Here is a 52,437-nt window from a genome sequence, read left to right on the forward strand (position 1 = left end):
TTATATGTGACATGCCCACCAGATGGAACTCAACATTGGCCATGCTGCAGCGGCTGCACACGCAGCAGAGGACCATCAATGAGTACCTGTGCGACTACGGCACCAGGACAGGGTCAGGGGAGCTCGGTTTTTTCTCACCACGCCAGTGGGGCATGATCAGGGATGCATGCACTGTCCTGTCACTGTTTGAGGAGGCCACAAGGATGGTGAGCAGTGACAGTGCATGCATCAGTGACACTGTACCTCTTGTCCACCTCTTGGAGCATACGCTGCGTGGAATAATGGACAGGGCACTTGAGGCAGAACAGAGGCAGGAAGAGGAGGACTTCCTTGCCTCTCAAGGCCCCCTTTATCCAGACAGTGTTCCTGCTGTGCCACCCATCACACAGGAAGAGGATGAGGATGAGGAGGAGGAAGAGGAGGAGGAGGAGGATGATTGTGTCAGCATGGAGGTGGAGGCTGGCACTCAGCATCAGCAGCTGCAGCAGCAGTCTTGTGGGGATGATTTACAGTCCCAAGAAACACGTGGACTTGTACGTGGCTGGGAGGAGGTAGCTGCGGATCATGTTGTCCTTAGTGACCCAGAGGACTCCGGACCGAATGCCTCAGCTAACCTACGCTGCATGGCCTCCCTGATCCTGCAAAGCCTGCGGAAGGATCCTCATATTCTTCGGATCAAGGAGAGGGACCATTACTGGCTGGCCACTCTCCTTGATCCACGGTACAAGGGTAAGGTTGCCGACCTCATCTTGCCATCGCAGAGGGAGCAGAGGATGAGACATCTCCGGGAGGCCTTGCAGAAAGGTCTGTGCAACGCGTTCCCAGAGACTAGGAGGTTACAAACTCCTGGTCCTGGACAACGTGTTGCTGAGGCATCGGTCAGAAGGAGCGGTGGAGAAGGTGGCCGTCTGACTGATGCTTTCAGACAATTTTTTAGTCCGCAGCCCCAAGGTATGATCGGTTCCAGCACCCATCGCCAGTGTCTGATTTACATGGTGCAGGAATACCTAGGGGCAAGGTCAGACTTGGACACCTTTCCCACCGAAAATCCACTGGCTTACTGGGTCTTGAGGATGGATCACTGGCCAGAGCTTGCACAGTATGCAATTGAGCTACTGGCCTGTCCTGCATCCAGCGTTCTTTCGGAACGCACCTTCAGTGCTGCTGGTGGCTTTGTTACCGATCACAGGGTGCGCCTGTCCACCGAATCAGTTGATCGACTGACCTTCATCAAGATAAATCAGTCTTGGATCACCCACAGCTACCAAGCACCTGAAGCTGATGTAACAGAATAATTTTTTTTGAAATATCACATCCCTTCAAGATTGCCTATGCTGATGCTGAGTGACTGTCCTGTTATGTTTATTGTCTATCCTCTTCCTCCTCCGCTGATATGTTGGAAGAACATTTCTGGTTCTGGGTGATGCCTAAGGCCCAATTTTTCTGCCCCTGTTTAACAGGGGCGTTTAATTACAATTTTTGATGCAATGCTTTGCAGCAGGGCTAATTCCTGCAATAAAACAAGAGTATATGGCAGAGGTTGCAGTGTGGTGGCACCAGTGCCTAAGGCCCAATTTTTCTGCCCCTGTTTAACAGGGGCGTTTAACCTCCCTGGCGGTATGATTCAGTCTGGAATAAGGTGCTGAAAGCGGTACAATTATTTTGCATGGAAATCTGGCGTTTTATTTTGTAGTCCTGTAATTCTTAGGAATAACGCTCTTAAATCTGTTCAAACCAGAGTCTAGCAGACATCCCGGGTATGATAAAGTTTATAATATAATAAAGAATAATAAAAATTATTCAATAATGTAATCAGATCCTAAAACACTGAAAAAGGGACACTTTTTGGTTGCTATGGACAATCTCCAAATTTCAGGCAGAAAGAAACAGTATTTATAATATAAAAGTGCATGCAGGGCACTGCACAGACCACTAGGGACAAAGGGGGTGTGTATTCTTTAATACAGCACTGTAATCTGTAAGATTACAGTGCTGTGTGTGTTTTGTGTACTTTAACTTTTTTGAATTTGCCGCCGTTCTCCGCTCCCGTGCGCCGTAACGCCGCAGGGAACGGAGCTCGGCGGCATTCGGCACTGTGAATCGAGCGGAGGACAGCTCGATCACACAGCGCGGCAGACATCGCTGGATCCAGGGGACAAGGTGAGTAACTCTCCCTGTGTCCTCCCCTGCATCGAGCGAAGCGATCCCGAGTCTGGCTCGGGGTTACCGCTCCTGTAATTAAAATCCCAACCCGAGCCAGACTCGGGATTACCGCTAGGGGGGTTAATTACAATTTTTGATGCAATGCTTTGCAGCAGGGCTAATTCCTGCAATAAAACTAGAGTATATGGCAGAGGTTGCAGTGTGGTGGCACCAGCACCAGTGCCTAAGGCCAAATTTTTCTGCCCCTGTTTAACAGGGACATGTAATTACAATTCTTGATATAATATTTCACAGGAGGGCCCCTTCCTGTGCCCACCCAGAGTAACGGTGAGGACTTATAGTGTTGTGGCACCAGCACCACAACCACCAAAGGTCAATTTTTCTACCACTGGTCAACAATGGCATGTAATTACAATTCTTGATATAATCGTTCACAGCAGGGCGCTCCAGCGCCCACCAAGAGTCACTTTGAGGGCTTACAATGTTGTGGCAAAACCAACACCTTGTTCCGCCATTTCTGCAGAGCATATAGGGCAGGCCCCTACTTTCAAACATCCAACTTACAAACATCTCCTACTTACAAACGGAAGGAGACAACAGCAAGTGAGATGAAAAAAGATGGACGACAAAACAAATTATACAGGGGTGATAACCCTTCCCTATGTTTTCCAAAAAGCTTAAAAATATTTTTTTTGACTGGAGCTACACTTTAAAAATGTACCAGTTGAAAATTACAAACAGATTCAACTTAACACAACAAACCTACACAGTCCCTGTCTTGTTTGCACCGCCTGTATACTGCTGTTCTGAGTATATAGGGCCTGGGGGCCACACGCATTTCCTTTTTTTAATATGGGTACGGGGTTCCCCTTAATATGCGTACAAGACCCAAATAGGCTGGTAATGGGCAGGGAGGGCTACCCATGCCATTTTTCTCAATGATTTTCAACCATATTGCAGGAACCAGATATAACATTAAAACCGCAAGCAGTTTTAAATGGTGTTATTTCCGTTTAATGTCATTTGGTGCAGGGACTGTTCTAAACACGGGAAACACGTGGCACTTCACAGGCATACTACAGACACCCCCCAGGCACCATATTTAAAGGAATATTTCACATTTTTTTTTTTCACTTTAATCGTCATTAAAATCAGTGCTCCCGCCAAAACGGCCATTTTTAAAACTTTTTTTGCATTGACCCATGTCCCCTGGGGCAGGAGCCAGGTCCCCAAACTCTTTTTAGGACAGTATCTTGCATATTAGCCGTTAAAATTAGCACTTTTAATTTCGAACGTTCGAGTCCCATAGACTTCAATGGGGTTCTAACGTTCGTACGAATTTGGGGTCCGTTCGAAAGTTCTGGTGCGAACCGAACCGGGGGGTGTTCGGCTCATCCCTATTGGTGGTACTAGATATGAGATGGGCAACCCAAGGTCAGATTAGGAGTATATGGGATATCTCAGCCAATGGCCGTTTTTTTCTTAAATCCCTTGGCCTGCTGGGAGCACCTATATATTTGGGTGGAGTCAGGTGATCTGTGTTTTGTGCCACCTGGACAGCTGTCTGGGTGGACATGTGTCACATTGCCCCAGGCTGCTAGGTCAGAGATTGGGCCTATCCCAGGGGCATCTGGCCGCTAGGCTGTCTGAGGGTCTATCCAGAAGCAAGAGAGCAGCACAGGGTTGTGATTGTGGCTTGCAGTCCAACCAGAATTAATGGTTCTGATGGCCGGAGAACCTGTCGTAGTTGGAGGTAGAGGGGAAGCTGTCACCATTAAGGGACCATCCACCTTATTACCAGAGACCACGGTGAGAAACTGAAGCAAGTACTGGAGCAGTATTCTCACCGGGCACGGTGAAGAATTGGGAATCAGGAAACTTCAGTGGGTATCAAGCCAGGGACCCAACGAGTGGAGGTGACGCTGGCAGAGCAGCCTTGTGTGTCAAGCCAGGGACCGAGCAGGCCAGTGGGGTGAAGCTTGAGAAGTATTGGAAGTGCCAAGCTAGGGACCCAACAGAGAAGTAGGGTTGACGCTTAAGGAAGACACCACTGTGAAGATTGAAGGAGATCAAGGGATTCAGTGGCAGTGGATCAGAGTGTTAAGTGAGAGACTGAGAGCTCAGTGGGCTGAAGAACTGCATGGAGAAGTTGTAGTCAAGGTGAAAGAACTGTTTGCATTATGAAGTGTTAAAGACTTGCCATAGGAGACAGCATTCCTGCACGTGTCGGTGTGGCTTCTTGCTGGAGGCCTTTTTCTGCACGGCTGTCCTCCTATTGAAGTCTCTTAGTCTGCTAATTGAACTTGCAGCTATTCAAGGGTGTCCTGGCCCTAACCCTCTTTCCCCCATAAAAGCTTGTAAGAGAAATAAACATCTCTTTTGCATTCAAGAAGTGTCTGGCACCCAATAACTCCCACCTTGCACCCACTAAGCCTCACAACCCACCCCATACAGAAGGATGTCAGTTATCTCTGGCCCTGGAGGTCCTCATTAATCTGAAGGAGGCCGGAGACCTTGCTACACAAATAATTATTATATGTTGTCCCTCTGGAAAATTGTGTTTTTGTTTGTTCTAGAATATTGGGGACTGAGTGCTGCTTTGGTCTGAGCATGGGGTAAACTCTTCTTTTTTTTTTTTCTTACAGGTAATATATAAATGCTTGGGTTTTCTAATTCTCTAGCAAAATAATTCAGATTTTTTACATGTAAACAAAAGTGTCAGAAAAAGGCCTGGGCCTGGAGCAGAGGATAATATACAATCACAAACAAGCAAGCTGTAGTGTAGTGACCCTAAACCACCACAAGATGTCAGTGTACAACATAACAATAGTAACTCCATAATGTTCAATACAAAAACAGAAAATGTACATATAAGTGGGACAGAACATTCGGTATCAGGAAAGCCCCTGTATACAGGCGCATCTCATAAAATTAGAATACCATCAAAAAGTTAATTTATTTCAGTAATTCAATTAAAAAAGTGAAACTCATATATTTTATATAGATGCGCTACACACAGAGTGATTTCTTTCAAGCATTCCTTTCTTTTAATTTCTGATGATTATGGCTTACAGCGAGTAAAAACCCAAAATTCTGTATCTCAGACAATTAGAATATTACAAGACCAATTAAAAAAAAAAGTATTTTTAATACATAAATGTTGGCTTACTGAAAAGTCTGTCCATGTACAGTATAATATGCACTCTATACTTGGTCGGGGTTCCTTTTGCATGAATTACTGCATCAATGCGGCGTGGCATGGAGGCGATCAGCCTGTGGCACTGCTGAGGTGTTATGGAAGCCCAGGTTGCTTTGATAGCGGCCTTCAGCTCATCTGCATTGTTGGGTCTGGTGTCTCTCATCTTCCTCTTGACAATACCCCACAGATTCTCTTTGGGGTTTAGGTCGGGCGAGTTTGCTGGCCAATCAAGCACAGTGATACCGTGATCATGTGACCAGGTATTGGTACTTTTGGCAGTGTGGGCAGGTGCCAAGTCCGGCTGAAAAATGAAATCAGTATCTCCATAAAACTGGTCAGCAGAGAGAACCATGAAGTGCTGTAGAATTTCCTGGTAGAGGCCTGCGCTGACTCTGAACTTGATAAAACACAGTGGACCAACACCAGCAGATGACATGGCTCCCCAAATCATCATTGACTGTGGAAACTTCACACTGGACCTCTAGGGAGGCCCGGAATGGCTGGACTGCAAGGGAAGTAAAGAAGGGCTGGGCATGACAGTGCTGGATAAGGTGGACTGAGTAGGGGTTAAAAGTTTGAGAAAGTTAGGTGGGAGGAGTAAAAGAGAGCTGGAAGTGAAGGAGGAGGAGCCAGATAAAAGGGTGGAGGGGCGGAGCAGAGATCAGTGCGGGAAGAAGACAGAGAGAGGAGGCAGTTTTTTCCACCCTCCCTCCCTCAGGCGGCAGGGATCTGGCGTCATGACAGCGGTTTGGACGGAAGAGGATGTTGGCGGTGTTCGTCTGGTGGTCTTTGACGGTAAATCAGAGATCATCTGAAAGGGGTGGCGGGCCCATTGCTAGTATGGGTCCCTCCGGTGCATTCCAGAACGTTGGATGGAATACGGTTATGGTTATCACTGCCGGAAGTTGTCTCCGAGCGGTCACAGCTGGAGGCCTGGTTAAGTTAAAACGGGTACCGCAGTGAGTCGGTTGTTTGGTAAAGTTATGGGTCACCGTCAGAGATCACCAGACCGGGCATGTTATTTATATGCCATTTGTTATACCTGATAGTTGTATATGGTTATATTTATGGTTATTTATATATAGATATATATATTTTGATTGGAGTGTTTTGAGTTATGTTAATAAAGGCTGTTATGGCCATTTTACTCCAAAGTAAGGTGTGGTCTCATCTTTCAAGGTTAAGTTGGAGGGGGTTGGAGTGGAATGGATAACAGGGTGAGAGAAGGGGACCTTTAGACTACACTGGTCATGCAACTTGGATTTTGTGCCTCTCCACTCTTCCTCCAGACTCTGAGGCCTTGATTTCCAAATGAAATGCAACATTTCCCACAGTCAGTGATGATTTGGGGAGCCATGTCATCTGTTGGTGTTGGTCCACTGTGTTTTATCAAGTCCAAAGTCATCGCAGCCCTCTACCAGGAAATTCTAGAGGACTTCATGCTTCCCTCTGCTGACCAGCGTCATCATCATTTGTCAACAATCCTGATTTTGGGATCCTCTTCCTGATCGGAGGTCGTCCCGATTCAGGGTTTTGCCTTTTTTGTCCAGGGAAATCGGGAATGTATGCTTTTGCAGCAGCTGGCTCCAACAAAATGCCCACCGCTAGATCATTAACCTTTTGTGGAGAGGGGAGGAGGCTCAATCCGTGCAGCCGGGGGGTTAACTATGTACAGGGGGGTTAACTATGCACAGGCTGGATACTATGTAGAGGGGGGTAACAATGCACGGGGGTTACTATGTACAGGGAGGGTAACTATGCGCAGGGGGGGTAACTAGGGGGAGAGGGGTGACTATGTACAGGGGGAGGGGGTAACTATGTAAGGGGGGTACCTATGGCTCTGCCTGGGACACTGATGTAAGGACTGAGGCTGGGAACACTGGTGTAAGGACTGACTCTGCTGGGGGCACCTGATGCAAATACTGACTCTGCTGGGGGCACCTGATGCAAAGCCGGACTCTGCTGGGGGCACCTGATGCAAGGACCGACTCTGCTTGGGGCATCTGATGCAAAGCCAGACTCTGCTGGGGGCACCTGATGCAAAGCCGTACTCTGCTGGGGGCACCTGATGCAAGGACGGACTCTGCTGGGGGCACCTGATGCAAGGACGGACTCTGCTGGGGGCACCTGATGCAAGGACGGACTCTGCTGGGGGCACCTGATGCAAGGAAGGACTCTACTGGTGGCAGGCAATGTGGCAGGTGACACGCTCAGGGATCTCACTGATTCAGCATTATGGTGAGTTGAGTGATTTCATTCTATATTACAATGTAATAATAGAAAAAATGCTCTTCAATCATCCTGACACCACCACAACCATGGTGCCGGCATTATTGAAGTGCTAACACCAGGTGTTTGGAGTATCTTTATCTTCTGATTGTTAAACTTTCTGGAATACACACATTTCTTTTGTTGTGTAGGATCTGGGGCTGCTGTCCCTCCATCCCTCCATCCCTCTCCCCCCTTTCCCTCTCCATCCCTCATTTTGAGCCACGCCCATTAAGCCACGCCCACAATTCCACATAAATCATGCCCAATTATCTCCGTGGCACATTTTTGGTTTTCCATATGCCACGTCTACAAACGCATGTCCCGCCCCTAATTATAATAAGCCTCCGCCTACAGCCAAAAAAGTGTCCCGAATTTTTTTTTTACAGTGTTGGCAACTATGCTTTATGGAGATACTGATTTCATTTTCCAGAAGGACTTGGCACCTGCCCACACTGCCAAAAGTACCATGGTATCACTGTGCTTGATTGGCCAGCAAACTCACCTGACCTAAACCACAAAGAGAATCTGTGAGTTATTGTCTAGAGGAAGATGAGAGACACCAGCAATGCAGACGAGCTGAAGGCCGCTATGAAAGCAACCTGGGCTTCCATAACACCTCAGCAGTGCCACAGACTGATCTCCTCCATGCCACGTTACCTTGATGCAGTAATTCATGCAAAAGGAGCCCCGACCAAGTATTGAGTGCATATTATACTGTACATGGACAGGCTTTTCACTAAGCCAACATTTCTGTATTAGAAATCCTTTTGTGTACAGTGCAACCTTGGTTTACGAGTAACGCGGTTAACAAGTGTTTTTGAAAGACGAGCATCTTTTTTTTTTTTTATTCTGACTCAATTTTCGAGTGTTGTCTCACAAAACGAGCAGAATTCAAGCTAATGGGTGGTGCAGTACCACATTTGGCTAGAGGTGCGGGGGTGCCGAGGACACTCGGAATGGTTCGGAGCCATTAGGAAATACTCAGAATGAGCCTTTCCGAGGCTTTCCAAGCTGTCCCAGAGTATTTCCAAGGCTCTCCGGCGCCCCCCCCCTCCCCTGGTCACATGCGGTATTGCATGTAATAGAAGTCAATGCGGAACAAATTATCTTTTCCATTGACTTCTATGGGGAAACTCACTCTGATATGCGAGTGATTTGGTTACAAGCCTTCTCCTGCAACGGATTATGCTCGTAATCCAAGGTTCCACTGTATTCAAATTTTTTGAGATACTGAATCTTGGGGTTTCACTAGCTGTAAGCCATAATCATCAAAATTAATGAAAGAAATGCTTGAGCTCTATCACTCTGTGTATAACACATCTATATAAAATATATGAGTTTCACTTTTTTAATTGAATTACCGAAAAAAATTAACTTTTTGATGGTATTCAGATTTTTTGAGATTGTTGTACGCCTGTAGGTGGGACAGAACAATCGGTACGAGGAACAGCCGCCATTGTATGTGTAACGAAAGGCACAAAGAGAATCAATCGCTACACAGGAGTAAGAAAAGGAAAAATTGTCATTTATTGAAATCAGATTGACCCCATAGGTCTTCCAGCAAGATATACTATATACAGCTTTTCCATTTAGAGATATTTCGTTTTAAAACAGGACTTTACAGATAAGTAGTGACATTCTGACACACAATAGGTGACATATATCAATTTATATTATTAATAACTGCTACATTTATCATTAGTATTATGTACACATTTCCCATTGTGGGAAAAATATTTATAGGGTAAAAAAGTAAAAATTTGCTTTACAAATGTTTCAGCTTATTATTAATGCCTGTAATTTGCCTAATAGCTTTATTGCCTATAATCATGAGCTCCTCCTAGTGGTTATAATGAGGTATTTTCCTGAAATAGCCATGTCAATACAATACTGAATTACGGCCAGTAGATGGAGCTGACAGTGGAGCAAATTACAGGAATGACGTGACCCCCCAAATTGTATATAAACCCCAAAACAAAAATATTACATCTTCCTAGTCCTTAGATATAGTGGTTTCATTGGTTCCTTTTTTTGCAGACTTTTCTTCCTTTATTTTCACCTAGTGAGCTTGTCACTGCCAGCAACCCTTCCTGTTCTAGCGTGATTACACCCTCCCACCAGTCTATAACTTGAGGACCGGTGTTGTCACCTGATTTGGACTACAAGCACTTCCCCCCTCCCCACTTCCATTACATAAAGGGGGAGGTGTTTTAAAGGTCACAGAACATTACGGGAAGGCCGATAACATTGAGACTTCCATGTAAAGGACATTGCACAAAGATTTCTACCAGAACATTCCTTTTTCTGTACTTTCAGAAAATGTTCTTAGCTTGAAAAAAAAGAATACTAATGCAACCACCTCATCTGAAGACTGATAATCAATTCGATTGTTGTTTTTGGGTTTAGGTTCACTTCACAGACACTGCAAACATTTTCCTATTTTTTATTTACTATAACATTTGTCTAAGGCAGTGTTTCTCAACTCCAGTCCTGAAGACGCCCCAACAGGTCATGTTTTCAGGATGGAACGGCCATGGTAATTACTAAGGCAGTGAATCTGATCAAATCACCTGCGCAAAATACTGGGAAGCCTGAAAAATATGACCTATCGGGGGCGCCTTGAGGACTGGAGTTGAGAAACATTGGTCTAAAGGAGTCTATTAACCACTGTTTTCACCCAAGATTCACCCATATTTCTAATAGAATCCTATTTGAGAAAGGATGAACGTTGAGTGAAAATGATATATAGACCCTAAAGAGTCTCTTTCTAAAATATTTGTTGCACCATTGTCAGAAACATTCATGCAAGCTGAACGAAAATTCTGTAATTTTTCTAATAGATTCATTCATATAACAGCAGCTCCATCTAGTGGCCAAAATGTGGTATGTTTTTTTTATTGAGTTTTTTTTTTTTAGAAGGCTATACTGCTTTATGGCCTCTAGATGGAGCTGATGATACATGAATATGAATGAATATATTATTTAAAAAACAAATACTTATATAGTTCTATAAATAGACCCCAAATGTGTGTGGGTCTTTTTTTTTTTGCTAACCAGCACCACCTGCTGGCCACTACAAGCAACTGTTGTGATATCCCGGTGGCATTTTGTCTTCCAAGCTGACAGTAAACTGAGACAACGACCTCCTTCTTCATTGAGATGGATGACTTTCATTCGCCACAGACACCATACTGTATAAGGAAATGGCCACTGTGTCCTATAACAAAACAATAAACATAAGTAAGCAGAAGGGCATTTACAAATGTAAGTCTATCCAGAGCCTGTTTATTCTTTCTTTATTCTTGATCTATGGGCCCTTAAGTGTGTCACCAAAGGTCATGACACCGGAGATGGCCAGAGACTGCACATATAGGACAGGAGATGGTCAGAGACTGCAGACATACTACAGGAGATGGTCAGAGACTGCAGGCATACGACAAGAGATGGTCAAAGACTACAGACATACTACAGGAGGTGGTCAGAGACTGCAGACATACTACAGGAGATTTTCAGAGACTGCAGACATACTACAGGAGATGGCTAGAGACTGCAGACATACTACAGGAGATGACCAGAGACTGCAGACATAATACAGGAGATGGTGAGAGACTGCAGACATAATACAGGAGATGGTCAGAGACTGCAGACATACTACAGGAGATGGCCAGAGACTGCAGACATATTACAGGAGATGGTCAGAGACTGCAGGCATACGACAAGAGATGGTCAAAGACTACAGACATACTACAGGAGGTGGTCAGAGACTGCAGACATACTACAGGAGATGACCAGAGACTGCAGACATAATACAGGAGATGGTCAGAGACTGCACATATAGGACAGGAGATGATCAGAGACTGCAGACATACTACAGGAGATTCTCAGAGACTGCAGACATACTACAGGAGATGACCAGAGACTGCAGACATAATACAGGAGATGGTCAGAGACTGCACATATAGGACAGGAGATGATCAGAGACTGCAGACATACTACAGGAGGTGGTCAGAGACTGCAGACATACTACAGGAGATTCTCAGAGACTGCAGACATAGTACAGGGGATGGCCAGAGACTGCAGACATACAACAGGAGATGGTCAGAGACTGCGGACATAGTACAGGGGACGGCCAGAGACTGCAGACATACAACAGGAGATGACCAGAGACTGCAGACATAATACAGGAGATGGTCAGAGACTGCAGACATAATACAGGAGATGGTCAGAGACTGCACATATAGGACAGGAGATGATCAGAGACTGCAGACATACTACAGGAGGTGGTCAGAGACTGCAGACATACTACAGGAGATTCTCAGAGACTGCAGACATAGTACAGGGGATGGCCAGATACTGCAGACATACAACAGGAGATGGTCAGAGACTGCAGACATAGTACAGGGGATGGTCAGAGACTGCAGACATACAACAGGAGATGGTCAGAGACTGCAGACATAGTACAGGGGATGCCCAGAGACTGCAGACATAGTACAGGGGATGGCCAGAGACTGCAGACATACTACAGGAGATTCTCAGAGACTGCAGACATACAACAGGAGATGGTCAGAGACTGCAGACATAGTACAGGGGATGGCCAGAGACTGCAGACATAGTACAGGGGATGGCCAGAGACTGCAGACATACAACAGGAGATGGTCAGAGACTGCGGACATAGTACAAGGGATGGCCAGAGACTGCAGACATACAACAGGAGATGACCAGAGACTGCAGACATAATACAGGAGATGGTCAGAGACTGCAGACATAATACAGGAGATGGTCAGAGACTGCAGACATACTACAGGAGGTGGTCAGAGACTGCAGACATACTACAGGAGATTCTCAGAGACTGCAGACATAGTACAGGGGATGGCCAGAGACTGCAGACATACAACAGGAGATGGTCAGAGACTGCAGACATAGTACAGGGGATGGCCAGAGACTGCAGACATACAACAGGAGATGGTCAGAGACTGCAGACATAGTACAGGGGATGGCCAGAGACTGCAGACATACAACAGGAGATGGTCAGAGACTGCAGACATGTGACAGGAGATGGTCAGAGACTTTCAGACATACTACAGGAGATGATCAGAGACTGCAGACATACAACAGGAGATTCTCAGAGACTGCAGACATATTACAGGAGATGGTCAGAGACTGCAGACATACAACAGGAGATGGCCAGAGACTGCAGACATACAACAGGAGATGGCCAGAGACTGCAGACATGTGACAGGAGATGGTCAGAGACTTTCAGACATACTACAGGAGATGGTCAGAGACTGCAGACATACAACAGGAGATTCCCAGAGACTGCAGGCATACTACAGGAGATGGCCAGAGACTGCAGACATACAACAGGAGATTCTCAGAGACTGCAGACATATTACAGGAGATGGCCAGAGACTGCAGACATACAACAGGAGATGGTCAGAGACTGCGGACATAGTACAGGGGATGGCCAGAGACTGCAGACATACAACAGGAGATGACCAGAGACTGCAGACATAATACAGGAGATGGTCAGAGACTGCAGACATAATACAGGAGATGGTCAGAGACTGCACATATAGGACAGGAGATGATCAGAGACTGCAGACATACTACAGGAGGTGGTCAGAGACTGCAGACATACTACAGGAGATTCTCAGAGACTGCAGACATAGTACAGGGGATGGCCAGAGACTGCAGACATACAACAGGAGATGGTCAGAGACTGCAGACATAGTACAGGGGATGGCCAGAGACTGCAGACATACAACAGGAGATGGTCAGAGACTGCAGACATAGTACAGGGGATGGCCAGAGACTGCAGACATACAACAGGAGATGGTCAGAGACTGCAGACATGTGACAGGAGATGGTCAGAGACTTTCAGACATACTACAGGAGATGATCAGAGACTGCAGACATACAACAGGAGATTCTCAGAGACTGCAGACATATTACAGTGAATGGTCAGAGACTGCAGACATACAACAGGAGATGGCCAGAGACTGCAGACATACAACAGGAGATGGCCAGAGACTGCAGACATGTGACAGGAGATGGTCAGAGACTTTCAGACATACTACAGGAGATGGTCAGAGACTGCAGACATACAACAGGAGATTCCCAGAGACTGCAGGCATACTACAGGAGATGGCCAGAGACTGCAGACATACAACAGGAGATTCTCAGAGACTGCAGACATACAACAGGATATTCTCAGAGACTGCAGGCATACTACAGGAGATGGTCAGAGACTGCAGAAATACTACAGGATATGGTCAGAGACTGCAGAAATACTACAGGATATGGTCAGAGAGTGTGGAAATTCCCCAGGAGATGGTCGGAGACTGCAGACATACTACAGGAGATTCTCAGGGACTGCAGATATACAACAGGATATGGTCAGAGAGTGTGGAAATTCCACAGGAGATGGTCAGAGACTATGGGCAGGCTACAGGACATGGTCAAAGACTGCAGAAATGGCACATGACATGGTCACACACTATGGACATGTTACAGGATATGCTGGCCTGGGGTTGTGATTTTGAAGTGTTCTAGTGTACTTTGAAATTATATTAAAATTTGTGGGTAAAAAAAAAACCTCACCAACTATACTGTTAAAACTATTTTTGCCTCTAGTCAAGTTGTATGAAGTTGAGGGCTTCAGCTCTATTTTTTATGATTAAACTTTCTTATATCTTTGTTTATTCTACTTCCTATTCAAGTCTGTTATCGCTTTATTATAAAACGAGGTGTTGCAGCCACAACTACCCAAAAAGAGACTTATTTTAAAGCTGAAATCAATCAGATTGGGGCACTGTTGTTGTATTTAAACCAAGCTAATCAATCAATTACAGATTCAAAAAATGTGACGAAAAATGAAAAATGCTCAATGAAAATAAATATTGCACTGGACCATAACACCACAAACAGCCTAAAGACAACGTCAACATTTTTTTAAAGGACTGGTGTTTTCGCATGACAAACAAGAAGGTAGTATTCCTTTGTTAAATGTCCTCCATGGCAGTGCCCAGATCCCCATACCACTTTTGACAATAGCTTCCCTATTAGGCTTGAAAATGAGCTGAATTCTGTATCAAGATTTGCCCCCGAAGACTTCAATAGGGTTCTCTGCCAAGTGCATGCTTGATGGTTTTCAAGCTGGTGAACTCAACCCCCTTTCACAGATAGTATCCTCCATGATTCCCTGCAATCAGCTGGGTACCAATGCCCTGGAGTCTGCTTTTGCTCAACTTTAGACCAACATCTGGGCTGCACACTGAAGACTTTCAACTCCAGCCAAGGTTTCCTGTAATGACAGCAAGCCACTCACTCCCACCCAAAGCCATATCTCTAGCACAATGCCCACTCACAGACAAAGCCACCCCCTAGAACAACGCCCACTGCCACCCAAAGCCATGCCCCTAGAACAATGCCCACTGCCACCCAAAGCCATGCTCCTAGCACAATTCCCACTCTCACCCAAAGATATGTCCCTAGCACCATGTCAACTCCCACCAAAAGCCATACCCCCAGCACAATGGCCATTCCCACCCAAAGCCATGCCCCTAGCACAATGCCCACTCCCACCCAAAGCAATGCCTTTAGCACAGTACCCACTCCCACACAAAGCCATGCCCCAACACAATGCTCTAATGCACCCAAAGCCATGTCCCTACCACAATGTCCCTTCCCACCCAAAGCCATGCCCCTAGCATAAAGTCCACCCTCACCCAACCCAAGCCAAAGCCATGCCCCTAGCACAATGTCCACTCACACCCAAAGCCATGCCCCTAGCATAAAGTCCACTCCCACCCAAAGCCATGCCCCTAGCACAATGCTCTCTCCCACCGAAAACCATGCCCTTAGCACAATGCTCACTCCCAACCAAAGCCATGCCTCTAGCAAAATGCCCACAGCCAACCAAAGCCATGCCCCTAGCACAATGCCAACTCACACTTAAAGACATGCCCCCAGCACAATGCTCACTCCCACCCAAAGACATGCCCCTAGCACAATTTCCACTGCCCAAAAGCCATGCCCCCAGCACTATGCTCATCCAAAACCATGCCCCTAGCACAATGTCCCTTCCCACCCAAAGCCAAAGCCATGCCCCTAGCATAAAGTCCACCCCCACCCAACCCAAGCCAAAGCCATGCCCCTAGCACAATGTCCACTCACACCCAAAGCCATGCCCCTAGCATAAAGTCCACTCCCACCCAAAGCCATGCCCCTAGCACAATGCTCTCTCCCACCCAAAACCATGCCCTTAGCAGAATGCTCACTCCCATCCAAAGCCATGCCCCTATCAATATGCCCACTCCCAACCAAAGCCACCCATAGCACAATGCCCACTCCCACCTAAAGCCATGCCCCCAGCACAATGCCCATTTCCACCCAAAACCATATATGGCTTTGGGTAGGAACGAGCAACGTGCTTTCATTGCAATAAACCTTACCTGAAGTTGAAGGTTCTTGGTGTGCATCCTATTATTTGGATGGTGGATTTAAAGCAGGGTTTGAAAAAAAACCCTGAATTGAACTCCGGGAGATTCACTCATCCCTCACAGGAATAGAGGGAACATCTACCATTGGGGACATCTGTGTGGATGATTGAAGTTCTCCTCAATTGCCGATGTCACTCCAAGACAGGAAATAAAGAGAATGAAGGATAACTCCACCAACATATGATATAGATGTTGTAGGTGCTCTCTCTGCTCTCTCCTCCTGTACGATATTTTGTATATATAAAACTTAGCTTTGCTATCTTATAAGCTGTACATTTCTTACTAGTCAATATAGTGAGTTGAGCAATTTAGGAGGATAACTATGGATGCTCCGGGTGGATCTTTTGCTCTTTTCACTACTGGTATACAATAAGACATCTCTCTAATATTCACCTGCTCAGTGAGATGCCCAGTGGGACCTGCAGAAAAAAATATATATATATTTAATGTAACATATATGGACATTCAGTGCAGCAAAGTTGAATTATTTACAGTGTTTAAATGCGAAATTGTACAGCCCTTTATCTACCACACACGGATCAACAACGGAGCGTCTCCATACAGGCCAGCTCTGTACCAACCTCATACAAACTAACAATGGACCAACTTCATGCAGGCCAGCACTGCACTAACTCCACACAGACCAACAATAGACAAACTCATTAAGGCCAACAGGCCTACAATGGGTCAACTTAATACATGCCAACAATAGACTAATAGACCATTCTTTTGGAGCCTAAACTACTCCAGCACCCATACAGGCCAATGGACCACCCATTTACAAGCCCAGAATGAATCAACCCCATAAAGGCCAACAATGAACGTACCCTACATGAACCAACACTACAGCAACTCGAAAAAGACCAATTCTACCCCAACCCAATACAAGTCATCACTCCACAAACCCCATACAACCAACACTACATCAACTCCATACAGTCCAACACTACACTAATCCCATAGAGGCCAACTCTGCACAAACCCCCACAGGCTGACAGTTTCCAACTCCATAGAAGCCAATAATAGAGAAACACATACAGGCCAACAATAGGCCAAACCTTTGGAAGCCAAACTGCACCAAACCCATATAGGTCAATGGACCAACCCCTTACAGGCCAACAATGAATCAACCCCATACAGGTCAACAATGGACAAACCCCACACAAGCCAACTCAAAATAGGCCAACAATGGACCAACCTTAACCAGGCCAACACAACACCAACCCCACAAAGGCCAACCCCACAGCAAATCCATACAGGCTAACAATAAACCAACCTCAACATTGCCAACACTACACCTACCCTACACCAACCCCATACAGTCCAACACTCCACCAACCCCATACGGGCCAAACCTGCACAAACCTCCCACAGACTCACAGTTTCCAACCCTATTGAAGCCAACAATAGACAAACCCATACAGGCCAACAATAGACCAAACCTTAGGAAGCTAAACTGCACCAAACCCATATAGATCGATGGACCACCCCCCTTACAGGCCAACAATAAATCAACCTCATCCAGACCAACAATGGACAAGCCTCGCATGAGCCAACACTGCACCAACTCAAAACAGGCCAATTCTACACCAACCCAATATTAACCAGCCTTGCAGCAAACTCATAGAGACCTGCAATAGAGCAAACCCATACAGGCCAACAATGGACCAACCTCACCCAGGCCAACATTACATCAGCCCCACACAGGCCAACACTATACCAACCACATACAGGCTGACTCTATATCAACCCCATACAGGCTGACATTACAATCACTAACCCCATACAGGTCAACAATGGACCAATCTCAACCAGGCCAACACTACACCAATCCCACACAGGTCAACAATGGACCAGCCTTACACAGGCCGCAACAACACTGAGTTATGTTATTAAGCCTATTACAAATAGAATTATTTATGTTACAATCAGTTTTCTTTGTACAGACTTTCTTACAAATATTGCAACTGACCTTTCTGTGTGATGTCCACATAATTGTATACGTTGTTTTCGTTCCACACAGGATAATCGTTGTCCTCTATAGGAATAGAAAATACATTATTTGTGTTGCTCGTGTATGCTACACATAGCTATTTGTCCTTTACCTTGGATATATCTAAAACAATTAAAGCAAAGCTCCAGTCAGCAGAAAGAACCAACAAACTAAATTCTGCAAAGTCATATTGGCAGGTATTCAAGGGTTGTAGCTCTTTATGAAGAGCTGGCTCATATGGACTCTTGCGTCTCTACGTGTCCCAGCTAGAAGACTTACCTTACCAAAGCTTAAAATATATGTCAAGCCTTTGTTGTGTTTTTAGATTATTATTGTTTTCGCTGTCTGTGTCCCATTGGAAAGATTTACCTTCATGTCCTGTTCAAAAAAGAACTCAACATGAATTGAAATGAACTCTTAAAAGTTAGAGGGATTCTCCTCTTAGATGGTGGTCTTAGGAACAGGTGAGAAGATGTTTCATCTTGTTCTGGGTGAAAACATAACATTTAGGATTTTCTATCATGTTCTGCCCTGGTAACAATTACCACCAAGACAAGAAGAGAGGGTGAATCTCTCCAAAGGGACACATACAAAAATATATACCTAACAATAGTTGAAAGTGAAACCTATCCATAACTGAAAAAGCTTTGGCTTTAAATACACTTGAAGGTATTTTTTAATATCAACATTATACTGATGTAGACGATAAGGAAAACAGAGTGTGGTAGTACCTGTTTTTGGTTAATGTTCAATGACTGTTTCTCTTTAAGAAACTTGATGACTGACCTGTACTTCCTTCATTCTGGTTTTCAAAAATACGTGATGAAGATTGTGTTTGACAACTATTAATAGAAAAGGCAATCAACAGAATGACCAAAACAGCGGAGACAGGAATGACCACAGCAAGTATTAAGGGGCTTCTACCTGTAAGAAGATAGGATACCATCAGCTTCAATCCTGACAATGAAACAAATACATTGCTATACAAATGCAATTATATATGACATCTATATGTCCCACTCCCTACACTACTCTTTTCCATTTGGTAGCATTGGGTGAATTCAGAGAAGCAAGGGATCGTGAAATGTCTCCTCAATGCCTACCACTAATGGCTGGATTAACCACAAGGTGACCTAAGTGGGTGACTAGGGCTAAGTGGCTGGCTGAGGGCCAGGTAAAATTGAACAATACTGAAAAATGTTAGTGATGACCATTTCTTATATTACTGTGACCTGGCTAGGCATAGGTAAAGGTGCCTTGAAGTGGGGATTATCAACCAGCCTAGGACCTTGTTTGGTCTTAATCCAGCTATGTCCCAGAAGCATATGTGATCTCTTATCATCTGCCCCCAAGCCAAAATAAAAAAATAAAAGTACAAATCTATAGCAACTACCAAGAGCCACCATATTCATTTCTTTCCACCTTTATTATATAACTTTGTATTAATTAATTTGTAGATAGATAGATAACATTATGGATTTACCCACTTGAAGATTGCAAAGTGGAGTTTTGGTGGCTTGTTGTGTTACTCATTGCAGTGGTAGTAGTATCCAGTGTCCCACCTAAAAAAAAGTTATACACATGTAAACATATACATAATTGAAACAGATACACATAATCAAGTGTCAGAGTGAGAACACACCGCGGTCGTGCCGTCAGCACTGAAGTGCTCATTCCTATTAAGAGCCCAAAATGAAAAATGGGGTTTGTGGTTGGTAACCTTGGATCTTACGTGATGGTTGAAAATCCAGTTCTTAAATTTGAGATTAGTAGTGAGTGGCTTTCAGTTTAAGCCTTTCCAAAAGTGTTGGAGTGGAGTGGTGGGACTGTAGAAAAGGAAAAGTTGAAGCTCTGCGAAGAGTCAAAGAGAGTCCCACCCCAATCCACTCACACCCCATCCTTAAATTCACCATACTGGGACTGTCAACAACACTTTTAAAGGAATCAAAGAATTGGGACTGTTGGGAGTTTTCTGGTCCTACTAAACTCAGATTTCTGTGTATGGGGAGACATATGATAGCACAGACAACAAGTTCACTGGCCAACAACCATCTTAGTATTTTTCCTATTTGGAATGTTATTGGTTCCACTTTGCATATCCCAATTTGGATTTTGTTTAATGTCAAAAGATCTTATAATTCATGTTATCTCATATAATCACATAGTCTATCTGGTGTAATTTGAGAATTAGGAGCTGAGAAAGCTAAATATTATAAGTTTGGTTTTGGATAGATTGAGTTTGAGGAATTGGTGTGACTTGCAGACTGATATTTCTGTTAGTAAATTAGTGATACCCGAGGAGACAAAGGGAGTGAGCTGAGGAGTAGAGAAATATATTTGGGTGTCTTCAGTGTAGAGGTGGTATTGGAAGCCATGGGAGGCTATCAGCTTACCAAGGGACGTGGTGTAGTTTGAAAATAGGAGAGGTCCAAGAACAGAACCTTGGGGAACTCCAACAGAGAAAGTAAGAGGGGAGGAGGAAGCAGAGCTGTAAGTAATGCTAAAGGTCAGGTTGGATAAGTAGGAAGAGTAGAGTCACAGAGACTAAGGGCATGGAGTTTTTTGTGGAGGAGGGGGTGGTCAACTGTATCAAAGGCAGCAGAAAGGTCCAGGAGTAGGAGTACACAATAGTGTCTGTTAGTTTTGGCTGTTAGTAGATTGTTTGCTAGTTTTAGGAGAGCAGATTCTGTGGAGTGTTGAGAACGAAATCCAGATTGAAGGGGATCAAGAATGCTATTCTCAGAAAGGTGGTCACTCAGTTGATTGTAGACCAGACATTCAAGGAGTTTAGATAAAAAGGGGAACAAGGAGATGGGGCGTAGTTTGTTAAGATTGATTGGGGCCCATTGAGGGATTTTAAAGTATGGGGCTGACCAGTGCATGTTTTAGAGAGTTGGGGAAGATGCCAGAGAAGAGGTAGAGATTGAAGATGTGGGTTAGAGAGTGTAGAATAGAGCCAGAGGGTGAACGTAGCATTTGCGAGGGAACAGGATCCAGAGGGAAGGTAGTTAGATGGACGTTAGCAAGTGGTTTAGCAACCTTGTCTATAGCGGTGGGCTTGAAAGAGGGAAGTAATGATTGTATCTGTGGGCATGAAGTGTAAAGCATGGAGGGTATCAGAACAGCAGAGATCTCTTCGTGAATTGTATCAATCTTCTGTTTAAAGTGATTGGCGATCTCCTGGGCAGTGAGTGAGTTAGTGGGTGGAGGCAGTAGAGTACGAAGTTGAGAGTTAAAGGTATAGAAGTGTTGATGGGGACAGGATGATAAGTTGTTAATGAGAGTGATAAAATAGGTCTGCTTGGCAGTGAGAAGGCTGGAATCGTATTTTTGGAGGGCAGATTTATATTGGTTGAAATCTTTCCCTGTACACGATAGGATTTTCCTACAACAAAATCCATGTTTTTTTTTTCTGACGGATGTGGGGATCAAACCTGTCTTGCATACACACGGTCACACAAAGTTGGTCGTAAATTCTAAACGTCAAGAAAGCGATGACATACAACGCGTACGACAAGCCGAGAAAAATTAAGTTTAATAGCCAGTGCTGCTCTTCCGCTTGATTCCGAGCATGTGTGGCACATTGTGCTGCGGAATTGTGTACACACAATCGGAATTTCTGACAACGGATTTTGTTGTCGGAAAAATTTGAGGTTCAGATCTCAAATTTTGTGTGATGGAAATTCCTATGGAAAATGTGTGATGGAGCCTGCACACGGTCGGAATTTCCGACAACAAGCTCCTATCACACATTTTCTATCGGAAAATCCTATCGTGTGTACGGAGCATTAGTCTTTTGCCACAAGTGCTCATGAACATGGCTATGTTTTTGCAGACTTCTAGTGTCCTCTGTTTGCCAAGGTTGTATGGGTCGGGGCCTGATTTTGTGTGTAGTTGGGGGGGGGGGGGCAGTGTGTCCAGTGAGGCTAGAAGTGAAGTGTTGTAGAAAGGGGAAGTTTTTGGGACTGTTGTAGACTTTGTCATAAAGGTGGTCAGTAGCAGAGTAGAGAAGAGAAAGGTTGAGATGGCAAAGGTTTCTACGGGTAACTGTTAAGCGGTTGGAGGGAAAGGAGGTGGAAGGGAGGGAGAGAATGAAATTAATAAGGTAGTGATCAGAGAGAGGGAATGGATAGTTGGAAAGGATGTACGGAGTGCATAGGTGGGAGAAAACAAGGTCAAGGATATTGCCTTCGGTGTGAGTAGTGTATCCATTGCTTCAGGTCAAAGGTGGAGGTTAGACTGAGAAATTTGGAAGTAGCTGGAGTGTTAGTATTTATAGGGATGTTGACGTCACAGAGAATGATTGTGGGGATTTCAGAAAAGAGAAAGTAGGGTAGCCAGGCAGAGAAGTCATCAAGAAAGGTTGATACTGGTCCAGAGGGCCGGTAGACCACAGCTATCCTTATGCCACGTACACACGAGCGGAATTTACGTCTGAAAAATCTTGGATGGTTTTTCCGACGGAATTCCACTCAAGCTTGGCTTGCATACACACGGTCACAAAAAAGTTTGCTGAACTTTCACCCGCCAAGAACGCGGTGATGTACAACACTACGACGAGCCGAGAAAAATGAGCATGTGTCAAATTGTTTCCGAGCATGCGTAGGAATTTTGCACATCGGAATTGGTACAGAATTGGTACAGAGGATCGGAATTTCCGATCGGAACTTTTTCCGACCGAAAAATTGAGAACATGCTCCCAGTCTTTTGCTGGTCTGATGGAGCATGCACACGGTCGCATTTTCGGACCAGAAGCTCTCATTGTACTTTTGCTGGTGGAATTTTTGCTCATGTGTACGGGGCATTATAGAAACTGGAGAGAAAAGACGAATGCAGTGTGCCTCAAATGAGCAGAGTGAAAGAGAGGGCGGCGGGTGAAGTATAGAAGAATTCTGACACCCCCTCCCTTAGGTCCACTGGATCTGGGGGAGTGAGTCCAGAGAAGACTACCATGGGATAGGGCAGCTGAAGACGCAGTGTCGGATTCATGAAGCCAGGTTTCGATAGTGGCGAGTTGATTAAATGAGTTAGCGATGAAGAGGTCATGGAGAGAGGTGAGTTTGTTACAGACAGAGCGGGCATTCCAAAATGTGCAAGAGAAAGGCAGTCTGGTCTTAGGAAGAAGAGAAATGGGAACTAAATTGTGTGGATTGCAGTTGCAGCCAGAGGGTGCAGGGTAATGGGTGCGTTGAGTACAGTTAGATGGAGACCCATAAATGTATTTTCCACTGGCCACTGGGAACCATTGAGAACATTTTCAATGAGCCCATATATTAGTAGCTTGTAATTACCTTTGAGAGTTAAAGGGTGTGAAGCTGGCTCTGCCATTGTTCCTCAAGTCCTTTTTGCTTTCGATGGGTAATAACAGTTGGGCTAAGTCTCTAGTTCCTACACAGTATTTGATAGACAGCGGATTTAGAGGACACTCCTACCTAGACTAACTCATGCTTACGTGACAAAGGTACACTCCAGCCAAAGCTGCTTCAAAACATGGTGGGAAAGAACGTGCCTACCCAATGCTTCTTTGTTACCAAGGCTATGGTCAATCCACCCCAAAAGGAAGCCATATCTCACAATACTATTCTAGGATCTTATTGTTTTGATACTAATACTAAAAAAGAATCATTAAGCTATAGCTGTAAATTTGTATGGGGGGGGTCTCCTTACCTGTGGATATTGAGTAGTAGTTGTCTGTGTTTGGAGTGCTCTTCACCAGCTTATCTAAAAAGCATAATTTTTTTTGTTAAATTAGCAGCGATCTAGTACTTTAGTTTACCTTCTACTTAATTTGGCAGGACTCCCATAGAAATATAGGCAGAATATACTCTATGCACACATGGTTCCTGGTGGGAATGGAATCCGGGACCTCAACTCTGCAAGGTGAGAATACCTTGTAGCGCTGGAGTCCTGTTCTCATGCTCATCTCCAGAATCTAGCTGTACAAACTCCTATAGACTTTTCAACAACTGTGTTATGAGAGGGCCAATCTGATTGCATATATGTTGGATGGATTACTAGGGAGGCTTTTCTGCATAGGTATTGGTACATCTAAAGCAGGGTCCACGGAGATTTTGCAAAACACTTGTAAAGAGAGTGGCCAGCCTGCAGTGGTGGCATGTAAACAAACTCCTGGCAGCTATAGCAGCTTAGATATTTAATCCTGACTGCCATCTTTCTTGCAGAAGTAGTTTGGGTGAGTGTTAAAAAAATTGGAGAGCAGCGGTTGATCAGCGGGCATCCTCTTGCTGATCTTCCCTGAGTGGTATGAACCTGGAAGTGTTCGGCTCTGAGCACTTTTAGGTTCAGACTCAGGTGTCAATGACTCTGGCCAGGGACTATGCTGTTAACCCGTTAACGTTCTGCTCCACCGTTTGGTAGAGCACATTTTGAGTCGCGCTAACTCATTGAAAAATTTGGAGTTTAAAGGTTTAAAGTACAGTCTGTGCTCGTTCAGCTTCAACAGAGTACAGAGGTGGCATTAGGGGTTTAATGTCCCTCTAATGTCCCCTGATATTTCCTTAGGGAGAACCTGCACTATGCTATCACATAGAGGGATTGCCAATCCTCTTGTTCTAGCAAAAAGTTAAGTTAAAAAAAAAAAGTAAAAAAAGTAATTAAAAAAAAAAAGTCAAAAAGTAATTAAAAAAAAAAGTAAAAAAGTAATTAAAAAAAAAAGTAAAAAATTAATTTTAAAAAACAAAAACAAACTAAAAGCCTAATATGAACACGAAAGTGCACATATAGAAATGTTTGACATATTTCTAGGGTCATCATTCACTGTTACATCTAAACATTTTCGACCTGTAACGGCTTTTAAAGTATTGCCAAGAGACAATTTTGAGGTTGACTTTTGTGGTGTCTATTTACTCAACATAACCTCATCTTTTAAAGGTGAGAAAGAGACGGCATGCACCAATGTTGCAAAGTAATGCGTATCCTCTGCTCATATAGCTTCAGTGCAGCTTTCTATGCAGAGCTTGTCAGTCAGGGTTACAGAACGCTCATGCCAGTGTTTCTCCCACTCATTGCTCTCCAGAGAAGCCCGAAAGCAAAAGACGCAGGAATAGGCGCAAGGCTGGCATCACAGGGTAGCAGGGCCAGCTTGCCAATTAAGGGTTAACTGGGTGTTTTGAGTTGGTCAGAGTAGAGGGGGTGGCCAGAATAGTATGCAGCATAGTTAGGGAGGGGCCGGTGTCCGGTGGTCAGTTGGAGGTCACTGGACGAATAAACAGCTACGACCCTCCCGCCCTGTTGTCTGTATTATACTTGGAACTTTTGGGATTTATTGTTGTAAGTTATGGCGGTTGAGATCTTTGGAGACCTTCTAAAATTAAGACTAGTATGGCATAGTGTGGAACCATCTTGGTATGGGATCCTCGGGAAGATGCCAGTTAACCAACTGGGGGGGCACAGTGGTGTAGTGGTTAGCACTTTCACCTAGCAGTAAGAAGGGTCGCTGGTTCAAGTCCCAACCACAACACTACCTGCCTGGAGTTTGCATGTTCTCCTTGTGCCTGTGTGGGTTTCCTCCGGGTACTCCAGTTTCCTCCCACAATCCAAATACATGCAGGTAGGTTAATTGGCTTCTGTCCAAAATTGGCCCTAGTACATGAATGGGGACCTTGGATTGTGGGCTCCTTGAGGGTAGGGACTGATGTGTGTGCAATGTACAGGGATAGGGGCAATTGTAGACACTCACTCAGGTTGAACTGGATGGACTGGTGTCTTTATTCAACCTTAGCAACTATGAAACCAAGTTTTAACTGGGCATTTGGATATGGGTATCAGCATTGGAAGTTGAAGAGTTGGTATTGTCCCGAGTCACCATGCTGCGACTGGGAACCTGGTGTGTCACGCTGATACGATATAAACTTGGGGTCTTTTAAGTGCCTTCAAAGATCTACAACATGGTTACGATTGATCTGAAAAAGTATTGTTTGTAAATAATATTATTGTTAATAAAATGGCCGGTACATCCAAGTTTACTCCAAAAGGGTGTAGTCTGGTTATTTAAGATGGTAAACATAATAGTAGGGTATGTACAAAGGTATTAGGCCAGCTTGCATCTGTCTTACCATAGTCATGTCTAGCACAAGCATGTAGGCAGGTGTTGGGCTGTGCCTTTTTTTTTTCAGGCTGGTGAGAGCCTATTGAAGACTAATTTATTTCCTATTATGGGATCCGGGATGGCCATCTTGGGGAAACCGCATCTCTTATTGGATGCCAACATCCCATGAGATTTAGGTGGCCATCTTGACATAGGCGTGCCTAAATAGCAGATTCTACATACATTTGGTCTGCCCGTAGTGTAATGCTGCATACACACGATCGTAATTTTGGTGGGAAAAAGCTCTGATGGTTTTCCCGATGGAATTCCGACGGGATTTCGCTCAAGCTGTTTGGCATAAACACGGTCACACCAAATTCCGACCATCAAGAACGCGGTGACGTACAACACGTACGACGGGACTAGAAAAAGGAAGTTCAATAGCCAGTAGCCAATAGCACCCATCTCATAGTTGAATCTGAGCATGCAGGAGTTTTTGCGCATCGGAATTGCATTACACACGATCGGAATTATAGTAGGACCAAAATAGGGTGGCTACATACGTTTTTCCGTCTGAAAAATTGAGAAGATGCAAATTTTTGCTGGCGGGAATTCGGCCAACTAAATCCTGATGGCGTATACACACGGTCGCATTTTCCGATGAAAAGCTCTCATCGTTTTTTCGCTGGCCGAAATTCCAATTGTGTGTGCGCGGCATGAGAGTTGGTCAGGGACAGAGCCTTGCTGGTTAGGCAGAGAGTAGGAGCAGTGATAGGGGGGGGGTACCCGACGGGGAGGGAAGGAGTAGGTTTCCACTTACAAGTGGTCCCTTTTGCCAGTTCCCACTAACATCCAGATAACCGCAAGGACTTTCGGGGTCTCAGGCTGATCCAGTAATCTTATTCCTCCTCCAAGGAAAGTGCTTCCAAGATATTCCATAGTCTGCAAGCCCGTGGTATATCACAACTTAAAGAGTGCTTGGCTGATAAGCATCACCTTTACTTTACTGCCTGAAGAATTGTATGACCTGCAACGTATGTAGTGCTATTGTTGGAAACTGCCTTATTTCTGTAACATTTCAGTAAAAATGTGTTGACTCCTCCCAATAAATACCGTAGATTAATCGGTATAAATACTTACTGTACACTGTGAGATTATAGACCTGATTGCACACCCCTGTTCCGTGTCTTAGTATACTTGCTGTATATCTCCTTTGGTCTTCTCTGGTCAGTTTATCTATAATTAAGGATCCATTTGCTGTGGTGTTCAGACGTCCTTTATACTTATCATCCCGAATATCAATGGGTTCACCTGGGACTGTTGAAGCAAATTGATGATTGTTACTGGTAATTGTCCAGGAGATGTCTGTGATATCGGTGTAATCCACAGCTAGGACAACCTCTTCTCCTTCTACACTGGATACATGTCTTGTATTTCCACGCGGTGTAGCTTCCGTTCCTGATACTGAACCACACATGACTATAGAAATAAAGAGAGGTTTTAAAAATCTACAAATCTTTACCAGAAATAAGACTATTTAGCATTTACCAATGATACCAATCAAACATCAACTCAAAACAAATTGCTCCATTTGGGGTGGAATGGTGGCACAGTCTGACTCCCTGTTTGCAGGGGACAAGGTACATTTAGCTTTAGCTCATATCTGGACTATGCCCTGCCAGATGCTGTATATCGTCCAATGGAAAATCCAGCATGATGCATCATCTTGTTTTCACCCGATGGCCATGCCAAATTCTCCAGACTTAGCAATACATTCTGGCTAAAGCCCCATACACACTATCAGTTTTTCTGCTGAGTTTTTCCTTCAGATTTACCAAAACCATATAATATGAGGTCAAACCTTAGGAATTTCAATTTGTATGCAATCAGGCAGGCCCTTCTACTACATGATTTTGGTAAATCTGAAGGAAAAAGTCAGCAGAAAATCTGATAGTGTGTATGGGGCTTTATAGGACTTATTTAGAACCCTGTCTGGTTTATGGTGGAGGTTTGGGTACATGTAAAAGCATAGTTAGATTGGGCAGGCTAAACCTATTTTTCGGGATTGAAAAACATTAAAATGCTATAAGCTAACATAAATAATATAGGAAAACTAATAAGAGGGATTTCCTCTGGATAATCTTAAAAAACACAAAAAGTCTTCTTCTGGCTATTTGGGCCACCAGACTTAACCAAAATACACTATATGGCGAAAAGTTTGTGATCACCTGACCATCCTACCTACTATATGGCCAAAAGTTTGTGGACACCCCTCCAAAGGATTGAGTTCAGATGTTTACAGTGATGGGTTCTGTAAAGGCTACATCATACGAAGATATTTTAGCCCTTGTACACACGGTCGGAGATTCAGACGGAATGTTTCCTATCGGACCGTTTTGTCGGATATTCCGACTGTGTGTGGTCTCCATCGGACTGTTTCCGTCGGAGTATCCGACGGACCAACGTTTCCAACTTGCCGGTAAAGTTTTCCGACAAAATGCTCCGATCGGACATACTCCGATCATGTGTAGCCTACTCCGACGGACAAAGTGCCACGCATGCTCAGATCAAATTCCTAGACCAAAGCTATTGGCTACTAGCCTGAATGTAGTCCCGTCGTAACGAAATAACGCCATCACGTTATGTACAATCGGATTTTCCGACAACTTTGTCCGACCGTGTGTATGCAACAGTTTCGGACAAAATCCGTCGGACAAAATCCAACGGATTTGGTTGTCAGAATGTCCAACCGTGTGTACAAGGGCTTAGACAATTGTGCTCTTCCAGCCTGGTGGTAACTTTTCTATTTCACCATGACTGTGCCCCGTGTATAAAGCTAGCGACATAAGGACACGATTTGACCAGTTTGTAGTGGAGGAACTTGACTGGCCCACATAGAGCCCTGACCTTAACCATACTAATCACCTTTGGGATGAGTTGGAACACTGACTGTGATCCAGGTTTTCTCATCCAACATCAGTACCTGACCTCATAAATGTTCTTTTGGCTCAATGGACATAAATGGCCTTCCTTATTGTATATAAATGTAAGGGAATTGTTTAGGCAAATATTTCTGTATGCGTATGGTCGGTTTTAAGTATACTGGCCCTCTGAGAAGGTTGAGGACGGTCAAGAATGGTCAGTCTGTGCAAGAGACGTTTGCCAAAAAGTTTATTTTTACACTATTTGTTTCTGAGAAACTGAAGAGGAAATGTAGATTGTGGTGGAGACTCAGTTGGGCTTCATTATTTGGTCTTAGTGTCTGCAAACAAGGCTAGTAGTTTGTGTTTGGAACGAGTAGTGCGCATTAGTTATGGTGAAGTGCACTTCTCTATGCACACTACAAATCCCATAGTCCAAAGTCCATTTCAGGAAAGAGACAGATAGTCTGGTTAGGTGCCTATATATGCGGGGACCAAGACAGGGTGACTACGTTCCCACATACAGTGGGACCAAAACACGGTGGCTACATTTCTATATACAGTGGGACCAAGACAGGGTGGCTATATTGCTATATACAGTGGCACCAAGACAGGGTGGCTATTTTCCTACATTCAGTGGGACCAAAATAGGGTGGCTACATTCCTACATACAGTAGGAACAAGACAGAGCGACTATGTGCCTAAATACAGTGGGACCAAGACAGGGTGGCTACATTCCTACATACAGTCGGACCAATACAGGTTGGCTACTTTCCCACATACAGCGGGACCAAGACATGGTGGCTACGTTCCTACATACAGTGGGACCAAGACAGTGTGGCTACCTTCCTACATACAGTGAGACCAAGACAGGGTGGCTACGTTCCTACATGCAGTGGGACCAAGACAGGGTGGCTACGTTGCTACATACAGTGGGACCAAGATGGCTACCTTCCTACATACAGTGAGACCAAGATAGGGTGGCTATGTTCCTACATACAGTGAAACCAAGACGGGGTGGCTACGTTCCTATATACAGTGAAACCAAGACAGGGTGGCTACATGCCTATGTAGCATGGCCCCCTAGATGACTGTTTAGAATTACCTGCTCATCTGAACAGCCATGACCTGGTGAACATTTCAACCCACCTGACACTCTGGGTTCAGACATCCTTTTTCACTGTGGAGTAATAATCAGACAACTCAGCGTATTTAGGTTCTATGGATATTTTACTTGAACCATGAATAGGAAACATTGCTACAAAAAGGAGGTAGTAGATCTGCGGAGTTTTAAGCAACAGCGCCAACTCAGCAGAAGAACCCCCTGTAAAGACAAGACAAGTAATAACAATGACAATAATATATATATATATATATATATATATATATATATATATATATATATGCACTTCCCTAATGTAAAAGATGGATCCCAGCCAGCCCATAATGCTATCCTAAGAACCGAGATCAGGTCTAAAAGTGATAATATAGGGGCCCCTGGTATCAGTAATGGCAATAAAGTCCACGATGCAGATGTTCTTCACCGGATTGTGGGAGCTGGTTAAGTGTAAACCGATAAGGTGTAGTAGGAAAAGTAAATATCACTAGAGGGACAAGCGATGGTTTGAGACACTGGAAAGTATGGTGCTTTATGCTTGTAGTCCATATTGCTACATCTATATATGGTGGGACCAAGACAGGATGGCTACATTGCTACATACAGTGGGCCCAAGATAGGGTGGATACAGTCTTATGTAGCCCCGGCTCCTGAAGAGCATGCACTATGTGTTTTGTCATTTAACTTTACCCTTGAACCGCAGTTTGGTTTTGGGTTCAATTATTCTAAATTTAGACCTCAGCACCAGTCTAGCTGGACTGCCTGGTGTTCTGCCTGACCATAGGTGGCGCTGTCATCATGGCAGGGTCTAGAACACAGTCTGGTTGGGTCCACTGAGGTTATTCTCTATCGCAACCAGCCCAGTGGGAGTGTCACTCTTGCTGTGCCTTCTGGGGGAGGGTACTTGAGGTGCGGGTGTCACGTGTTTCGGGGTTCCGGTCCAGAAGTGCTTTCTGAATTCTGACTGTTTGGTCCTGGTCCTCCTGACCAGCCCCGAGGACTGCCATGGCCTGGGCTGTGGATCCACCCAACCTCAAGCCTCGGGGCTGGCTAGCCCAAGGTATAGAAACTGAAGGAAGGATTCTGAGGTGGTCCGGTGCCGTCTCGGTTAGTGGAAAGGCCCAGCAACTGTGAAGGTTTCAAGGGGAGGACTCTTCAGGAGAAGGCCACGCAAGGGTTGCCTTTTCAACAAGAGCCTGGACCAGTTGGAAGACCCCAAGTGAATCCAATCTCGTGTAGACATGGGCGCCGTCAATAAATTCGTTTCGTTCTGTTCCGTTACGGTTCGTATTAAAATTAATTCGTACTTCGTATTCGAAATTCCGTTCCGTTTCGTACGAAATATGAATTGTCGTTAGGATCGTTAACTTGTATGAACGTTCGTTACGATGAATTTAAAGGCAAAAATATACCTCAATATAATGACAGTCGATGTTGATGGAAGTTTGGTTTTTATCCAAAATACGAAATTCCGTTGAAGAATTTCCTATCCGAAATACGACTTTCATTAGATGAGAAAAAGAGAAGCGGATTGCTGCCATGCACCACTGGTACAGTTTTCGCCTGCTCCTCCTGGGGCTGCTTATTATGAGGGGCTCCCACCATCCCTGTGCTATGCTGACTTCCTCCTGGGGCTGCTTATTATGAGGGGCTCCCACCATCCCTGTGCTGTGCTGACTTCCTCCTGGGGCTGCTTATTATGAAGGGCTCCCACCATCCCTGTGCTATGCTGACTTCCTCCTGGGGCTGCTTATTATGAGGGGCTCCCACCATCCCTGTGCTGACTTCCTCCTGGGGATGCTTATTATGAGGGGCTCCCACCATCCCTGTGCTATGCTGACTTCCTCCTGGGGTTGTACCTCTGCTGTGCTCATTATGAGGGGCTCCAATCATCCCTGTGCTATGCTGACTTCCTCCTGGGGCTACTTATTATGAGGGGCTCCCACCATCCCTGTGCTGTGCTGACTTCCTCCTGGGGCTGTACCTCTGCTGTGCTCATTATGAGGGGCTCCCACCATCCCTTTGCTATGCTGACTTCCTCCTGGGGCTGCTTATTACGAGGGGCCCCCACCATCCCTGTGCTATGCTGACTTCCTCCTGGGGCTGTACCTCTGCTGTGCTCATTATGAGGGGCTCCCACCATCCCTGTGCTATGCTGACTTCCTCCTGGGGCTGCTTATTATGAGGGGCTCCCACCATCCCTGTGCTGTGCTGACTTCCTCCTGGGGCTGTACCTCTGCTGTGCTCATTATGAGGGGCTCCCACCATCCCTGTGCTATGCTGACTTCCTCCTGGGGCTGCTTATTATGAGGGGCTCCCACCATCCCTGTGCTATGCTGACTTCCTCCTGGGGCTGCTTATTATGAGGGGCTCCCACCATCCCTGTGCTATGCTGACTTCCTCCTGGGGCTGCTTATTATGAGGGGCTCCCACCATCCCTGTGCTGTGCTGACTTCCTCCTGGGGCTGCTTATTATGAGGGGCTCCCACCATCCCTGTGCTATGCTGAGTTCCTCCTGGGGTTGTACCTCTGCTGTGCTCATTATGAGGGGCTCCCACCATCCCTGTGCTATGCTGACTTCCTCCTGGGGCTGCTTATTATAAGGGGCTCCCACCATCCCTGTGCTATGCTGACTTCCTCCTGGGGTTATACCTCTGCTGTGCTCATTATGAGGGGCTCCCACCATCCCTGTGCTATGCTGACTTCCTCCTGGGGCTGCTTATTATGAGGGGCTCCCACCATCCCTGTGCTTTGCTGACTTCCTCCTGGGGCTGTACTTCTGCTGTGCTCATTATGAGGGGCTCCCACCATCCCTGTGCTATGCTAACTTCCTCCTGGGGCTGCTTATTATGAGGGGCTCCCACCATCCCTGTGCTATGCCGACTTCTTCCTGGGGCTGTACCTCTGCTGTGCTCATTATGAGGGGCTCCCACCATCCCTGTGCTATGCTGACTTCCTCTTGGGGCAGCCCCAAGAGGAAATCAGCATAGCACAGGGATGATGGGAGCCCCTCATAATAAGCAGCCCCAGGAGGAAGTCAGCATAGCACAGGGATGGTGGGAGCCCCTCATAATAAGCAGCCCCAGGAGGACATCAGCATAGCACAGGGATGGTGGGAGCCCCTCATAATGAGCACAGCAGAAGTACAGCCCCAGGAGGAAGTCAGCAAAGCACAGGGATGGTGGGAGCCCCTCATAATAAGCAGCCCCAGGAGGACGTCAGCATAGCACAGGGATGGTGGGAGCCCCTCATAATAAGCATAATGACTGAGTCGTCGATGCGATGACAACTGATCCAAAATCCGAAATTCGTAAACAAAAGTTCGTATTGCGTACAGAATTCGGACACATGGCAATTCGTATTTCGGATCCTCCTGAACGTACGAATTTTGGGAAATTCGTATGAATTTCAGATTTGTACGAAACGAATCGCACATTTCTAATCTCGTGTGGTATCGCCGAACCGGCTGCAAGACACTTTCAGTTTTACTAAAGTGTTCTACACCAAGTTTGTGGCAGAGACTTGTATCTGATTTAAACACCTTGTTGGCGGCTAGACCTGGTGAGAGAAGGACTATCCAATAAGGGTGAGGATCCAGCTGTGAGTGGCTATTCTCTGGATTTCCTGATATGAAATATGTGTTTTTCCATACTGACTTAGCACTAAGAGTACCTGGACTTTTTCCTACCTAAACCCTCTAACCCTATGTTGAGAGACTGTGTTCGTTAACTATTTTTGCAAATAAAAATCCCTTTGAGTGGATCTGGTGTCAGTCTCTGCAGTTCTTGGGCCAACTACCTCGGGAAACCCCTAGACACGCATGAGGTGAAGAAGGTAACAGTAAGCCGAATTAAATCAGCAGCTCCTTCGGCGATCAGTGCTACACTTACATACAGTGGGACCAAGACATGATGACAGGGATCCCCCCGGCCCCCGATAGCTGCCGCTTGACTCACCCACCACGGATCGCTCGATCCTCACCGCCGCTTCCTGCCAGGACACGCCCGCAGGAAACACCGTGGCTCCGGCCTAGCCCGACTGCCATCTTGGTACACCCAGCACCTCCAGGCACTGCCTCAGCTCCACTAGGACCTGGAGGCACCCCCTGACCCCCCCTCAGCAGGTTCTGTTGGTGACCTGGTCCCCCGCCTACCAGGGGAGCCATCTGGGGGAGCATCAACCACAGCCACCATTGGTCACCTCCAATGTTCTAGCTTGCTAGACAAGGAAGACCGTGGCTGTGGCTGAGCCCCAGAACACTTGAGCCCACCACCCAGCTCACTGGATGAGCCCACCTCCCAGATTACCCACCTCCTTCCTCTCCGTAGGCTTTTTCCTGAATCAGTACTCCACTGCCTGTCACTATCAGACCGCTACGCAGAGACACCAGGAGACAGCAAGACAGGACCACCACAACAGGACCACCGCACAGCAAGCCAGGACCACCACCCTCAGGTAAGCTCGCGTGAACACCACAACCCCCCCCCCCCCCGTGGTTGATCCAGGGTCTCGCGGTCTGACCACCTTCGGTGGTCAGGAAGGAATTTTTTCCCCCTATTGGTGCAATTGGCTGGCACAGCTAGGGTTTTTTTTGCCTTTGTCGGGATCAACAGGACCCCCCCCCCCCCCACTCAGCACCGCCACCTAAATTATTTTACACCGTCATTAGCTCAACCATTCGGCCTTCGCCAGCAGTAATCTTCCGGTCCAGTTTCTTCACTTCAAGTAGAGGCAGCGGGAACAGCCAGGAATTTATGACCCCAATATAAATACTCTGACCGCTTAGGTGACCGTAAAGATCAACTTGCGCACTTACAAATAGCCTTAACACGGCGGCAAGACTGATAACTAGGCCGGCAACAGGATAAAATCCCAGAGCAGGATCACCATCTTTTGTCCTCCCAGGACCATCAACTTCCCTCCGCAGGCCATGTGCTACTTCAAATACTCAGCAGAAGCTCTCCACAGACTAAGGAATACCACCTCAACATTGCCACCCTCTTTAGAAAAAATCCTACAAAAAGAACGACTACTAAATACTGGCCTACAATCAACAGTCAAACACAGGAAGACAGCTAATCATCCACAACAATTAGCATGCGCCTTGATCAACACCAGGTCGGCAGTCAAACACAGAATGGAAGTACATGACTTCATCATCGATAACAACATAGATTGCCTCTTCATAACTGAAAGCTGGCTTACTCCCGACTGCAACACCATCCTTACCAAATTGGTGCCAAAGAACTATAGGATCCTAACGGAGCATCGGAAAGGGAAAAAAAGGAGGAGGCCTAGCAGTGATCTTTAAATTGCACCTGGCGCTCACCAAACCAAGGGTACAGAACCCAGTGGCTTTTATGGAGACACTGACGCTACACCTTCAATCAACACCCCATGACAACACTCACATTCTACTATGCTACAGACCTCCTGGGCTAAAGACTAATCTTCTTCATGGCACTTGGGGATTTTAACCTTTGGGCAAATGACTCGCAATGTGATCACATTGCGACCGCCTGCATCAACCAACTGGAAGAACTGGGTCTCCAGCAACTGATAAAGACTTCCACACACGGGTCAAGACACACCCTGGACCTCATCTTCAAACAAAATATGGACATTGATATACTCTACAACATAACACTACCATGGACGGACCACCACGCCATCATATTCAAAATCTCTTCCAATACCGTACACCAGAAACGGAAACCTGCAACAACAACGCATTGGACCAGGTCGCAGAAATAAACTACACTCCGAAACCTTCAAAACCATTTTATCCAACAAAATAGCAACGCTGGATTTAAACCACTCATCTGAGCAAATACTCAGCTCCCTTAACAAGGTATTACTACAATCAGCAGACGCAGTAGCTCCAAAACACAGGACACGCATCAGGAGAAAAAACTCGGGATGGTTTAATGACCACCTCTCTCTACTAAAGCAAGAACGTAGAAGAGCTGAAAGAACATGGAGAAGAAATCCCACTGAGGAAAACCACACAAACTACAAAGGACTCATGGTGAATTATCGCAAAGGAATCTTCGAAGCTAAAAAGGACCATTTCTCAAAGGCAATCTCAACGGCCCTAATCCACCATCGGGAACTCTTTAAAATAGTCACTCAATTGATGAACCCGGTATGCTTAGAGCCCCCAGGAAACGAAACCCAAGATTTCTGCAATGAATTATCTGATTTTTTCATCAACAAAATCGAAACCATCAAGAAAACAATTCATCGGAAAAAAACAGCCAACCGCAGTCAACAAAAGCAAAAAGAAGATATCTACACCAACATTCCACATCACCTATTGACATCATCCCCACAAAGCTCCTGAAAGAATGCTCCGACATCGTGGCTCCCACCATAACCCACCTCATAAATCAGTCGTTTAAAGAAGGGACTGTCTGGGGCACCCTCAAACAAGGGATCGTCAAACCCCTGCTATAGAAACCTAACCTCGGCCCTCAGGACCCAAACAATCGCAGGCCGATTACAAGCCTCACCACCATCCCCAAGATCATGGAGAAAGCGGTAGTTCAACAGATACAACACCACTTGGATACACACAAGCTCCTAGATCCGCTGCAATCAGGCTCCCGCCCGGGCCATGGAACAGAAACAGCAATAGCCGGAGTCACAGGCTCAGATCTTCAATGGTTCGCGTCCTTCCTAGGAAATCGGTCACAGACAGTGAAACTAGGAGAATTCACCTCTGAAACCAAGGCAGTCTCTTGCGCAGTCCCCCAAGGATCGCCCTTGTCGCCAGTGCTCTTCAACATCTACATCCGCCCACTCCTCAAAATCATCAGATCATCGGACCTCAGCTTCCACTCGTACGCTGACGACACGCAACTTTACTTTCGTATCACTGAACAAAAAGACCAACATCAGCAATTAGAAAATTGCCTCTCTCTGGTAGAAGACTGGATGACCACCAACTCCCTCAAACTCAACGAATCAAAAACAGGGCTTCCCATCCTCCATACAAACCATAAGTCCCGAACCAAGATCCCCTGGACACCCCCCACCATTTTTGGACAGTCCGTCACCCCAAAGACCAAGGCAAAGAGTCTCGGGGTCATCTTTGACTCGCAAATGTCTATGGATGCCCAAATAGGAGCAGTAGTCAGTGGCTCTCACCATCTGCTCCGCCAGCTACGTAGACTAATCCAGTTCATCCCACAGAAGGACAAAGCAGTGGTAGTTGGAACAGTCATGAATTCACGGTTTGATTACGCAAACTCCCTTTACTTAGGATTACCCCAATATCAACTTGCGCGCTTACAACTTATCCAAAACACGGCTGCAAGGCTGATAACAGGGAAAAAACCCTGGGAATCCATCTCTCCTACCCTGTGGAGCCTACATTGGCTAACCATAAAGAATCGAATCACATTCAAGACCCTCTGCCTCACCCACAAATGCATGCATGGAGACGCTCCTCAATACCTATTCGAGAAAATAAAACACTACACACCCAACCGCAGTCTTTGATCCTCTAACCAAAACCTCCTCCTTGTTCCCAAATCTTGGTACAAATCTAAGGGGGATCGGAGATTTGCTGTCCAAGGACCACGGCTATGGAACGCTCTACCAACCAACATCCGCTTGGAAGGAAACCTCCAGGTCTTCAGGAAAAAACTCAAGACCTTCCTCTTCTAGAAGCTGGACAACAAAGCTCAGCGCCTTGATGCGATTCAGTTCGCTTTGAGCGCTATACAAATTATTAATTCATTCATTCATTCATTCACCAAGACAAGCTGGCTACGTTCCTACATACAGTGGGACCAAGACAGGGTGGTTGTGTTCCTACATACTCCATTTCAGGAAACAGCAAGATAGTGTGGTTAGTTGCCTATATACAGTGGGACTAAGACAAGTTGGCTATGTTCCTACACACAGTGGGACCGAAAAAGGGTGGCTACGTTCCTACATACAGTGGGACCAAGACAGGGTAGTTACACTCCTAAATATAGTGGGACCAAGGGGTGGCTACGTTCCTACATGCCATGGGACCACAGAGAATGAACGTTCAGAAAAATATCAGTAATGCAATAAAAATGATAACACTGATCCTAGCGCTCAATATGGACCGAAAGATTATTGCACAAAAGCTGCTGTTATAAATCATACACAAAATCTTCAAAAATATGCACGAATGCAATCTCAACCGTGGTTATAAAGAGTAATCTAGCATTAGCAGCGCTAGGATCTATTACTAAATAAATATGTGCAAAAAAGTTTTAATATACAAAATATATATTAAATAAAAATATCAATAAAATTACAACAGGATTGATACTCCAATAATAATATCAAAGTCCCAAAGGAAAGATGAAAGTTCATAAAGTGAGTGAAGTGCTCCAGGAACCCTCAGACATATGGAAATCCCCTCGCAGAGTATGCACCCACACCTTGCAGATGGAGAAAACCTCGTGCTCAATGTGACCCCCTTTAGTTATGCACTTACCCCCGCAGGGGGTCTCAAACTGGTGGCCCTCCAGCTGTTGCGAAACGACAAGTCCCATGAGGAATTGCGAGGCTGACAGTTACAAGCATCACACCCACAGGCCAGAGGCATGATGGGACTTTTTAGTTTTGCAACAGCTGGAGGGCCACCAGTTTGAGACCCCCTGCCCTAAAGGGTTAATCAGAGGCACTTCAAAGATCTCACAGTGTGCTGCTCATATAGTTGTCATGGACTGCAAACATACGCCGCCCTTCAGAACAAAACCCTGTATAACTACTTTAAGATACATCCTGGAATATCATTTTTTAAAGCACTTTAAGCCCTGGAAAGCCATGTTTACATCATATAAGCCCTTATACACACGGTCGGACACTCCGACGGAAAATGTCCTATCGGACCGTTTTGTCGGATAATCCGACCATGTGTGGGCTTCATCAGACTTTTTTTCTGTTTTTTTGCCATTATAAACAGCATCTCCCCGTTCTGCCTAGCAACAAGTGACGCTGATCTCTGCTCCATGTGATTGGAGCAGAGATCAGCGTTCACTAACACAAAGCCCAGCCCCCCCCACAGTTAGTAACAAGCCCCTAGGAACACTTAACCCCTACACTACCACCCACTGGTTAACCCCTTCACTGCCAGTGTCATTTACACAGGAATCACTGCATTTGTATAGCACTGATTGCTGTATAAATGGCAATGGTCCCAAAAATGTGTCAAAAATGTCCGATGTGTCTGCCACAATGTCGCAGTCACAATAGAAAATCGCTGATCGCCGCCATTACTAGTAAAAAAAAAAACAATTATTAATAAAAATGCCATAAAACTATCTCCCTATTTTGTAAATGCTATAACTTTTGCGCAAACCAATCAATAATCGATTATTGCGATTTTTTTTCCCAAAAATATGTAGAAGAATACGTATCGGCCTAAACTGAGGGAAAAAATGTGTTTTTTGGGGGGATATTTATTATATATATTATTATATTATATTATATTATTATATATTATATTATTATATTATATATTTCTGGGGGATATTTATTATATATATTATTATATTATATTATTATATATTATATTATTATATTATATATTTTTGGGGGATATTTATTATATATATTATTATATTATATTATTATATATTATATTATTATATTATATATTTTTGGGGGATATTTATTATATATATTATTATATTATATTATTATATATTATATTATTATATTATATATTTCTGGGGGATATTTATTATATATATATTATTATATTATTATATATTATATTATTATATTATATATTTTTGGGGGATATTTATTATATATATTATTATATCATATTATTATATATTATATTATTATATTATATATTTCTAGGGGATATTTATTATATATATTATTATATTATATTATTATATATTATATTATATTATATATTTCTGGGGGATATTTATTATATATATATATATATATATATTATATTATATTATTATATTATATATTTTTGGGGGATAGTTATTATATATATTATTATATTATATTATTATATATTATATTATTATATTATATATTTTTGGGGGATATTTATTATATATATATTATTATATTATATTATTATATATTATATTATTATATTATATATTTCTGGGGGATATTTATTATATATATATATTATTATATTATATTATTATATATTATATTATTATATTATATATTTTTGGGGGATATTTATTATATATATTATTATATTATATTATTATATTATATATTTCTGGGGGATATTTATTATATATATATTATTATATTATATTATTATATATTATATTATTATATTATATATTTTTGGGGGATATTTATTATATATATTACATTATATTATTATATATTATATTATTATATTATATATTTTTAGGGGATATTTATTATATATTACATTATATTATATTATTATATATTATATTATTATATATTATATTATTCCATTATATATTTTTGGGGGATATTTATTATATATTACATTATATTATTATATATTATTATATTATATATTTCTGGGGGATATTTATTATGTATATATATATATATATATATATATATATTATTATATTATATTATTATATATTATATTATTATATTAGATATTTCTGGGGGATATTTATTATATATATATATTATTATATTATATTATTATATACTATATTATATATTTTTGGGGGATATTTATTATATATATTACATTATATTATTATATATTATATTATTATATTATATATTTTTGGGGGATATTTATTATATATATTATTATATTATATTATTATATATTATATTATTATATTATATATTTCTGGGGGATATTTATTATATATATATTATTATATTATATTATTATATTATTATATTATATTATATATTTTTGGGGGATATTTATTGTAACAAAAAGTAAAAAATAATGCAAAATTGTCGCTCTATTTTTGTTTATAGCGCAAAAAATAAAAACCGCAGAGGGTAATCAAATACCACCAAAAGAAAGCTCTATTTGTTGGGAAAAAAAGGACGCCAATTTTGTTTGGGAGCCACGTTGCACAGCCACGTAAATTGTCAGTTAAATCTACGCAGTGCCGAATCTCAAAAAGTGGTCCGGTCTTAAGCCGGCAAAATGGTCAGGGGCTGAAAGTGGTTAAGCGGTGAAACCGGCAACGGCACCAACCAGCAAAAAAAAGAAAGTAAAAAAATTACAAAAACTGTAACACGCTTTCATTATATATGAATATCACTCCGTCCCAGATGAATATATAACACCAAATAAAACAAAACAAAATAAGAACTGATTCACGTCTTAATCTGCTTACGTAATTCTTACTTATTACTGGTTAATGTGAGATATTACACACCATCGTAGAAGATCACACAATACAAGGATGGGGGAGAAAACATAACTTACCTTTGCACACACATAGGAACATCAGACCACCCCACAGAAGGACAGCCATGATCGTTCACCTCATAGATGAGAAACCGGGGCCGTTTCCTAAATGACGCCTCACCAAAACACTCTAATGTGAAGATGTGACACAGATATCTACTGTACCGCTCGTCTTTCTCACCTCCTCCTTCCTGTACCTTTGACCACTGACATTCAGCGCAGTACGTGTTGTTGGTAAAATTAGGTTAAAGCTATACGAAACCCCCCCAAAAAAAAAAAATGTCATATATTGCAGCTTAACAATGCTTAAATGAGGTGTCTGAATCCGTTCTCTATTCTTATGCCGCGTACACACGAGCGGAATTTCCATCGGAAGAAAAATCTTGGATGTTTTTTTTCCCACGGGATTCCGCTCAAGCTTGGCTTGCATGCACACGGTCACGCTAAAGTTCGCCGAACTTTCGACCATCAAGAACGCGGTGACGTACAACACCACGCGAAAATGAAGTTCAATGCTTCCGAGCACGCGTCAGAATTTTTTGCAAGCATGTGTCGGAATTTTGCGCGTGGGAATTGCCACAGACGATCGGAATTTCCGCCGGAAAAAATTGAGAACATGCTATCAATATTTTGCTGGCCGAAATTCCGCTAGCAAAAGTCTGATCAATCTTTTGCTGGCCGAGAATTCCGCCAGCAAAAGTCCGATGGAGCATGCGCACACGGTCGCATTTTCCGACCAAAAGCTCTCATCGGTCTTTTGCCGGCGGAATTTTCGATCGTGTATACGTTTCATTAGGCTTTATTTCTTCTCTTTTTTTTTTACCTGGTGAGCCACCGTCAAGCCAGTAACATGCTTGGTGGCCTAGGGTGGCTCCACTCTGGATGGAGGAGCAATGCAGCAACCATCGGACAGCAGCATTGTCTAGGGAGAGCGGCTGAAAAGAACTCAGACTCTAGATAACGTCTGCAAAATTGGATAATAAAAAGTCCCAGTCAATTTCAGAAGTTGATATGTATTGGACATCAATCCACTGATACCAGAGGCAAACCAATTGCTGAAGGGGACTGAGACCTTTTGACTATACCAATGGTGAGACACTATTCTTCCCACTGATGCCAATGATGGGCTACTATTACTTCCATTGACACCAATGATGGGGCACTAATCCCCCTTCCACACACACACTGATACCAATGATAGGCCACTATTACTATCACTGATACCAATGATGAGGTACTATTCCTTCGGCTGGCACCAATGATGGGGCACCATTCCTACCACTGATACCAATGATGGGGCACTGTTTCTCCAACTGGCACCAATGATGGGGCACTATTCCTCACACTGATACCAATGATGGGGTACTATTACTTCCATTGACACCAATGATGGGACACTATTCCTCAGACTGATACCAATGATGGGGTACTATTACTTCCATTGACACCAATGATGGGACACTAACCCCCTTCCACACATGCACTGATACCAATGATAGGCCACTATTACTACCACTGATACCAATGATGAGGCACTATTCCTTCAGCTGGAACCAATGATGGGGCACCATTCCCACCACTGATACCAATGATAGGACACTGTTCCTCCAACTGGCACCAATGATGGGGCACTATTCATCCCACTGACACCAATGATGGAGCACTATTCCTTCCACTGGCACCAATGATGGGGCACTATTCCTCCAATGGACTCCAATGATGGAGTACTATTCCTTCTGCTGGCACAAATGATGGGGCACCATTCCTCCCAATGATGTCAATATTGGGACGCTGTTCCTCACACTGATACCAATGATGGGGCACTATTCCTTCTGCTGACCCCAATGATGGGACACGATTCCTCCCACTGATACCAATGAAGGGGCACTATTCCTTCTGCTGGCACCAATGATGGGGCACTATTCCTCCCACTGATACCAATGATGGGGCACGATTCCACACCTGGACACCTTGAATCCTCCCTCAGTTACTGTGCCTCGGAGCAGCCGGTTCCGAGACTCAGGAACAGACGGATCCCTACCCCAGACCAGGCGGATCTAAAGGGGGATAACCAACAGAAGCATGTTGCGGAGCGTCGAACGCTCCCGTGACCAGGCTACCCCGGTCCAGGAAACAGGAACAGACCGCTAGGGCCTCACGAACGAACCACCTGTAACACGTGACCTCAACATCTTAAGTACCCCTCACCAGACTCCTCCGTGTGGCCTGGCACACCCACTGATTGGCTCCGAGGAAGCTGATACCCAAACCTTCCAACCAGGCCTGGTTCTGGCTTGACATATGCACCTCACTGTACACATGACCAGGCAGAACTCTAAGCCCTTGTACACACGGTCGGAGATTCCGACGGAATGTGTCCTATCGGACGGTTTTGTCGGATATTCCGACTGTGTGTGGTCTGCATCGGACTGTTTCCGTCGGAATATCCAACGGACCAAGTTTTCCAACTTGCCGGTAAAATTTTCAGACAAAATGCTCCGATCGGACATACTCCGATCATGTGTAGCCTACTCCGACGGACAAAGTGCCACGCATGCTCAGATCAAATTCCTAGACCAAAGCTATTGGCTACTAGCCTGAACGTGGTCCCGTCGTAACGAAATAACGTCATCACGTTATGTACAATCGGATTTTCCGACAACTTAGTCCGACCGTGTGTATGCAACATCACTTCCGGACCTCTTCCGGGAATTAATCCGTCGGAATTACTCAGACGGATTTGGTTGTCGGAATCTCCGACCGTGTGTACAAGGGCTTACACAGCCCAGCCAGACTGATGTCAACGTTAACCTACATAATTAACCCTCAGAACCCCATTACCGTTCTGAGGCAAAAAACTAAATTTACATGAAATGACACTTTGTCCAAAATATCATCCGCCTGATGTATTTTTTTTCCTAAAAAAATGCATTTGAAAGATCGCTGCGCAAATACAGTGCGACATAAACTATTTGCAATGACTGCCATGTTATTATATAAATGTTTGGGGTAATTTTTTAGCAAAAAATACGGATTTTAACTTGCAAGCAATAAATGCCAAAAATGAAAGGGTTATTCTTAACTAAAAGCTGCTTTGTTGTCTGTCTATGTTGTGCACTGGATTTTAATGGGAGTGAGTAATTTGATTTGATAATATCTTTCGGCTGCTGATTTCCCCTAAAATATACGTAGAAGGATGTGGTCAGTGGTCAGGGTCACTGGGAGGGGCTGGGGCACTGTCAATTTTGGCACAGCACAGTCACCCAAAGCCCTAAGGCTGGCCCCGGCTTATACATATAGTATATTATAAAGAGTCTACTTGGAGCTGACAGAACGTAAAATCAGAATAACTTTAATTTCCCCCCCCAAATTCAACCCCACAGATACAGAAGACCTCAAATGATGGACCAAGTCAAGCCAGTGGCAGTGCACAACCACAGCAATCTATTTGCACTGCTCTTTTAAGTGCTTCAAAATATAAAATTGACTCTAAGGAACAACATGCCAGGGAGGAGGCCACAGCAAGATGGATTGGGCGCACCGGATTACCAGTCAGAACGATTGAAGATGAGGACATTGTTGGCATGATGGAGACAGTAGATAGGAAGCTGACTGTTCCAAAGAAAACTAAAATAAGCAATCTGTATGAAGATGAAAAACAAAAACTCAAAAAGAGACTTGATGCTGTTCGGAGAGTATCTATTTGCACTGATTTGTGGACTAAAAAAGGACTCAGCTTCATCCCTTGCCATAAGTTGATGCTACTTTTGTGTTGAACAACATAAACCTGGACACACATTGTTGGCCCTTGAACAAGTAGCCCAGTCACACACTGCACAGTCAATCAAATCATGTGTGGCCAAATGCTTGCAAGAGTGGGACATACCAAGGAGGACGTTCCTTACAGTTGTAGCGCTGATATTTTTGCCTATTAATGCTTTACAATGTAAGTCTATGGGCAGTGTTATAGCTTAGTATTTGGTGCCATCTAGCGGCCAAATCAGGAAACTGACTTGAATTATTTTTCCTTTTCTATAGCACTAGAAAGTGAACAGGAAGTGACTGTAGTTTACATTTTTACTATGACCTATCTACCCAGAATGCCAGGTGACTTACCCATGATCACCCTGTACTGAATTGCATGCTGGGTAGGCTATAAAAGGACACGCATGGCCATTTTCTTTCTCTTCTAGACGCATGGCCTGCCTGTAAGGACCTGTGAGGAGGTCTCCAGCAAGCGCGGCCTACAGCCACTGCGGAGCGGAACAATTAAAGACTCTGCCATTCTCCTGATCGCTGGAGAGACTGAGTGACCGGATCGGGAAGGATCCAGAGTTACCTGTCGGAGCCATCAGAGGGACCCGGTTCATCTTGCAGAGCGGAGTGGTGTGACGGAGCCAGCCGGCTAGGAAGTAAGATTGAGACCAGTGGCAGCGGAGCTGTTCCATTCTTCAGATCCAGTTTGGTGACAGGGCTGTTGCCCACAGTTTCCTACACACTTTCATACACCCAGACTTTAGTGCAGTGTTGCTGGGACCTGTAGTCCCACGGAAGAGAACTGAATAAAGAGATTGAGTTAAGCAGGCCTCAAGCCTATTGATCACAACACTATTAGAACTGTGTTATCCCAAAGCAATTACAGGTGTATCACACCACAGGAACAAGTCCAATATTCATCTCAAGTGAACCCTTGTTATTCCACTGTAGGATTACAAAATGTTATAAACACAAATAGCTAGCAGAAGAAAGAAGATCAAAGACTGCATCTTGTATTGCAAGGCCTTGCACTTTTATTAAAGTAGGGGGAGCTCCCTTGTAGTTGTGTTGTACCTAGGGTTGCCACATGTCTGGGATTCACCCGGACAGTACGGGTTTAGAGTAATTTTGAATCACGTGTCTGGGTCTCCTGCCTCCTGGATCCCAGACAAATGATCCATACCTCACTGTGGCTGAGGACTATAACTGTTCAGCTGGAAAATTACTATTCTTAAGCCAATAAAGTAGTTTGGAAAATCTAATCAGTCCTGACGCCGCTTCTATAGTATCCGCAGGTGAACCGAGAAACGCAGCTTAAAGATTTTGTCCCGTGCTCCCATGGCTTTTTTCTGGCAGAACTTTTCTCAGGCAATGCACAGGTCAGATCCTACAGGAGGAGAAGAGATACCCGGCACACACTGAGAGTGTTGGTACCCATCTGTGGTATGGGGTTAACATGGTTGGTACCCATCTGTGGTATGGGGTTAACATGGTTGATACCCATCTGTGGGATGGGGTTAGCATGGTTGGTACCCATCTGTGGTATGGGGTTAACATGCTTGGTACCCATCTGTGGTATGGGGTTAACATGCTTGGTACCCATCTGTGGTATGGGGTTAACATGGTTGGTACCCATCTATGGTATGGGGTTTAACATGTTGGTACCCATCTGTGGTATGGGGTTTAACATGTTGGTACCCATCTGTGGTATGGGGTTAACATGGTTGGTACCCATCTGTGGTATGGGGTTAACATGGTTGGTACCCATCTGTGGGATGGGGTTAGCATGGTTGGTACCCATCTGTGGGATGGGGTTAACATGGTTGGTACCCATCTGTGGTATGGAGTTAACATGGTTGGTACCCATCTGTGGTATGGGGTTAACATGTTTGGTACCCATCTGTGGTATGGGGTTAACATGGTTGGTACCCATCTGTGGTATGGGGTTTAACATGTTGGTACCCATCTGTGGTATGTGGTTAACATGGTTGGTACCCATCTGTGGTATGGGGTTAACATGTTTGGTACCCATCTGTGGTATGGGGTTAACATGCTTGGTACCCATCTGTGGTATGGGGTTAACATGGTTGGTACCCATCTGTGGTATGGGGTTAACATGGTTGGTACCCATCTGTGGTATGGGGTTTAACATGTTGGTACCCATCTGTGGTATGGGGTTAACATGGTTGGTACCCATCTGTGGTATGGGGATAACATGGTTGGTACCCATCTGTGGTATGGGGATAACATGGTTGGTACCCATCTGTGGTATGGGGATAACATGGTTGGTACCCATCTGTGGATGGGGTTATCAGGTACCTTCTGGTTAACAAGGGGTTAACCTGGAAGGGGTAAAAGGTAGGTCATTGCGAAAGTTGAGTACCGTCTCCGGGTCCGGGGGGCTTGCGACTGGAGGCCTAAAGTAAAAAGAAGTTTGTCGCAGTGACCAGTGGGGTGGGGTTCCCCTCAAAGACCCCAAAAGTACAAAAAGTTGGTTAAGAGTTATTTAAAATGTTGTTTATTTAATCTCAAAGTAATTGTTAATAAAAGGCCATCAAGGCCATTTAATCCAAAATCTTGTCATGTCATTTGTGAGGGGATTTGGAGGGGGTTAGATATTATGGTTGGATGAAGTGACTGTGGGTTAGGTCCTTCACATGTCATCATTGTCATGTTACATTATGTTTATGTGACTGTGCAAAATGACCATTTTACATTACTCAATACAAGTTCCAGTAAAACTATGAATAACCACCCAGCTCTAGTGAGGAAGACTCCCCCATGACGGAACGTGACTCTGAGGCTGAGACCGAAATTGATGATCTGCAGTGAGTGAGACATTTTTATTATTCTTTTACATATATGGTTGACAGTTGACAAAGTTACAGTGACACCAGACAATTATCACAATGACTATGAGATGATTGATATGGGGGGGGGGGGGGGGGGGGGGGGCGCTATCTGCTCAGCTCTACTCTATGGGGGTGCACCTTTGTTATTTTTCCACTTTATTTGTAGTCTTGTACTGTAATGCCGCGTACACACGACCGGACTTTCCGGCAGACTAGGTCAGACAAGATCAGTCCGTCGGACATTCTGATCGTGTGTGGGATAATACGATGTTTTTGTTTTGTTTTTTATAACTACTTTCAGCCCCGGACCATTTTGCTGGTCAAAGACCAGACCACTTTTTTGCGATTCGGCACTGCGTCGCTTTAACTGACAATTGCGCGGTCGTGCGACGTGGCTCCCAAACAAAATTTACGTCCTTTTTTTCCCACAAATAGAGCTTTCTTTTGGTGGTATTTGATCACCTCTGCGGTTTTTATTTTTTGCGCTATAAACAAAAAAACGCATTATTTTTTACTTTTTTGTTATCATAAATATCCCCCAAAAATATATAAAAAAAAAAATTTTTCCCTCACTTTAGGCCGATACGTATTCTACATATTTTTGGTTGAAAAAAAATAGCAATAAGCGATTATTGATTGGTTTGCGCAAAAGTTATAGTGTTTACAAAATAGGGGATAGTTTTATGGCATTTTTATTAATAATTTTTTATTATTTTATTTTTTTACTAGTAATGGCGGCAATCAGCGATTTTTATTGTGACTGCGACATTGTGGCAGACACATCAGACATTTTTGACACATTTTTGGGACCATTGTCATTTATACAGCAATCACTGCTATATAAATGCAGTGATTCCTGTGTAAATGACACTGGCAGTGAAGGGGTTAACCAGGGGGTGGCAGTGTAGGGGTTAAGTGTTCCTAGGGGTGTGTTACTAAATGTGGGGGGCTGGGCTTTCATTTAGTGAACACTGATCTCTGCTCAAATCACATGGAGCAGAGATCAGCGTCACTAGTTGCTAGGCAGAATGGAGAAATCTATCTCTCTATATCTATCTATCTTTCTATATCTATCTATCTATCTATCTCTCTATATCTCTCTATATCTATCTATCTCTCTATATCTATCTATCTCTCTATATCTCTCTATATCTATCTATCTCTCTATATCTCTCTATATCTATCTATCTCTCTATATCTCTCTATATCTATCTATCTCTCTATATCTATCTATCTATCTATCTCTCTATATCTCTCTATATCTATCTATCTCTCTATATCTCTCTATATCTATCTATCTCTCTATATCTATCTATCTATCTATCTATCTATCTATCTATCTATCTATCTATCTATCTATCTATCTATCTATCTATCTCTATATCTATCTCTCTATCTCTCTATCTCTCTATCTATCTATATCTCTCTATATCTATCTATCTATCTATCTATCTATCTATCTATCTATCTATCTATCTATCTATCTATCTATCTATCTATCTATCTATCTATCTATCTATCTCTATATCTATCTATCTATCTATCTCTCTATCTCTCTATCTCTCTATCTATCTATATCTCTCTATATCTATCTATCTATCTATCTATCTATCTATCTATCTAGCTCTCTATATCTATCTATCTCTCTATATATAACTATCTCTCTATATCTATCTATCTCTCTATATCTATCTATCTATCTATCTATCTATCTATCTATCTATCTATCTATCTATCTATCTATCTATCTATCTATCTATCTCTCTATCTATCTCTCTATCTCTCTATATATATCTATCTATCTCTCTATATCTATCTATCTATCTATCTATCTATCTATCTATCTATCTATCTATCTATCTATCTATCTATCTCTCTATATCTATCTTTATCTATCTCTCTATATCTATCTTTATCTATCTCTATCCTCTCTCCCCTAATTAAGCAATATATTTCTATTGTAGCAGATTGGTGATCTTGTCTTTTCCGATATACGGTATAATTATTCAGCACTATCAGTCTATTTTTAGGTGTCGCTTTATAACCGCTCTGGTTTGGCGTCCATTCATCTCAGAGAGATTTTACATCAGCAGGAACTGTTTTTGTTATTTTAAGGAAGTACCATGACTGTATTTCCTCCCACTCCCACAGCAAACATTAAAGTAGAACTAAAGGGAATTTATTTTTTTTTTATTTTTTTTTTAACGTTTTGGATAGGGTGAAGAGGGATTAGAGCCCCTGGGAGGTTTTTATTGCTGTCTGTGCCCCCCCTCCCCCCCCCCCCCCCCCCCAGTTACGGAGAACCACCCTCTCTATTTGTCCTGGTGACCATTATCACAGAGAGTGAAAGAAAATCACAAAAAACGTTGGGTTGTCACCAGAACAGGAATAGCGGGGGAAAGCTTCCAATGGGGACGCTAGTTCTGGATTCCTTCCCTCTGTAGAAAGGGTTATTGGGCCAGTGATATTTTTGCGTAGGGAGTAGTGCCACATCCAATATTAAACAAGAACAAGAAAAAATCCCCTGTGCGGTGGACTTTTAAGGCACTATATTGTTGCAAAGGATTTTGGTAAAGTGTGTTAACGGTTTCAAAAGCGTTTATTTAGAAAATATATAAATGTAGCGCCGGCTCCTGAAGAGCACACGCTATAGGAAGGCTATGGCCTGGGGTGCGGATTCACCCGACTTATTGTCTCAGGGCTGGCTAGCCTGAGGCAAGGAAGCTAAAGAGGGATTCCGAGGTGGTCCGGGGCTGTCCTCGGTAGTTGTAGAGGCCCAGTAACTTCGTAGCTATCCAGGGGACATGCTGGGACTTTTAGTCCGTCACTAGTTGGGGGGGTCACATCCTTAGATCTCAGGGGTTCATACTGGGACTTATAGTCCATCACTAGTTGGGGAGGTCACATCCTTAGACTTCAGGAATTCATGCTGGGATTTATAGTCCATCACTAGTTGGAGGGGGTCACATCCTTAGATCTCAGGGGTTCATGCTGGGACTTATAGTCCGTCACTAGTTGGGGGGGGATCACATCCTTCGACTTCAGGGATTCATGCTGGGATTTATAGTCCATCACTAGTTAGAGGGGATCACATCCTTAGATCTCAGGGGACATGCTGGGACTTATAGTCCGTCACTAGTTGGAGGGGGTCACATCCTTAGATCTCAGGGGTTCATGCTGGGACTTATAGTCCATCACTAGTTGGAGGGGGTCACATCCTTAGATCTCAGGGATTCATGCTGGGATTTATAGTCCATCACTAGTTAGAGGGGATCACATCCTTAGATCTCAGGGGTTCATGCTGGGACTTATAGTCCATCACTAGTTGGAGGGGTCACATCCTTAGATCTCAGGGGTTCATGCTGGGACTTATAGTCCATCACTAGTTGGAGGGGTCACATCCTTAGATCTCAGGGGTTCATGCTGGGATTTATAGTCCATCACTAGTTGGGGGGGGTCACATCCTTAGATCTCAGGGGTTCATGCTAGGACTTATAGTCCATCACTAGTTGGGGGGGTCACATCCTTAGACTTCAGGAATTCATGCTGGGATTTATAGTCCATCACTAGTTGGGGGGTCACATCCTTAGATCTCAGGGGTTCATGCTGGGACTTATAGTTCGTCACTAGTTGGAGGGGTCACATCCTTGGATCTCAGGGGTTCATGCTGGCACTTATAGTCCGTCACTAGTTGGAGGGGGTCACATCCTTAGATCTCAGGGGTTCATGCTGGGATTTATAGTCTGTCACTAGTTGAAGGGGATCACATCCTTAAATCTTGTAGTCCCTCACTAGTTGGGGGGGCTAGGTCCCCCACTGGCCCTGGAGGGCCACATTGTCCTCACTGCCCCCCCCCCCACCTTTGTGATCATGGAAAACCTTAGACTATTTTTCTGATCCATCACTTTCCCACCACCTGTTCTATGGGCCAGTTGACTAGACTTGTGCCCCCCCCCAGCCTAAGGCTGCCAGCCCTCCCTTGCGTGATCAGGAGGTACTGATTGGCAGCACTGGTGGGACTGCATTGATAATCAGGTCACTGATGTCCCTTTTAAAGAAGACGGTTATCAGCTCTCCTCTCTTCACACTGCCAGTATGAGGAAAGGAGTGCCGATAACCAGCTTGTGTTTACCTCCATGATCAGCTGTGATTGGACACAGCTGATCATGTGGTAAAGAGCCGCTGATTGGCTCTACAATCACAGAGCATGCAGCCC

At 44.1% G+C, this 52,437-nt stretch overlaps 1 protein-coding gene across 1 annotated transcript; it reads right to left on the reverse strand.

The window, feature by feature from the left end:
* Nucleotides 1–9,137: 9,137 nt before the first annotated feature.
* Nucleotides 9,138–41,732, reverse strand: LOC143942763 (uncharacterized). Its single transcript, XM_077464154.1, has 8 exons — nt 41,632–41,732; nt 27,315–27,653; nt 23,795–23,848; nt 19,615–19,689; nt 18,914–19,051; nt 18,107–18,172; nt 16,528–16,553; nt 9,138–10,850 (listed from the first exon to the last, which is right to left on the reverse strand). Exons 1-8 carry the CDS (start codon nt 41,678–41,680, stop codon nt 10,785–10,787), a joined length of 813 nt encoding a protein of 270 aa, XP_077320280.1. The 5' UTR covers nt 41,681–41,732; the 3' UTR covers nt 9,138–10,784.
* Between the last annotated feature and the right edge of the window lie 10,705 nt (nt 41,733–52,437).

This window comes from Lithobates pipiens, unplaced genomic scaffold (genome assembly GCF_037356315.1).
Source record: "Lithobates pipiens isolate NorthernLeopardFrog02 unplaced genomic scaffold, aLitPip1_a1.2 Scaffold_30, whole genome shotgun sequence".
Taxonomy (NCBI): Eukaryota; Metazoa; Chordata; class Amphibia; order Anura; family Ranidae; genus Lithobates; species Lithobates pipiens.

Excerpts from the sequence above, each read along its gene's own strand:
- LOC143942763 (XM_077464154.1), bottom strand. The coding sequence starts at position 41,680 with ATGGCTGTCCTTCTGTGGGGTGGTCTGATGTTCCTATGTGTGTGCAAA. Across the intron at positions 18,173-18,913 it reads CCAGAATGAAGGAAGTACAG|AGGACAACGATTATCCTGTG; the intron begins GTCAGTCATCAA and ends CTATTCCTATAG. Across the intron at positions 16,554-18,106 it reads TGTGGACATCACACAGAAAG|GTCCCACTGGGCATCTCACT; the intron begins GTCAGTTGCAAT and ends TTTTTTCTGCAG.